This window comes from Trifolium pratense, linkage group LG1 (genome assembly GCF_020283565.1).
Source record: "Trifolium pratense cultivar HEN17-A07 linkage group LG1, ARS_RC_1.1, whole genome shotgun sequence".
Lineage (NCBI taxonomy): Eukaryota > Viridiplantae > Streptophyta > Magnoliopsida > Fabales > Fabaceae > Trifolium > Trifolium pratense.
The window spans coordinates 40682674-40754348 of NC_060059.1; the positions used below are offsets into that span (position 1 = coordinate 40682674).

A 71675-nucleotide genomic window follows, 5' to 3' on the forward strand; every position below is an offset into this window, starting at 1 on the left:
ACATATTTGTACCCAAAACAAGAAGAGAAAGAATAATCATACATACCAGAAGAGAAAGAATAATCATACCGACACATTTTAAACATGTACTCCCTCCGGCCTCATATGTAAGCAAAAATCTTTTTTAGATTCATTGAAAATGGATTTATTTAGTCTAAAGTATAGACCAAATACTTTTTCAATGAATATAAAAATGCTACTTTTGCTTACATATGAGGCCGAAGGGAGTATATTTGAGATCCCTCAATTTGAAATCCTTGCATATATTCATTCCCTGCTTGCAAATTCGACAGATCAAATTCATTTTCATAATTTACTAGGTTGCTGTGTTTGGTTGAGTGGAAGAAAATGGGGAGAAAAACTTGGAAAACGATGAATGAACTTATATTAAAGTTTAATCCAAATACATTCTTCGATTTTCGTATTTTCCTTCATTTCTCCTTTCCTTCCACCCAATCAAACACTTTCAAACACTTTCGGGTCAAGACTTTATTTTTAGCAGGGAAATATACACTGCAATCTGAAAAATGTTCAAGACGTTATTTTCTAAATTCTCAAAAGTTAAGTATTACGAATTTTAGATAAATTATATATTGTATTTGCCCAAAATTCCAATAAATTATTTATAGATTTACTACTATGTGAATATAATTTCTTTGTCCAAAATTCTAGTAAATTATTTATAGATTTACTACTATAGGAATATAATTTCATAAAGTTACGACAATTTTTCTTCACACATGAATTTCCTCACTTGTAAGCATGCAGATGAAATTATAGCTTTTATTCCGAGCTCAAACCAAAAGCCCTTTGTTTTACGCTGCTATTATTTCATCAAGAACAAATGTATGCATATATATTAGTACTTGATTAATTCATCCCACAAGGACTAATCAGTTTGAATGAATAATAAATCACATGGTCATATAAAGAGAAATGGAACTACGAGAAAGATATTCTTACAACGAACCTTTAAATTATCGTGTGATAGACAACAGATAATCAAGCATAAGAATTACAGGTTCTAAAATATAATGACAACATACACCTGTTACTTATGCACCCTTGGCTACCATAAAATGGTCCACCCATCAGCACATGAAAATCCATAAAAAGTTCGGTGGGTAAATTTAAGACTGATAAAATTATGTGTATCGCATGTGCATGCAGCAGCGCCTGTTGAGAGATGAACATGATGAAGGGATATAGAGAATCCCATATAGTTCTACTATTTCACTTTCTTCTCTTTCGCGGCCTGAGGCTTTTGGTACATCAGTATCTGACTCAAGATGGTAGAATTTGTTGCAACACTAATTGCATAGCCCAGTAGAACTTCAATAGAATTAAGGAAACGGTCACAATTATATGTAACAAACAGAATAAATGTACTACTACTGGCAAGACACAGAACTTTGCAAGTCAAGAGATGGAAGACATGATTTTCCAAAAAATGAAAAAACAATTTGCTAATAAACGCCAGATGCCTGAGCAGACACAATACCGAAAGTTTGTTTCAACATAATAGAACCATAAACTACTCCAAATAAAATAATCGAATGCTAAAAACTTGGTAGAATATGTTAATTTCACCAACAAAGTGATAGAAATAGTATATGATTATTAAAGTGGCTTTCAAAAGTGGTAAGAAAGATGAAAAAGAAACTAATGAAAAATAACCATTTTTCTAAGCATATATTAGGACTTAACAGTTTACATCATAGAACATTTACCCAGGTATATAGAAGCACCAAAAAATGTATTTTGGGTTTTCTGCTTCATAAGGATTAAGAAAAGCTAGTCTATAGAGAGCCTGAGTTCTCAAGTGATCTACTATCTTATTCTTCAGATCATCCAGGAGATCTGTATATGAATGAGACTTGATAAATGCTAACCGGGAAAATGCTTAAGAAAAACTTGTGAAAATGCTAACCGGTGCCCCCGGGGCACTGGTTAAGGTAACTAAAGATAGTAATATTATCTTGAAACTTGTGAAGTCAACATCTTAAAGAGGGAAATTATTAAGTGTCTATGTAGCCAAATAATGAACACGAGGTAAAGATCTCCATAGACTCATCCTTAAGAAAAACAAGCGTCCTTACTTGAAGAGGGAAATACACAAATTCCCTTGAAAAGGGACCTATGTTTTCTGGTGCAGGGGACCATAAATCTTGCAATTTAACTGTTGTTACTTGTCCCTCTCAAAACAATTTAATTTTACTACTAAAATGATGATTATCCAAATCCTAACACTCAATACAAAGTGTTTCACTCTACCCTTTAGCCACAAATGGCGGTCTGACTAGTTTTGTCTTCTAACTTTCAAATGCAGATTTAAGAACAGTTTCATAGAAGGTGGGAAATGTGAAACTAAAAAGTTCACATAAAAAAGTGCATAACTTTTATATTCAAGATGGAAACATGGATGTTGAATTTTACACTGAGATGTTTATTAAAAGAAGAGGGGTGGGGAACCTAACCCACTTGTCTTGAACAGAAGAATTTGAGGAAACTTCAGCGAGAAGGAAACAAAGTTATCAAGACAACAATAGGGGAAGATAGCAATTTCATGAACACAATACCACGAACTGAGAATCAAAGATGAGGCAAAAGGGGAAGATATTTTCTAAACGTTTCCATTTTTCTGCAGTAAAAATTGAGCTAGGGACATCTAGCAAACAAGTTTTGGTTTTTAAAACAAAAATGTTTCTGTGTACACAGTAATTGAACAGGTCCTTTCTTAAGCACTACTATTAACACCAAAAATTGATTCAAAATTCATTGATGACAATGACAAAAACAAAAGAAATGATGATGAAAACAAGTTAAGAAAGGATACCGCTTCTTGGGGCATTTTCTTGAATTGTGGTGAATACTCTAACTGCAGAAAATATAAACAAAATTAATATGCCAACAAGTGCAAACAGTAGCATAAGTTCTATTAAAGATGCACTGACTTACCCATTGAGCCTCCAAAGTTCATAAAAGAAGTTAAGAAGCTGAGCTCCCCTGTACTTTTATTCTGCTCAAACAAGCGTTACCAGTGACAAATAAGAATGGTGAAAAACAAATTGCTGACATAATTCATTAATTAAAACATTTTGGAACAAATTCTAAAGCGAAACATTGAGACATTAAATGAAAAATTCAGCATATCCACATCAACAGCGTTGGCAGAACTCTAGCCTTTCATATCGCAAAAGAGGAATAAGAGCTCCTAGTTTTCTTCAAGATGCATATAGGATGGCAACATAGCATACTTACAACTCATGTATTGAGAGAAATAACCATTATGTTGTTAATTTGTGATTCTACGCGAGTCTACCCAAATTTACATAAAACAATTTTGTAAGCAAGTTAGCCCAATTTTAATACCCGAGTTGGAAACTTGTATGATTGTATTTGATAGCTCGAAAGTTTGACAACCGTATATCTAACTAGTAGTTTCAAGTAGATCATCATTAATTGTACAACAAAATAACTCATCTACCAGTTGCTGAAAGGGAAAAAGTAGCCATTCTGACTGGAGAATAAAGTATCATATATGCATGTAAAAACTAGAAAACAAATAGGTTTAAAAATTTCATGATGACTATGTATTTTCTCCAACACAATATAGCATGGATACATAACAGCCCTTCATGTTTCTACTTACAGAAAAGTTTTGCCATATTTGTGGGATCCTTGCAAACAGAAATATTGCATGCTGGGATGCCTGCAAAAGATCAGATTCGCATCAAGAGATATTGGCCACAGAGAAACTTATAAGCTACTAATTATAAAATAAAGGCTAAAACGCTCAACACCATGAATTGACAGAGGAATACTGCAGAGTGCAGACACAATGGGAAAAAATTTCAGCGGCATAAGTAAATGTATGTTGAACATAAAGTTATTATTACTCACATACAAGGCCTCAAAGAGGACAGGATCAATTTGACCAGCTAAGACTGTGGGTGCTACGGCACAATATCTGAAAACCAATTTATCAAGGAAATGATCGAGAATATATGATAAAATTACATAATAAGAGAATGAAAACTCAGTGCTTCAGCAAGCAAGTAGGATACATCAATGGCCGAATCCATGTGAATGTACTCAGAGGTCGAGAATAGTAGTAGATTATGGCAACCAATACAAATGCTGTATCATAAACAAAGAGGATGAAGCAAGTTAGACTAATTCACAAAAATGGAAGAACAAGATATATCTAACAAAAGATAGAGTTGTACAAGTTGCATGATCTACAGCCTATGTTGTCCGAATAAGCAGCAATATCAGAAATTCAGCATGTAAAATTAGTCAAAATCATCAACAGAATACAATAGGACAAAGTAGTATATACATGATTCCGCCAAGCAGGAATAGAAAGAATGTTCGAAGAAGAAATATTCAAGCACAGTCAATGGGCCGGTTCTTGCGGTGTAACAAACCAGGAAAGAAAACAATGATCTCATATGAAGCCTGATGTGTAAATTTGGTTTAACTTTTATAGAATCCAAGAACTTTCAGATTACATGGCCATCTATCCTACATCTCTAAGAAATTCCAAATAAAAATTATTAAATTTTACTACAGTTGTCTGCAGAAAGGCCGTTTATAATGAGGCCGTTGTTTCCGTTAAGAGTTTACTTGGTCTTCCTCTACCTTTGTTTATTGGACTACTATTGTCAACATGAACAACTATCCTAATTGTGATCTCTATTGGCGTTTTTTCACATGACTACTGAACCATCTTAGGTGAGAATTTTTAATTTGTTTGCTACTAGTACTAATATATCCCCATTTTTCTCAAATACATCCATTCCTTTCTTATCTTTTCTAGCATAGCTCCTCATCCACCAGGACACTTGGTTCATGCTTTTATTGGCATTTTGCTGCCCAACAACTCAAGCAGTTAGCATTCCAATAAAACGCCCGAACCTGCCTTTTTTTTTTCTGGATTTTTGTAGTATGTGTTTATTCTACTCCTTTTTCATTCAACTTTTTAGTTACACTTCATTTTTCCCTTCTTTTGTTTGCTACTAGTACTAATATTTACTCAAATATTCATTCCTTTCTTATCTTTTCTAGCATGTCTACTCATCCACCACGACACTTGGCTCATGCTTATATTGGCACTTTACTGCTCAACAGCTCAAACAGTTAGCATTCCAATAAACTGGCCGAACCTTCCTTTCTTTCGTGTTTTTGTATTATATTTATTTACTCCTTTTTCAGCCAACTTTCTAGTTACACCTCATTCTGATACAACCCTCACCTCAATCCCATTCAAAAGTGCATGGTAATATAACATAATGGTTGAATGGTGAAGAATATATACTAACCAAAGAATAAGCAAAAAAAAAGGTGAAACATTAGTGCACCTTGAATCAAAAGAAACAACAACTCTCCGTAAGCCGAAAAAGAAAGGCCTTTGTGAAGACAGTAAGCCAGTGATATGGTATACCCAACAACTTCAAGCTCAAACGACAACATACTAAGTCCTCTCACACTTCGATGCTGTAAAATTTTCAAAATCTGCACTCAACAATATCAACACAATTAGAAAATCTAGTTCCATAAGCCACTAGGTTTGGTCTAGTGGTGAGGGATTTAGGTAGTATGCACAATGTCCTAGGTTCGATCCTCATTGGCTCCATTGTAAACCAAAAAAATTAAAAATAGTTCCATTTCAACGTGTGAACAAATGACAAAGTAATTCTAGAAGTACAAAAATTGATCTGCATATTTATGTGTTCTAAAATCTCAAGTATTGATCAAATGAAGCACGGACACTCCTCGCTTGTACATATGCTTACATTGAATTGAACTATGTCATTTTCTCAAATTATTACTATCAGTGTCGACGTGCTGGTGTCTATGTAGCATCTGGTGTCCATATGTGTGTCTATTCTTCACAAATCAAAACTCGAAACTAAAATTTGGAGTTTGTGCCCCCAAATATATTTTTTTATCCTCAAATTTATTATGCAACTCACTTTTACATGTATAAATAAATTTATAAAAAACATATTTACATTCCACTAAACATGCTTAAATCAAAATTTACCTAGCAAAACAATATAGCATATAAAACCTAAGAATTAACAGTATAAATAAGAGTTAGAAGAATTAAATTAGAAAATTAAGTGTTGCATGTGCATAACAAACAACGGAATTGATTGCGGGAATGAAAAATTGAGCGAAGAGAAGTGCGTGCCTGAGGGAGTTTGACGGTGGTGGAAGCGGCGACGATGGCGTAACCGAGGAGTTTGGAAATAAGAGGAAGCAAACAATCTTTGTCAGGGATGCTTCCATTGCGAAGAGATCCAATTGCACAGCTCAAATCAATGCCTAAATATTCCATCGTCTTCTCCGATCTCAAATTCAAAATCAATTATATCTTTTAATGACAAATAACTTAAACTCAAATTGAACTTTCTGGTTGCCTCCGGCTGCCACGATGAAGTGTCTTTGAAGAAAATTCAATTCATTAGTAATTTAATTTAGGATTAATTGCGGATTGACCCCTTACTTTTTTTTTAATTTTTTTTTTTTAAATATTCCTGTCGATGTTTTATGTTTTATACGTTTTAAGTTCATCTTTAAGTTTTTATGTTTTAAAATAAATGTAAGAGATTAATGGTACAGTTAAGTCGTTTTAATTTTTTATTAAGTAGTTTAATGGTTAGAAATTTCACTTTAAAGTGAATAAGTGGAGTATTACAAGTTTAAACTTCAATTCCTGCCCATATAATATGTGTATCTGCCAACTGAACTCATGGGGACACAATTAAGTCTTTAATTTACCATAAAAATTTATCTTTTTTTTTTAAATTTTAATTTATGTTAAACTTAAATGTGTCGTATGAATGTATGAGTACTCTCTCTAGCATTAATTATAAGTAAATTATTTTTTTTTTGATTTATTGAATAATAATAGATATATTCAGTTTTTATTAAATATCAGATATATTAATTATTCAATAAATTAAGAAAATTGTTAATTAAAATCAAATCATTCAATAAATTAAAAAAATTGTTTATAATTAAAATCAAATCAAGTACATTTTAAAGATTTTAAAAAAAATCACAAAGTCTTACGAAAAAGTAATTTTTAACTTTTCAAAAAATAGAATACATGGTTTCTAATATAAAATTTGCATATTTAGTACACCTTTTTTACCTATATTTAGTACACTAACAAGTGTTTTAACTAAATGGAGTAAACAGTCACTTTCGTTCTTGAAAGTGTCACTCGCTGTCACAGTGATCCTCGAATCAATGAAAAACATTTAAAAGTCCCTGAATCGAAACTCTGTTAGTCAAAATCATCCCTAAGGTTATCTCTTCGTTTATTTTAGATGATGTGTCCCAAAGTTTGACTCATTGACCGACATGTGACATTATTTTATTCAATTTTAAAAGTCACTTAAGCAAGGACCAAATTGACACTCAAAATCAAATATTTATAAATAAAAAATACAATAAAATATTAGAAAAACTAAAAATTCAACCAAAAATCAATAAACTTATCTCCAATCTCTCTGGCCAGAATTCATCTATCAAAACATTAATTTTTTTAAAAAATAAAAACAAATTCATATCAAATCCCCCTCTCACCTTAAAATCTTCATGGGAAGCAAAAACCATTTTTCTAGATCTGAAGAAAAAAAGGAACACCATTTCCATTGTTATGCAAGAGGTGATTGGGTATCAAATCAACTCAATAAACTATTAATTCTACCCATTTTCTTAAATATTAACGAATAACTTTGTTCAGTTATCCAACCAACGTCTCACATTCACTATTTTTTCCAGAACAAAGAAAAATGTTTCAACCAAGCCATGAGGACGGAGCCTCTATCTTTCACTACGAATCTGGGCACAATCTGTGGTTGAAGGGAGATAGCTTCTGGGCCGTTGGATTCGAGTATAGATAGAACAACCACATGAAAGATGTTAACCGGAGAGGTAGTCGATAGTGACGGAAATGTCGATGATGGTGACCAGCTGGAGATAATGGAGGAGGTATTGACACTCATTCACTTCAACCTCATTCTCTATCTCCTTCATTTATGATTATTTTTAGTGATGATGATGATGATGAAAGGAAGGGTTGGGTTTGAAGATGAGAAGGGTTTCTATTTCCATGTTGTTGTGCTGTTGTTAAATTTTTTTAGGGATAGATTTTGTTTTTTTAAGTTAGCATATTCCAATTTTGAAGATGAGAATGATTTCCCTTTCAAATTTGAAGGTGAGAGATTTGAGCATGAGTTTGTTTAAATTGTTATATTTAATTTATGTTTTCTTTTTTTAATTAATGTTAATTAAAATACAAGTTAAAATAGACTTAAAAAAAATCCAACAAAGCATCAAAATATCCTAGTCAAAATGCCACATCAGCGTATTACAAGACACATCATCAGAGGTTAAAAGTTGTTTGATGTTTTGGACTAAACTGACTAACGAACTTAACATTCAGGGAGTTTTTTAAAATTTTCGTTAATTCAGGGACTTGTTTGACAGCGAATGACACTTTCAGTTTCAGGGACTAAAGTGGTAGTTTACTCTAACTAAATGTTAACGTCCTCGTGAGCTATAGGTGGAGAACGGGAAAGGATAAAGATGCCAACAAAATTGAGATGTCTATGTCGGCCTTGATATCTAGATGCTCTTAATTTATTAAAAGAAAAACTATATGTTAACGTCCTCGTGAGCTTAGCTCAGTTGGCAGAGACATCATATTATATGTGCAGGAGTCGGGGTTCGAATTTCGGATATTCCACTTATTCATCTTTAAGGTGAATTTTCTAGCCAACAAGCTACTTGAGGAAGAAAGAAAACTATATGTGAACTTTTTTTTTTTTACCAAAGACTCAATATGGCATCTCATAATTTGCTTGCAAACATATAATTGAACTACTACTAGTTTTGAGATAATTATTTCACCGAAACATGAGTTGTCAACTTGTCATTGGTATATTAGATCTGTTAAAATTAAAATTTAGGCAAAGAAAATTAATGGAAAGAGTTATGAGAATCATAGATGCATGGTTAAACTTTTTGGGCCCATATTGATGTAGCTATCAGTTAGCTTTGCCTGCCCAACCTATGGATCATGGATACATCACCTACTTCGTGTTTATTTAGCCTGCCCCAGTCTCTAATTTGTAGAGCAAACATTAAAACAATGTCCCCTTGTCCTCTTGAATGGTCTTTGCAACTGAGAGTTAAGTTTGCCGCAGCTGCAATTGGGAGGGGCTGAAACCACTTGATATCCCTGAATCAGATTATGCATCCAATTGACTGAATACAAAAAAAAAATAGAAATCCTTAATTTCAAATAGGTTCACTTTCACTATATTATTTTGTGGTTCAATCACAGTAGATGGAGTAATTAATTAACAACTTTCAACAGGAGGTTACCCCGATCTCAACCAAAAAAATAGTGGTAAATTAAATTGGTATTGAAAAAGACTAGACTTGCAATCGAAAAACATATTGTTGAATTCAGCTGTGCAGTTGAATATGACCACACTTGCAATAGAGACAAAGAGAAAACCCATTAATGATATACAATAGTGCTAAAACGGTCATTATAATATGGTGAATTCATTGTACCAAAAAAAATTGTTGAATTCAATCCAATCATTTAATGATTTTTTTTTTTGACAGATTGCTCTAATTTCTTAAACTTGAACATTGATTCAGCGGAGGTTGCTCTAGTGGTTAAGTCCGGTACGATTAATAGTGTTATGGAGCTCGATTGAGAGGTAAATATATCGTGTTTGTATAGAGAAATGAATCAATGTGTGAATGCGTTACTCGCTAGATTGTAATATTATTTTAATGAGGAGCCCTACTATTTATTACGAAGCATTTGACAAACGAAACACAAGAATAACACATTAACACTTGCTTATGTGCTAAATAATAATACTCCTTGCAATGGTAGTGGTTGTAATGAGCAGGGGAGGTTGCTTCATGCCATTCTTGTTTTAATCGTCCATAAACATATATAAGCATTTCTCTTATATAAAAAACTAAAAAAAAAACTTAAACTTTCGTAAAAAAAAACAGTTTCCTTTAATGAAACATGTCCGAGTCAGATTATGCATTTATTTATGATAAACATCATATGAAACTCACACACAAATCTATGAGAGTCTCGAGTTTGAACCGAATGAAACGTTCAATATAGCAATATCTACATTGTCAGTTGAACTAAGTCTTACATACATTCTCATCATTTTTTTGAGTCTACATAAAAGATGCGCACTTTTTTTTATCAGTAATTTGATTAAAGAAAAATACTAACTAATAATGTAAAGTTTTGCTTGAAAGTTAACAAGTAATTAGTATTACGAGTGACCTATCATTATTTGATATCCAGAGTTGTTTCTGAAATTTTGTGTGTCCTACATATGAAGTTAATGTCCAATTGTTTGTTATAAGTAACATGCACATACAATAACATACTTTAATATAAGTGAAATTTTATTTTTTTAGATTCATTGAAAGTTTAATGTATATGTAATCAATAATATAGACTAAATATATTAGATTCTCAATGAATCAAAAAATAAATTTTTTCTTATATTAAATAATCAGACAGAGTAAATATACTAGGTTAAAAATTTGGTGTCCAAAAAAATGGGGTCTTATGCAACCGCACCTCCTATACACCCTTAGGGCTACCACCGATGATATTATTCTACATGTTTCCATATATTCCTACCCAAAGCATGATTTGTTATATGTCTTTCATTATTACCATCTTCATATGAAAATATTGAAAGCAAACTAATTTTCTAACCAATAAATTTTAAGAAGATTTAAATTATGAATGCCCCTCACTACTACCAGTCATCAAGCTGAAAAGGAAAGATTAGGTCCCACTAAAAATTTACAACCATAATGGAGTGAGTGTGTGGGTACCATTTTACAATATATTGTTCAACATTTGTCCCTTTTAATCCGATTATTATCCCTTACACTCTCCACACTCTTTTGCACAATGGAAAATGGATCACCCTTACTTCATTGTCTCTTGCAACATACTCTAAGGACCTTATGCTCATTTTCTACTTCTTCAACTTCTTCCAAATGGGTCTATGCTGTTTTCTGGAGGGTAGTACCAAGAAATTTTCCTCCACCAAGGTAAGTAATGAACATAAAATGTTCAAGCCAAAAATAATCATTTTTTATAATATAGGAAAATTTTCTTTATATTTATGTTTATTATACTTTATAGAGAACTAATGTTCTTTGTTTTTTGTAGGTGGGAATTTGGAGGCACTTCTCTTGATCGCTCCAAGGGAAATAAAAGAAATTGGTAAGTTTTATTTCAAGTAAAATGATTTTATACTATATTATATAATTGTCTAAGTGGAGGACCTGAGTTCAAACCTCGATCATGGCGTCTGACCTAACAATTTCGTCATTTCTGTCAGTTGAGCCAAAATTTGTGGACTATATATATTTGTCTCTTTTTAGTTTTAAGTTCTTTTGACCAAATAATATCATATCATATACAATGTTATGAAAAACATGCTTGATTGTATTTGAATTACTATAATAGCATGTTTTGTTTGTTAGGATCATTGTATGGGAAGATGGATTTTGTGATTTTAATGAATGTGAACAAAGGAAAAGTGGATACTTGATTAATGAAATATTTGGAGCTGATGTATTCTTCAAAATGTCTCATGAAGTTTATAGTTATGGAGAAGGGTAAGAGACAAAAACATTGCTCAACTTTGCACTTTCTTGCAATATTTAAGTAAATAAGATTTTACTATATTTTAAGTGGCCACATTGCTCATGGAACAAAAAATGTTCTTATTTGATGTTATATTATGTAGACTAGTGGGGAAAGTTGCAGCAGAAAATGGTCACAAATGGATTTATAGTGACACTCAAAATGGAAGTGAATCTAACTATGTTGGTCCATGGAATTCTTCAATTGATCATGTAAGGTTTTTCAAATTTTGTAAATTTTATGTCTTGATTTTTTTTTTCTTTCTATAACTATGTCTTTTGAATTTTGATAGCAACCAAGAGCATGGGAGTTTCAGTTAAATTCAGGCATTCAGGTTAGTAAGTTGATTCAAATAATGACAATTGTCAACAACAACAACAAAAACATTTCATTTTCATGTTATGTGAATGGCAAGCCAATGTTAAACTTTGTCAAAGTTTATTTAATCAATGTTATCAAATTACTATTCATTTTTGGTAGACTATTGCTGTCATTGCTGTCAGAGAAGGCTTAGTACAACTTGGTTCATTCAACAAGGTATTAGTCCTTTTCCCCTTGAGTAAACAATCATTTTGATTTTCACCCAAAAGAAGAAAAAACAAAACATTTTAATGAGTGGCGTGGAAATATGTCTTTTATTATTTAGTTTTGATCTGCAAATATGTTTTTTGTTATTTACTTTTCATAATTTTAATACATACAAGAACGATAGTAACAACAACATCATCTCACACATGTAAGGACTGAAATGATTTTTACCGTCAAAACAATCATTATCATCGTCCTTTAATGTGTCAAATGTCATTATATAATAATAGTCATTATAGTACTTAAATATCAAAGTTATAAAAAACATCTATGTGTCTTTCATAAGTCGAAAGATATGTTTTTACAATTTTAATACATTCGAAGATTATAGTAACACCGTCTCACGCATTTAAGAGCCAGAATGATGATTTACTCAAAAGTTCAAATTCCTTGAAAATAATTATCAAATGACAAGTTGTGTGCAGATTGCAGAAGATCTTGATTTAGTGCTCAACATACAAAGAAAATTCAGCTACCTCCAAACCATACCAGGAGTGTTTTCAATTCAAAGACAACCACACTTAGCCTTTCAAAATCCATACATTACCAAACCCAACTTCCAAATAATGGAAAGCAATGAAATTTCTAAGAACCAAGTAACCAAACTCAATAATCTGCATGATGAAAGATCCAATTATTTCTCCATGATATCCATAAACTTAGGAAGAAACTTTCCACAAATTGGAACATCAATGTCACCTCTTTGGTCACCTCAACTTTCTTTGCCTAACAATCACATGCAACTTCATGAAACCAATATAACCAATAACACAAGCAAGAAAGTGAAGATTGAAGATGGAACATTTCATATTGCTGATTATGGTCCTAATAACTCCTAAACAAATATTTGTAGAAGAATTAAATGAATGCAATGACCCTTAATTTTAGTAGTTTGCATGTAATTATGTATTATGAAAGATTGTTGTAGTATTTTATTTTGTACCATTACTAGGACTAGCTAGCCACCATAATGGTATAGGTGGCACGTTTTATGTGTGTGTGGCCAATATTCAATAAATCATTGATATGTACTATTGCTCCTTCCTTTTGCTCATTAATGCTAAGTATAAATGCAACGCTGATAATATCTGCTACAAATTATTGTGCACTAGACTTGCAACATTTTTCAATACTCAATAGTGTGAAAAGACATTGATGTTACCTCAAGTCCTCAACATCTTGTGATTGGATCTCAATTGTCTAAACTATTTCTAAACCATAAAAAATGTTTATTTGAAAATAGTTTGAAAAATGTAGCCCTAGGAAATTTTAGAGCATGCTTAGTTTGAGAAAACAATTTTTGTAACACAATTACTTTGTTTTACTTGTATCCTGTTTTTCAAAAATATGTACTCTAATTTAGAAACCAAGTGAAAATGAAACACCATTATTTTGTTTTCCAGAGAGGAAGCTTTTTCACCAAGCAATTGAAAAGAATAGAAAAAGAGTCCCAATTAAGATTCATAACTTTGATAAATGCTTGTTAGATGCAACTAGTAGTTATGTAATAATCAATATTTAACCAATGGTAGCAACTAGCTAGCAAAGCAGCGACGTGCTCAAGGTGTTAGGAGTTTCACATTGGCTAGAGATATGACATAGATAGTTTTTATAAGTGTAGTGCAAACCTCAACTCTCAAACTAACTTTTGTGGTTGAGTATATGCCTCACAAATTCTAATATGGCATCAGAGCAATCATAGATCTATTTGTTTTTTGTTGTGGAGACCTCCCATATTTGGACCACCCGTTGTTGTTGATTTCACGTTCCAGCTTGTTCAGTTCTGCAAGCAAGGGGGTGTGTTAGAAGTCTCACATTGGCTGGAGATATGACATAGATAGTCTTTATAAGTGTAGTGCAAACCTCAACTCTCAAACTATCTTTTGTGGTTGAGTATATGCCTCACAAATTCTAATACAAGGAATATACTATGAACTTACTTACCCATAACAAGGGCAAAGATTGCAAGTGGGGTGGGACAAATGTGTCAGACCTATCCTTCTAAAGTGTGGTGTTCCATTTTGTGGGCTGTTTTTGAAAATGAAATGCAAGAAAAGAGTGATAATTGAATTTGAAAGTCTTCATCATAGGTATTGTAGTATTTGCCTCTGGTCCCCAACAGCCAACAACACTATACATTGTTTGTTTTTCTCCAAAAAAAATCTAAGGTCTACGTATGACATTGAGGTCGCTTTATATGTACCAAAAAAAACATTGAGGTCGCTTTATTTAGATACAAATTAGAATGATTGTTCATTAATTAAGATAGTTATAAACTTAATTAAGTGATCAAGTATAGTCTCTAGATTGGTTATCATTAAGGATTGCTATTAAAATATTTTGTACATTTTATTAAGGAAATTATTATTTTCTTATTATACTAAGATATGAGATAGTATTATTTTTCTAATAAACTATCTATTATTAGATGACAGATTGGAGTATTGTCCCAGATCTAGGGGTAGGGTGACCATGAAAGTGTGGGCAGTGCAAGTGGCCAGCATATGTGGTTGTGTTCTTGGTGCCCTCTTTACGTCTTTCTCTTTGTTATTGGTTTCTTTTCACATAAGACTTGAGGTAAAATTTCATTATAATTTTAAGCAAAGTCGCACTTTCAATATACGATTTTAGACAGATCGTGTATGTGCGGAATGAGACTTTGCCTAAAATTTTATGTAAGAAGAAGCCACTAGGTTAAGTCCAGTGATGAGGAATTTGGATAGTATACACAAGATTTTAGGTTCGATTCTCATTGTCAACATTGTAAATTAAAAAAAAATTACGTAAGAAGTGTGACATCTATATATATTATAAAAAATAGTCGTATAAATAAATAAAACAATGGATTATCGTTCATTTTACAATATATATATTACTTGTTGTGCACAAATAGTAACAGAAGGTAATAATAACGAAATTGCAAACAATAAGAACACAAGAAGTTTGATAACGGAGTTCCCCTTAGGTACGTCTCCGGCTGCAGAATTCGCTACAGCTCGTTTCTATTAGATGAAAGAATGAATTAGGGTTTCAGTGTTACAAGCGGTATATATAATAATAATAATAATAGAATGTCGAAAATACCCCTGCACCAGCCTCTTCCTGATGCATATATAAACCATACTCAACATTACTAAAGTTCATTGATAATTTTAATGATCAAAGAACACTAAGAAATCCTTTTGCATGTACTCTGAGGAAAATGTTTAAGGAGGTAAAATGGTGAATGTGTGCATTTTTTGTTTGAAGTAGGTAAAGAACATTTAGAGCAAAAGTATTTTTCCATAGTTAAATGAACTTTGATTTTATGTTTGGTGTATTGTTCATCAATGTTGGCATGAAATAAAGGTCCGATACCTTTTCAGTCTCTCTTTTTTGCTGTTTAACATGTTGGCGGTCAGATATAGCTAAGATTCGTAACTTGTTTATAGGACCGATAGTAGAAGAGATTATTGCAACCCCTTTTATTAGTTTGGTTAAAGAGGATAAAGTGGTTTGGGAGGAGGAAATGAATGAGTGCTATTCGAAGTGATAGATACCATGTGGCAGATAATTGGAAAAATATTTGGAAAGTTCAATCTCACAAAGCGTGTCATTTACTTTGGCGGTTGTGTATATGGTGTGTCTCCCAACGCTTACTCATACTCTTGCTAGGACGGTTAATGTTTAAGCTGGTTTTCATACATTTGAGATTATCCCTTATGTATTGAACATTTATTAGTTAATGATATGAATTAAGTTTGTTTGGTTAAAAAAAGATGTTCGATTATTATATTTTATATTATAAAAGTCATACAACTTTTGAGAAGTAGTATCTTCTAAACAAATTTTGTTTTTCAAGTCATATATGTTTTTGAGAAAATTTATCAAACATAAATTACGTTGGAGAAAACTCATTTTAACACAACTTAATTTTGTAAATTGAGATTTAATAAAAAGCATTTTTGATCCAAACATACCCTAAAACACTTCACACAGCAAAAGGAAAGTGAAAAAATATTAATGTACTTTACTTCCATGCAAACATTAGTATGCTAATGGGCTTAAGGCGTGCATCAAAATAAAGTCATATCGTTTACATCAAAATAAAGTATGCAAGGAATTTGCTGCACATTGTGATTTTACCTTGGTTTAGTGTATGTTTGGTTTCAATTCTGGAGCATCCAGAATTGATTCTGGACGTGTAGAATTGATTCTGACTTGTTTGGTTTCTCAAAAGTAGAATTGATTCTGCCTCCAGAATTGATTCTACTTGAAGCTAGAAATCGTAGCTTCTGATTCTAGAATTGATTTTTACACTCAAATTTTTTGTTCAACTCACTTTTTCATGAATACATCCAAACATAAACCACTTCAGCTTAAAATCAATTTTGGCCAGAATCAATTTTACAGAATCAATTCTGCCAAAATCAATTCTCTCCGCCGCAGAACCAAACACACGCTTAGTGTATGTTTGGTTTCAATTCTGGAGCATCCAGAATTGATTCTGGACGTATAGAATTGATTCTGACTTGTTTGGTTTCTCAAAAGTAGAATTGATTCTGCCTCCAGAATTGATTCTACTTGAAGCTAGAAATCGTAGCTTCTGATTCTAGAATTGATTTTTACACTCAAATTTTTTGTTCAACTCACTTTTTCATGAATACATCCAAACATAAACCACTTCAGCTTAAAATCAATTTTGGCCAGAATCAATTTTACAGAATCAATTCTGCCAAAATCAATTCTCTCCGCCGCAGAACCAAACACACGCTTAAAAGATTAATCTATGCAATTACGCACGTAGATGATATTCAGCTCACAAAAAATAAAAAATTATAACATTTCTCGCATTACATTAACTTATTTCTACTAAGGTATCATAAACCTTAATCAAATTAACATTTTTCATTCACAATTTTTATCTCTTATAAAAAATTATAAACTCTTTTTTAAACATATGGTATGCCCCTATTAAGATTCACAATACAGAAATCCAATCCATTTAAATCACAATATAAATAATTTATGAGATATGATTTTTTAAGAAATGTTTTTATAATCAAGATTTTGTAGTTTAAATTTTACATGAAATTGTATCATAAGAATTATTAGGAGTTAAAAATTTATAAGATTTCAAACAACCACTTTGATTACATTACATATCAGTCATATACTCATTACTGTTTGATAGTATTATCATATTCTCATGAGAGCTACTCTTTTACTTTTCTTCCTTTACAAGATGAGAGCTACTCTTATGACTTATCCCCTTAATATAATAACAACTCGTGTAAAATTTCCACTTTAATTATATTATTAAAAAGTTAAAAACAAAGCATTTGTTGAATGAAACTTAAGTTATATTATCTCAAAAACCATGTAGATTAATTTCAAAATGGTATCATAACAAATAGTAAACGCATTGATTGTTTCAACATGGATGCTTGATTATATTATCATCAATATGTCCCACATGTGCTTTTTCTTTAAAAATATAATAATGTAACAAATTAAAAAATATCTTAACAACAAACACAATTATGTAATCATCAATATTCTCGAAGTATCAATGCATGCTTCGAGAAATCAAACTCCTTCCGTCACAAGAACCCACATTCACGCAGTAGTCATATCAATAACGTAGGATCAAGATTGGATGGTGTAAATTTCAAACAAATTTTTTTTAAACTAAAAAACAAGCTTAAAATCAGCATCATCTGTGGAAGTGGAATGATGACTGCAACAATTCCAAATTAAAACAGGACCAGCATACTCCAAAGAAGAAAGTGACACATGATGAATATGGGATAGATCCAAGCATTACTGAATGATCATCAGATAATTTACAGAAGATGAAAAGTACAATAATCAAGTAAGTTCTTGGTTTGGAATTTGAATAGAAATACAATGCATAGTTATGTACACAGTCAATGTGTGTGACTGAAATTTGATTTAATGTATCAGTTTGTTTCATAAAATAGCGAACAAATATGATGTTGTACATGCATTGTCATGAAAGCAAAGGAAAAGGGCATCAGCTAGTGTTTTAGTCCTCTTCATCTTCCTCTGAATTCCTCGTATTCTTTTTCAGCACGTACATTTTCGCTTCAACAACTTAAGCAGTGGTGCTGATCTTGTTCTTACCTCCAATGGCCAAGTTGGGTTTGGCAGGAGTTCGTTTGAATAACTTCACTCCTAATGGGTTGTTCTTGCTCTGTGACACGCACATAAAATTTGGATAAGTAAAAGTGAAAATAATCCATAAAAATATTAAGTGCATAAACTCATGCATGGATACTTACAAATGGTTTACGATAAACAATGGAATTAAGAACAGCATTTACCCTTGTTTGGATAAGTATTTGGATAAACTATTTGACCATTTCTATATAAGCTATAAGCTTTACTCATAAAATAAAGTCAAATTTTTCATATACTAAGCTATAAGGTGTATTGATAAGCTATCCCAGATAGCTTATGAAAATAAGCTGAAAAGATAAGGTTGGTTTTTAAAGCATTGGTTCCAATTAAAAAAAAAAATCAGAAATGCAAGCAAGTAAAAGATAAGGTTGATTAGCCCATACCTTAAGACAAAGTCCAGCATAAATGTCACAGACAGGATACTCATGAGGGCAGCAACTGTAGTGATCATCACAGCAAGTAGCGGATTCAAGAGGACAGCATCCCCACTCAAAGCAAGATTTTCCATACTCATAAATACAGCAACAAGTGGATCCTTCAGCACAGCTATAGTAACTGTCACAGACAGATGGTGGCTTCACAGGTGAAGGTGGTGATGGTCCCGGGTTAGGGGGATTCTCTCCATTCTTAATTGGATAAGATGGCTCGATTGCAATTCCACACTTTCCTGATCTGCTTGAAGCTAGATTACGTTCAAGTCTGATGTAACCGGCTTCTCCCCAGGTACTACCCCAGGAATTCCTAACAATCCAATAGTCTTTACCATTAGCTGTGCCGTAACCAACAGCTGCAACACCATGGTCTAGTGCTGTTCCACATCTACCGGTAAATACTCCCTGACAAAAGACAAATGGAATACATTCAATAAGAAAGTTCATGAAATACAACGGAGCAAAACTACTTGCCATACACATGACTTTTATTCATAATGAATAAGTAGCATATTTGTCTCTGTCAAATGTATAGGCAATGAGGAAAATAAACAGTTGAGAAGAGAAGAAAGGAACTAAAATTTCAAATGTTATTGTTATAGAACAACATGGTTTAGATACATTGGAAATTTTGACTCTTTCCGTTCATTTCTCCTATGCTATATAGCCACTGGTGATATCTTTGTTTCGTAAATATATTGTTTGTAGTCACGCAATCACAGTTTTTGTAATTTCGGTATGTCTAAAACATGTTTTGGATCCATTTTAGACTACCCAAAATACAAGTCTAAGATTGTGCGACTACGTGAAAATGGATGGAATCCAAATTCCCTGCGATCTAGGAATCCAAATCCAAGAATATCGGGTTATCTCAATGCAACACAATCCAAAATTCCTAGTTTCACAGTAGAATTAGTTTAGAAACTTACAGATTCATATAACTGGAATTCCCTACCGCCACCTTCAATAGCAACGGCAATAGGCTGATTTGCAACAGCCTTTTGCAAGGCCAATTCATCATAGGCAGGAACATCTTCATAGTCATCAATTGTAACAACTTTAGCATTTTTCTGCAGACAAAGAAAATAACCAAACAGATTAAAACAAATGTAGAATTAGAGTGTTAACTAACTATTTTTCACAAGCATTTAATATAATTGAATAATGATCGGTAACTAAGTGACTAAGTGACTAACCCTGCTCTGGTCACATCTACCATCAATAGCACGATAGGGGTAATCCTCTTCAGTGTCAATGCCACCATTGTTGATGATGAACTCGAAGGCGTAGTCCATAAGTCCACCATTGCATCCTTCATTGTATGATGTATCACAGTCCACCAATTCTTGTTCTGATAATGAAATTAGGTCTCCTGTCACAATCTGATTTATTCCTTCTACTGCAGCAACTGCTGAGAATGCCCAACAACTCCCTTCATTGGAAAAAAAGTCAAACCAGATAAAAAATTAGCAAGATACTCTTTAGACTCGTCACTACCAAGAAACTAATTAAATTGTATCATGCTCCTTAATCAAAAAAACATATGAAATATGAATATCTAGGTGTTCTCATAACAACTCTTAGAATATTCAAATAGATTAATTTCAATGTACTGTCATTGTAAGGTAGATGTGAAGAAAGTCAAATATTTATAATGATCCAACAATTATGAATTTATGATTGATTGACGGTGTAAAAAATGCTTATCAAACAAATCCATGTTCAAAACACATGCAAACCAAGAATCCTAATGATTTTAGGTGTAAGATATAAATACATCAGCTGTCAGGGCCCAAGCCATCATGTATTCATGTTGGCCATTATAAATAGCCTATACTATATTATAACTATAACTATATCCACGTTTCAATCACACCTTATATGACTCCAAAACTAATTGAGAAAAAAAAAAGTAACGGTAAAAGAAATTGTAAAAGAAAATACTATATTCAACTCCAATTTTTTGAAGTTTAATTTTGATAAATTTAAGTTTAAAGTTTTGCAATCTCAACATATCAGAATCAACAAGTCAATAGGTTGGTTCTAGCGGTGAGGAGTTTGACTAGTATGTATCAGACACTAGTTTTGATCCTCATTTGCAACATTGTAAACAAAAACACATATCATTATAGGTGTCTATAATTTCAGAAGTAGCATATGATTAAAAGCAAACAATTTTAAAGATCTAGACATTACAATTGTTTTACCGTGTGTGTGATTAATTTTTACTTAATTTCATAGTAAATTCTGAAATCCCAAAGCGACCAATTTTTTTAAGCTCACAACATAATACTAATCCAGATGAATTCTCCCCAAAGGGTCCAAAACAAGAAAATTTCATTTCATGTTATGTTACACTCAGATCACATATAAAAACCACATAAGAATTGCAGTATGTATGTAATCCTAATAAGCAATAAACAATAACATATCCGAGAAAATTAAAAATTAAAAATAAATAAAATCAATATTTTCCATCTCATAAATAAATAAAAAATTGTGTCACAGTGTCAGCCACACAAAAATGATCACGTGGATAACCAACCAATCAATCAAAAGATAAGATCATTCGGGATGTGGCTGGAATCACTTATGACCAGAACTTACCCCTCAATTTTCCATTGATTTTAAAATCAAAGAAAATGATTTAGCTTTTTTTTTTTAATTTATTAAAAAAAAAATCTAAAGAGTTACGGTAAGATAAGTGAAAGTATGAAAAGTGCTTACCACAGCCTCCTTGATCTTTGACTCCAACAACAGCACCTTCTTTTCTCCAATCAACAGATTCAGGCAATTTATCACCGACACGTGGCGCATATCTATTGTTTCTTGAACCACCCACCTTCTTCATCCTCCGGTTCGGATCCATTTTTGTTCCCAAAAACTTGGCTCGGAATTCTTCATTTGTTAGATCGGCGAACCGGTTCAACCCCAATTTATAACTCAAATTCAAACCGTTATGTTCATCGATGAAATTAAGGTTGTCTTTAAAGATCTCAAATCTCTTATCTTTCTCACCTAAACCGTTGTATGATTTTCCGTGTTTCACTAACCACTCTTCGTACATGTTCATCACTTCGTTATCGGTTCTTTTGGTTGATTTGTCAGGGTGAGTTTTGTCGTAGGAAATGATTGACATGTCTAAGGCTAGTGAAACTGTGAAAGTTAGAAAGATGAGAAAGATCGTGAGCTTCATGGATGGTGATAGAGTTGTGGAACCCATTTTTGGAGGAGGAAGATGAAAAGGGTTAGAATGATGAAAAAGGTGCAGTGAACTTGGACCTTATAAAGATGTGAGGAGTGGGAAATTGGAAATTGGATTTAATTTTAAATTGTTTTAGTTATTATAATTAATTAATTATTTTAATGGAATAATCGATGTTGATTAGGTAGGAAATAATGTGGGATTTTAGTGGTTATAAATTCCATCTCGAAGGTAGATAGATAAGTGGAATGAATGAGGTTCGAATCTCGATCCTCTGCATGTATATTGTACCTATCAATTGAGTTAAGTTGATGGAATGATTTTTTTTATTTTATTATGGATGAGGTAGATAGTATAAACTAAGTAAATTTAACGTGGAAAATACATGGCATGATTTTTTGGATAAGGTTTTCATTTTATAAAATAAAATTTATAAATGATGGAAGTGATTTTTTATTTTTCCATATGAAAGAAGTAAAAGGAGTTAATGATGATAATTTTATGAGTTGTTAACTAGTGCATTGCAAATAATATAATGCATCGAAAAAATTAAAATTAAGAATTTTAAGATGTTTGATTATACAATTTTTTAGAAAAAAAATTCTAAATTTATAATCTTAACTAATGTCTATGGTGCACTAACGCATTTGTTTAATTTTATTGGTAGAGACATTACAATATGTATTGTATGTGGTAAGATTCAAACTCGAAATTTTTAGACATATCTTAATAAACTTAATAAATAAATATTTGTCTTAAAATTCATGTAGTTCAAATTTTTAATGGTAAAAAAAATTGTATTATACCGTCGATACAAAAGTTATAGTTTTGGTTCCTTAATGTTTGTCTTTAATGAACACATTAACAAGACTTTATTTATTTTAATGAATGAAATTTAAGTTATTTTGAATAAGTTCGAAATCTAAAACACACTTACCACAAGGCCCTAATCCAACGAAGCCATCATTTCGCTTCAGATTCTAACCGACTTTGAATAGGTTGCTAAACTCTAACATTTATCAAAGACATTTTGAATCTGACATAGATGAATGTCGTTTGTAAAAGTTTCTTAATTAGTGTTCATTCTTAGTTCAACTACTAGCTTATAACCAGTTAAGCTATTCATTTCATCTCTTACTACTAATTTGAGTTTTAAAGTGTTTGCATTAACCCTCAACTTCAACTTTGACGGACTGTTTGTCGACGCCGACTATCATTTATGATAATTGTTTTATAAAAATTATATTTGTTTTTTTAGTAATGTGAAAATTATTTTATATTTTAGAAAAATTAAATAAGTAAATATAGAACCGAAACATTTGTCCAACAAAATAAACTGAAAATAACGACTTTATAATTGAAAATAGAGGAAATTCTGGAGAAGAAATAGCATAAGGACAAGTTATCCAAGTAAGAAGGGGAGGAGCGCATGTGGATTGAATGTGATTGGGGGCCAGGTGGGGTCATGGGGTGAGAGTACCCACAGAATTGGGAATCTCGTTCTCAATTAGGCACTTGTCTATTCTACGCCCATTCATTTTATAATAGAGGTATAAGTATTTTAGACGTTTTTACTTTCTACAATTTTTTTTTGAATTACCTTTTTATTTATTTTAAAATTAGCACCTAAAATAAAATTATTACAAAAATAATACAATTATTTTTTAAAATTTTTTCACTAATATACTCTTATTTGTTTGTATTTCAATACATCTAACTACTGTTAATAATCATATCTTAGTAAGAGTATTTTTTTTTTTCAATCTAGTGGTTAGAAATTTTACTCTTAAGATGAATAAGTGAGATGATCGAAGTTCGAATCTCAAGTCATGTATATATAATGTAATATCTCTGTCAACTGAATTAAGCTCACAAAATTAGTAAGAGTAATATTATGCTGTACAATGCGGTGACCATCAAAATTGAAATAAAGTCGAATTGAATTCTTCAAATTATAAAAATTATAAATAAGTTATTTCTGTATCTTTATATGAAGGATTCACTTAGACACTAGTTTATAATATTATCGATGAAGATGGAACATACGACGATATCTAAAATCTAGTGGCTTTTATGGGGCGAGGTGTTGAGAAAGAGAAAATTGTCACATTATTTAAGTTTGTATTTTTGTAATGAATTAGAAAAATAAATATTTATATATAGGTAATGTATTTAATAATTTTAAGAGTATAGATGTAATAAATTTGAATAATTTTTTTCACTTCAGAAAAAAATTTCACACACTTCAAAACTTTTTAAAATTCTTCTCCAATTAATTTTTCTAAAATTTTATAATATTAGAAAATTGTATATTATAACAAAAAAACAAAATAAACCTACATCATTCAAGACTTCAAGTTGAGAAAACTAATGCCATTCAAAAAAAAAAAGTTGAGAAAACTATTTTTTACTCTTTTTCACTTTTTCTCATTCCTTTTACATCGAAATTCTTCCTTCCCCTGACAACAATCTTTATTAATGTCAGCTCCTCGCGGTTCACGTGATTAATGCTTATAGTTGGAGGATTGGAGTTTCTTCTCTTGTTTTCCTAGTGTGAAGCATCAAATTATTTGTATTTTGTCGGTGAGTTTAGTTTAATTGATAAAGACATTACAATATATATATATATATATATATAGGCCTAAATTTGAATTCCGATCATCCTATTTATCTGTGTTAATGGTGAAATTTCTAACTACTAAATTACTTGGAAAAAAAAAACAAAAGTTGCATTTTAAATATATGAGACGAGATATATTTCGTTTAATGAAAATAATATGCATTTAAATAAAATAAAAAAATGTTAACTGTTTTTTTAGTGCATTTAAATAAAATAAGAAAAATATTAACTGTTGTTTTTAGGATAATAGTTAAAAAAACTAAATATGTCACAAAGGTAGCCGTTTTATTTTTCATTTTTTGCCTAAATTAGATATCCTCTGCGCATAACTGTAAAGACTAATCTTCTGAATATTGTGAGTCCCAAATGAGTGGCAAACTCTCCCTAAAAATTTAATATCGTTGCATATCCAAATCATTGATCGAACTTGGTACCTTGGTTAAGTTAGTAAACATTTTTATATTCACTCATATGTGACTCATATATTTAATGCTTTAATATTTTTTTTTTTAAGATATGGTGTTTTTCTCTCCTGTGACCCTAGAACATTGACATGTTTGAATCAAGTATAAGATGCTCTAAGCCACTAGGTTTGATTTAGTGGTGAAGAGTTTGAGTAGTACGCTTTATAAGCTCTGAGTTCGATCCCCATTTCATTGTAAATCAAGAAAAAGTATAAGATGCTCTCTCCCTACCTCTCTCGTAGTATTGGAGCACTGACTAATTGTTTATTTTGGCGCTCGCTTAGACTCCTCGTAAAAAAGGATGAACTATTGCTAGCGGGTTAACACATGAGCATCGATTGACATTGATACAAAGGTGTGTCATGAGATTAAGTCGGTGATTAAATAACATTTTTTTATAATGGTGATTAAATAACTTTAATTATGTGAACATGAAAGCCGCACTTGATTTTTGACATGAAATTTCTCGGATTAGTTTAGCTTCAAGTGTATTTTTTATGGAGTACTATAGTCTATAGTTCTTTTAAATTTTGATTAAACAATGAAAACAATTATAGCATTTTTAAGAATAGTTCTGTTGAACTATAATTGTAATCAGTGTAGACAAAGACGATACGAAGTAATAATTATTTCGACATAGAAGTTCTTTTTTCTATGTCAATTTTTCCCAATGTTATTAAAATATGGAAAATATTAATATGATTATATACACTTACTTGAATAATTAAAATTACATTTACGAAATTTTTACTATCCTTAATAATAATAAATTTCTATATAAGAATTTGTGGTACACACAATTGTCGAAGAATTTGCAAAACACACAATATACATTTTCTTATTTCAACTAATTTTTTTAATATGCATGAACTATAAATTGAAAGCCAAAACTCTTATCACATGTGGCAATTCATCGTTAATTTTTAATTCTTGAATATTAAGTTTTAAATTATAAGATAATTTTGACAAAAATGATTTTCCCTTTACGGATAAGAGTTCAAATTTTCAAGAGTGTACGTAGGTGTTGTGTGAAGATAATAGTCAACACTCAATATAGAAAGTGTATGAGAAGGAGGATGCGCCACATCTTTATTCCTCCGGTGGGTGCCTTCATTGGCTGGAAGACTGCGACGTCTTAATATTTTTCTTATACAACTGCGACGTTTTAATTTACATCTTGTTTTTTCTATTTAGAGAATAAAACAGATTAATAAGTAGGTAAATTCTGATATGGACTATTTCATCAAGTGGTCCATAGTAGATCAGTCATGAATAATATTATAACGAATACGAATTTTACAAAATTTACCGTTAGATTGAAAGTTTATATCATATAGATTATCCATAGAAACATTTAGAAAAATTGAAAATCATTTGATATGTTATTGAGACGCATCAAGATTAACGGTTTATTAAATAACGTTAATTTTGATATGTCTCAATAACATATCAAATGATTTTCAAAAAAATTTAAAAATTTTATGGATGATCTATACAATATAAATTTTCAATCCAGCAGTAAATTTCGTAAAATTCATATTCGATAGATCATTTGTTCACGATAAACCACTTGTAAAGATGGTCCACCGTAGCGTTAGTCTAAATAATTATAATCTTGAAAGCAAATTTGCCAAAAAAAATTGAAGACTTGAGGGTAGATACACCAACCAGCCGTATCATTGATAAGAATCAATATTCTTGTTTTCTTGTGTGTGATTAAATAATGGGACCTACCCAAGTGGCCCAATAGTCCACTTTTTATTTTCAATCACTTATTTTTTGTCTTTTTGGTTAAAAAAATCTGTTGATTACTTTTGTGTTAGAAGGAAACTTAATTACGTCTGTGTATATATGACACATTATCGCTAATCCAATCCAATTCAATATGAAGCATTTGTTTTTTACTTATTTATAGTTTTGGTCAAGTTATTGTATAGTACTTTATTCTATTAGTTCATAATTTTTTACATGTGGTGTAATGACTGACTTTATAGCTTTATGAATGAATGAAATTTTCTCGACAAAAAAAATCAATATGTTTGTTTTATGAGTTTTATCTTAAGTAAAATACTTTGAGGTCAAAGAATCATTTCATTAGCTTGATTTATTAACATTACACATATGAATTCTGCATAGAAGATTTTTTTTTTGGGAGGTAGCTTGTACTGGTTATCATTTTTTTAGGTTCACTGGTCAGGAAAGATACAACACAATCACATGGAGTTCATTGGGAAGACTAGCATTCCTTATATATCAAGAATAATGTCACTTTCCATGTATTTTTAAAAGATTAAGTGTGTCAATTGGATAATTTGATTCAAAATAATATAACCCTTAAAATTGTGTGCGATTATCTTTATTTTAAAATTTATTTTTAATCTCTCTAAAAACTCTTGAGTATATTATTTTAAGTCTATGTAAGGATCTTGAGTATATTATTATTATTACCATTCATTATAGTGAGATGCACAATTAGAGTTTCACTAAAATTCAAACCCCACTTTGAAAGGCTTATCAAAAAAAAAAAAAAAAAAAAAAAAAAAAAAAAAAACCCCACTTTGAAAGAAATACACTTTATTTTTATTTGTTTACGTTAACCTTTTGATTTCTAGGAGAAGGTAAAGTCTGACAAAAAAATTCTTCCACCCAAAAATTAAGCAAGGGTTCTCCCAAATAAAATATTTTTATGGTGAAATTCATTAACTATTTGAGCTTAATAATTTGATTAAAAGAAGTGCACCGTAAATCTCAAACTTTCACTATCATATTAACTCATGTGGTTTCAAAATCCAATCCAAATTAGTTATATATAATTTTCAATTAATAGATTTCTTTGACGAAATTTAGAAATTAGAGAAAATTATAGTTGATGGATTATTATAGATGATAACTTCTCTTTATCCCCCGTGTTTTTTTTTTACCTCTTGGATTTCAAATTTTGCCATTGAACAAAAATTTGGGAATCAAAAATCGAAGAAAAATTTCAAGTCAAAAGATATTCGATAAACAGAAATCAAATTTTTTTTAAGGACAAAATTGGAAATCTAAGAAGTGAAAAAGAAACATAAGAGTAGGTAGAGAAATTTTCATTATAAATTCTGTATAGCCCATGTCATTGGGTCCACAGCCCATAAAGAGAGTAAATTCTTTGGTCCATCAAATCATCATTGTCGAATTAAGATCTCAAGCCTCTAAAAGGGTTCCTTTTTGTTTGCGTGGCCAAATATTCGTCTTTTAATTTGGCTAGTTATTGCGTGGTGTCTTTAACGTCTCCGTAATAATATCACACGTAGAAGAACTCTATGCTGAATGTGTCTTCTATCATGCAAGAGTTATACCTTCTATTGTGGATAATTTTTTTATATTATATTTTAAGATCAGAGATAGTATTATGCAAAAATGATATAAAGAAATTTAATTAAAATAAAAAATTAAAAGAAAATACAGATAAATATAATAAAATAGAGTTAATTTAATTATATAATATGACTAAAAAATATTGAAAATAAAAAATATGATTAAAAATCTGAAATATATCCATGAAGTGTGGTTTGCAAATAGATATAAGTAACCAATGAAACATGTGAGATATACATGGTGATAAGATGATTACAAGCAACATGTTTGAATCTAGCTCTACCATATATAACATGCTCATGATTCAGATGATTACGTGTATTCGGATTCACCCTTACGAATGCTCATAGTATAATAATGTTATTAGAGGATCCCGAAGAATCCCTTTTGTTGTCTTTGTGTAGCAAATAGAGTATGGGTGTGAAGCTTCCCTCCACATTTCCACCTTGCCATCATGCCACTTGACACATCTGGTTACTAATTACTATCACTATCACACACTATAATAACACCACCATTTGCATTGTGGACCCACTTTTATGCCACTAGGTTTAGTCTAGTAGTGAAGAGTTTGGGGAGTACGTTATAGGTCTTGAGTTCGATCATCAGTTCATTGTAAACCAATACTCTCACTTACTGTATTCATTTAAAGTACCTGTATTAACTATTGATGTGGTATTTTTCACCATCATAAAATATACATATATTTTTATATCATTTTATATTTTAACCGCTTCAAAACTAATTTAATTCAATTAGTTTATAATTTAATTTTACTAAACAAACCCTTTATGTCAATAAAATAAATTTGAGTTAGACATTATAAAACTCAGTTCGTTCTCCAAAAGCGCCTACAAATGACTGAATATACTCTCAAAAATGGAAGGAGAAGCTTAAAAGGAAGGATAGTTAACATGCCAACTTGAATTTTATATTTACCTGTAGTTCTCGGGAGAAGGGCCGCTGATTCGCCGTGACCCATAAAAAATCGAACACTGATTTTCACAAACAATTTGTTCTAAGAAGAATTTACTAACCACTTAAACTCAATATCTTATATCTTAAATAATTTTTAATGGTATTGATTAAAATAATTGACTCAAATGAATAGTTGTGATTTTACTAGACTATGCAGTAACTAACTACAGAGGATCTATTCTCGATCTATCAATATCCCCTACCATGGGACACAACATGGGAGAAAAACACCCAGATATCTAGAGAGAATTATGACATCTAATTTCAACCGGATAGCATTACCAACCAACCAATACTCCTTTTCAATAAGAAGCCTACCTCTCAACCAATTAGAACAAATGTTCCACATTACATTCTTCACGGTCTCAAGAGTTTCTCGTTGAACAAATGTTCACTTTGCAACTATATTTGTATTTGAATTGATTGTTATAACTTAAAGATGAACAAAATGACATTGAACAAGACACCAAGTTTGTTAACAAGCTTGTGGCACAAATTTGACTGATCATTTAACTTATTCCTACACTTGGGAAGACAATGTTTGTGCCCACACACGAGTCAACAACTCAGTATTTTTTTTTTTGTTTACAATGAACTAGTAATCGAACCCAAGACCTATAGCATACTATCCAAATCCCTCACCACTATATCAAACCTAGTGGATTTCAACTCGGTGTCTTTGTTTGATGCCACTTTCATATCTTTCTCAAATACTTAAACACTTTCTCCACCTATAAAACTTCCTTCCAACAGTATATTTTTTATTTTTGACAAGTGATGGACATAAAAGAATTGAACAATGAAGAGAGATCATGACACATACACAAACATGGATAAGTTGTAAGGGACATGAATGGTTTTCATGGGATCATAGGTTCAATTGTGTACTTAGCTTAACCAGTTTTATTTCCCCCTTTCAATCAAGTTTGCAATGAAGAGAGGATCCATATATAGGCTTTGGCTAACATGGAAGACTTCACTAAGTCTTCCATGGTCAAGATAACTCAAACTTTGTTGAAAATGTTACTTATTTAAAAATGTATTCAATGTTTAGTTTTTTCTTTTCGTTTTAATCTTCTTTCATATCAAGTCTTGGACATTTATTGGTTGGCACGAGATGTTTTTTTAAGTGATGCAGGCAGGGCCACAAATTTTGGGTTTTGGATAGCTAGGTTGAGTGCAGGACTATATAAAATGAGTTTAATACCAAATGTTAGTTGATTTAGTGATAATTGACGCTGAACTTGGTAGGAAGGATCACGGTTCGATCCCCGCAACTGCATTTGGAAGGAAACTTGAACCACTTGATGCCAGAACTCGCTCCGAACTCTGGATTACTAGGCCCCCCTTTCCCTAGGAATCAGAGGGTGAAAAAAAAAAAGAAAAAAGAAAGTAAAATGAGTTTAATTAGAATACTCTAACACTTACGTAGTCAATCAATTTAAATCATTTTTAAATAAGACACATCAACCTAATGTTAAATATTGAAAAAAATCAAATATTTCCTAATATTTCACATCTCTTATTATACTATCTATTATACCGTTTTCATATTATCTGATTACATCTTCATGGCCTCTTTCTTTAAATCTGCAATGTTCAATGTTGGCCATCCTCTATGTAATACTTGTCCAATTTGTTTTTCCTTGCCTGCTATTGTTTGTCAAAATCTTGGTCACAATTGTTATATACTCCATATATTTAGTAGTAATGTTTCCACCACATACAAAAAGTAAGTTTTATTTATTTGATTTTGATATAAGAAAATTATGATAATGGAAAATTTAAAATTAATATAAAAATAAAAAATGTTGATTCAAGGTTTTACTTTATATATGCCGATGGGGTGGTGTGGGAGACGACAGAGATGATGATAATTTGTTTTTTTTTTTTTTTTTCTCCCTCAAATTAGTTATTACAGGAAGATTTGATTTGAGATTTTTTATTTTTTAATAGGCTTAACTACAGATTTGGTCCCTTACGTTTATTTTAGGTTTCAATTTGGTCCCTTACGTTTATTGTATGTTTCAAGTTAGTTATTTCCGTCAATTTTGTCACATGTAGCAGTCAATTTGCATATGTGGACAGACACGTGGCACTTAGACACACTGATACGTGTACTGTTTAAACGGTGTTAGTGATGAAACTAATGTAAAAGACTAACTTGAAACCTAAAATAAACGTAAGAGACCAAATTGATACTTTTTAAACTTAAGAGACCAAATTGAAACCTAAAATAAACGTAAGAGATCAAATGTGTAATTAAGCCTTTTTAATACTAAGATGATGTGTTTGAAATGATGATTTTAATTGGTTGACGGTGTAAAATTAGTTTACACTATCAGAGTATTCTAATTAAACTCATAAAATTAGGTAGTTTAAATTGAATTTAATTTATATGCACCGTCAGTGTAAAGTTATTTTACACATGCATCCAATAATATACTGACACATCATGTATGATATTTAAAAAAAATTAATTTATATGCACCGTCGGTGTAAAATTATTTTGCACATGTGACCAATAATATACCGACACATCATGTATGATAATTAAAAACACATGATGTGTCACATTCATTAAATGATGTGGCAACGCGTCATTGGATGTATGTGTAAAAAAAATTTACACCGACGGTGCACAACAATTAAACTCATTTAAAAACACATGATGTGTCACATTCATTAAATGATGTGGCAACGCATCATTGGATGTATGTGTAAAGAATCTTTACACCGACAGTGCACAACAATTAAACTCGTTTAAATTTGTAAGAATTATTTTGTTTTACTTCTATGTTTTTTTTCAAAAGAAAAAATCAAATTAGTAAACATTTTAGAGTTCTCTAAAAAATCGGTTCTGTATAAAATGGACGTGCAAAAAGATTGGTCCATCATGGACCATTTTTTTTCCACCCTTGGATTAGGGGCATGTTTGTTTCAGATTTTTCATCAAAAAAAATCTATTTTTTTATCTTACTTATGTTTATTTTAGATTTTTTCAAAAATTATTTTAGTAAAAAAATCATTTTTTCATCAAAATGAGAATATATTTTCAATAGCTTTTATCATTCATCATCCTTCGCCATCTTAAAAAAATAAATTTTAATGATGGTAAACAAACGGCAAATAACTTTATTTTTTTTCAAAATCTCTACAAAAAAATGATTTTCTTAAAAATAATTTTTTTCAAAAAAAAATCATTTTTTTAAAATCTCAAACAAACATCCCTATATCTTCCACCAAAACTTAGGTCTATTCACACTAAATTTAACCCCTCAACTCTATCTCTTTCGTTGGGCTTCTCTGTATTCTTCATATCTTCAAGTTATATCGATGCACATATGAAATGCAGGACTATAGTCATATTAAACTAATGAGAATGAGAGAAAATCAATTAAGTGTGAAATATCTAATATTTAAAATTTACTTTTTATTTAAAACTAATAATATATTAATTTTGTCATATTTTCTTTAATTAATATTCATAACACTTAAATTTTTAAATTAAAAAAGTTAAAATATATATTATATATGTTTATTTTAATATGAGATAAACTCTATAATTTTACGAGTTGAATCTACGTTTCGATTCCACTTAGTCAAAACAAGTTGACATAAAAACTAAATTCTAACATGACATTAGAAATACATAAACCTTCATACTATATTAATATTATAAATGAAGGGATTTAAATTTGTTTTGGTACATCACAAAGTCCAATTTCGTTTAAAAATTAAGATCAATAGTAGTTTATATACAACATCCACACTTCTTACCTTATAAAAAATAAAAACTATGCTTAAAGCGTACAATACCTCGAAAAGTGGTGTGACACCAATTGAGGATGGAGCGGAACAAAAATCATGATATGCAGAACTAGAAAATATGTTTTGAAATGATTCAAATTGGTGCTGAGCAGGTTAAAGGTGAGGTCTTCACTAGAGCACTCACCAATTTCTTCATATCATGATAAATATATTACATAGTACATGCATTAGCCGTATAATGAATATGTCAACTCTTTATCAATTTGGTGCACTTGATTGGACATAATGCTGCTCAAAAGATTGGCCCCATCTCAAATTTTTCTGAAAAAAAGGATCAAATTTTAGCAATGCAGTTTGATCTTTGCAATCTGATCACTAACAGAAGATATTAATTAGAGGATCAGTTGGTCTAGAATTCAAATATTAGGAGTAGGAGCATAACCACAATTGTACTTATATTTCATAATCTGAACCCAAAACTTCTCAAGATTAACCATCATTTGCCAAACAAGCTTACACATGTAGGCTTTATTTAGAAGTTTAAAATGTCTAAAGTTGAGCAGTCCATCCTCTTGAAACTTGCAATTCAGAAATAAATTATCATTAAAACCACTTTTTTATGAATACTATTAACAGTTTACAAAATAATTGAATCATAGAAATTACTATATAAATATAAATTGTCCACAATCTTTTTATTTAGTCAAATAGTCTAGTGGCGAGAATCACACACTTTAAGTGTGAAGAAATAGAGAATCACGAGTTTGAATCTACGTCAGAATATATCAAATACCCTTATAGCTATCAAAGTATCAACCGAGTTATACTACCAACTGAGTTGTACTTCCGTGACATATCATGTCGACAATCTAATATGACGATCAAAGAAACCACAAAGTAGTGCAATAGCTATAGTTATATTAACTTATTATATATGATCACAAACCATGTGTATATCACTTCTTTGGACTACTCTCCCACCCAATACCCAATCATTTTACTTATACAAAAATATAAAGCAATTTAAAAGTTTGGCCTAATTAACAAACTTCACTTCTTTCTACCTACTAATTGTATCATTCATTGTTAGTGTTCTCTTGAATCAAAAACAAAGAAAAATGATGAATAGCATCTTTGCAAAACTATTGTTCTTAACTTTGTGTATGCTCTTTGTGCTCAAAGCAGAATCTTTAGTATTTGCAGACCAAAGACTAAGTATAGTGTATCCAGTGATTCAAAAATTCAAGTCTTTGATTACTTCAGATCCATTAGGTGTTACAAAAACATGGATAGGTTCTGATATATGCAACTATAAAGGATTCTACTGTGATCATCCACCAGATAACAATTCTGCTATTGCTTTAGCCTCGATCGATTTCAATGGTTTTCGTCTAAGTGCTCCTACCCTTAATGGTTTTATTGATAAACTACCTGATATTGCACTTTTTCATGCAAATTCCAACAATTTTGTTGGCACAATCACTTCTCAAATCACTAAACTTCCTTATCTTTATGAGCTTGACTTAAGCAATAATCAATTTTCAGGTGCTTTTCCAATTGCTGTTCTTGGCATGAAAAGTTTAACATTTTTGGATATAAGGTTCAACTTTTTCTCTGGTGGTGTTCCACAACAAATATTCACACAAAATCTTGAAGTTCTTTTCATCAATAACAATCTCTTGACACAAACTTTGCCTGAAAATTTAGGCATAAGTTCAAGTACTCATATTTTTTTACTTACTTTGGCTAATAACAAATTTATGGGACCAATACCGAGAAATCTTCCGAAAGCTTTATCGAGTTTATCCGAGGTTGTTTTACTAAACAATGAGTTAACAGGTTGTTTACCACATGAAATTGGTTATTTTCAAGAAGCTATAGTTTTTGATGTTGGAAATAATCAACTTACTGGTCCTTTACCATTTTCACTTAGTTGTCTTGAGAAAGTTGAGGTTGTTAATTTGGCTAGTAACATGTTTTATGGAATGGTTCCAGAAGTTGTTTGTGCTGAGTTGGTGAATTTGGTGAATTTTTCTTTGGCAGATAATTATTTTACTCATGTTGGACCATTTTGTAGGATGTTGATACAAAGAGGTGTTCTTGATGTTGGAAAAAATTGTATTCATGATCTTCCTTTTCAAAGATCAATGGAAGAGTGTGTTGATTTCTATGCACAACCAAGGATGTGTCCTTTTATGTGGTTTCATAGTTTTATTCTTCCTTGTAAGTTTCCATTTCAAAAATCTTCTTCTGTTTCTTCTATTCCTTAATTTAGATGTAACTTTTTCCTTCATATTTCATTTGGGTTGTAAATTTGCAATTCTTTATCTTCTTTTTCTTTATCATGTGTAATGTAATGTATAATAATTGTGTTCAGCATTTTCTATTTGTTTCTGCATTTTATTTCAAAGGAGTTCGAAGTTCTGGGTTCAAATCCACACAAAAAAGAAAAATATGCTAATGATAATTACTTTAGAGTCGTATATCATGATTATTCTATCATAGATTATATTATTCTAATCCGGTGTTCTGGGAATGCATGGCATGCTTTGTAAGATTAATTTGGCATGATCGTTAAGTTATTTGAAAATAAATTCTTTTAGTTGTGAGACTTAAATGAGAGGGACAAAGTTAAGACATGATTCTACTTAAAGAGACTTATGTTATCTCATCAACACATCTGAAATGAGGACCTCTCCTTGCATTTGAAAATTCTTTCAAGCATTAATTGATATCGACTATTGAATTGTGATCACACAAATTCACTTTACTCATTTTTTTACACATTATTCATTTACTTAATGGTGCCATTTTTTTTAAGTTAGTTGCTAAAACATTTCTATAAATATATTTTTGAAAATTATTACAAGTAAATTGCTATGTCATTCCAAGTTTGCAAATTAAATGAATATGTATGTACTCAGTACTCCAAGTTTGTGAAGAAAAGGTGGCTGGAGAATGGACAACCTTAAAAGGAGGATAATCTAAAATTGACAAGAAAAGTGGCTTTTCAAAAGTCACGGTCCCAAAATTTGTGATATTGCATTGCAGGGATAACGGTGCCAAAGTCACTTTTTCCTATTTGCCATTAAAAAAATAATCACTTTTTCCTAAGCTGCCACACTATACAAAATAGGATACATATCTTCAAAACCTATCTATTTCATTTTCATGAATGCTTTGGCAACCAAACAATAGGTCTTAATTCGATAGTTTCATGTGATTCGTGAGGCTAACAAAGTTGCTAACACAAAATTTGGTCTATGTTGTGAGTTTAAACGTGATTTTTGCATTGAAATATATTGTTTAACTCATGTATCCAAACAAACAAATTTACAAAATCAATTAATTTAAAAACTCATGTATAAACGTAGCATGTGTTTGGTTTCAATTCTCTCCGCAACAATCGTGTGTCTATCAAGGGATTTCACGCGAAAATGAGAAGAAAATGTGCGTCTAGCATTTCCTCACCGCGATTCCAAACATCCTCGTATGAAATGTAAATTAAGTTTCACCTTAAATAAAAAGTAAATGTAAGATTACATATAAGTGAAAAGACATTATCCACCCGAGTGGTTTAGACTTGTGGAAAGTCAAACAATGCAAATATACCACATTATTTTGGATCTAGATTGATTGAGTGCATTCAAAAACTATGACTGCATGCAGTCCATATCCGGACCGTCTGATTGAGATCAGACAGTTTAAATTTAATGTCAAAATTTGTACTATTTTGAAAAACTAAAACAGCATCAAAATCAATGCTATCCAATTTTGATCAAACCGCTAGAAACTTTTGACTGCAACCTGATTACGTGGCTAATTAATGACCACATAAGATCCAATTCCCATTATTTTGTATCCATGAGGCCATGACAATGTCAACAACAATGTCATATAGTAAATTGATAAGACATTCCGACAATTTTCTATTCATGTGGCAAAAGTAAAATGAAGAAAAAAACCCCAAAATGTCTCAACTACTCCCAAAATTTGGAAGATATTAGTGATGGTAATAGGTTCTTCACTGCAGCCAGGTATAGTGATATGCTTTCCAGCTCAAAAAGAGATTATAGCTAACGACGCATAATAAGTAATTATCATATTCATCTAAGATTAAGAAGCATCGTCACTAGGCACTGTTGGTGTTTTTCAAACCCGCAAGAGAGCCCAAGTGGGAACCATTTTCAATTGTTAAGTTCTTCATCTAAAAAATTATTGGACAATCATACTAAATGACTGATTTTTTATATACTATAGTATAGCTGTGAAGTAATGTTGGTACTACTGTGGATAAAATAACAACAATATAAATAATAGATGTCTTAATCACATTTAATTAAATAGTATGCTTTAAAAAGTATATTATTATTGCCTAATAAAGTGTAATATTATCACATGACAAGATAAAATTTGTCAAGAAGATAAATCTAATTGAACAATTCATTACAAAAGAAAATGCTACAATAACAAATGTCTGTGGAATACTCGTTAACTATATTAGTAAGAAAATTTTATTTTAAAATTTATGTATTCAGTATTTTAAAAATGTAAAATGTTACATTTTTAGTATTAATTTTATCTTAAATTTTTTTAATATACTTAATAAGTATTTCGGAAGTACTTGTTAGACCCATTAAAAAAGAGAAGCTTTTGAAAGACTCTCTAACATGACCAATTGATAAATGTGGTATGGACAAATGCCTTGTCACGATTTTGCTATAGTATAGTGATAGTGTTTGGTGAACAATTAAATTTCTTTAAAATATACGCAACATTATTATGTGAATAAATAAAGAACAAAAGGGACAACTTACATAAAATAAATAAAGAATATGGGAGGTTTGAAAAGGAACTCCAACTAAAATGGAAGTAATAATAAGTGGGCCCATTATTGGGCCTAACCCATAGCACCAAGCCCATCATCTCTAACCTAGGTGACATGAAACAAACAATGACGTCATATTAATGGTGACGTGTGTTGAAACAGAGAAACAAAAACAAAGCAAGAGAATGTGCTAGAAACAAAGAAAGAACTATATTCATATTCAATTTTTCATGGTCCAATTCTTCCTCATTTCATCGTCTTCATTGGTTCTTTCAGATTCCTTCTTCTGAATTTTGTGATTAAAACCAAAACAAAAGAGAGAGAAACTATCAAATGAAATTGATACATTAGAAAGAAAAAAAAGAAAATGGACGGTGAGATGATGATGATGGAAACGGAGACATCTAGCTCCGGTCAAAACGACGCCGTTCGTGATTTACTCACATTGGCTCGTCAACTTATCAATCAAGGAAAACCTTCTCAGGCTCTTCAAGCGGTAATTAATCTTTTTTCTTCTTTTTCTATATAAAAAGGTTCAATTTTTATTTATTTTTTATATCAAGATTTCTATCAAATAACTTGTTAAGAATAATTTGGAACCATTTTGCATGATGGGTTGGTACTATTTTCGGATTCACATTTTCAATTTGTAGTATAGTGTTAGGTTGGTGCAAAATTTTAGACTATGCTTGGGGTTTCATGTGTAAAAAAATATAATTTGTATTTGTTAGTTTGTTTATTTATTATATCAAGCATTTGGGGGATTTGAAATTTGTTACTAGGATGTCTCAATTTTCTTGTGGTTTGAAGTTGCTTGAAAATCTTTCTTTAGGGTAAAATGAAGTAATGAACTGTTGCTGGTAACTTTACTTAACTAATCTTTTGTGCCCTTAGCCGGTTGCCCTCTTCGCCCTATCTCAGATACAGCCCTAACCTTAGCTTATAAAGTTTTATGAAAGTTTTAAAAGTTCTCAAATTTGTTGGTGTTTGAAGGAATTTAAATGTACTTTTCCCTTGCTGCCTCCTCATGTTCTTTTGATGTTCATCTCCCCAAACTTACTTGAAATTATCAAATTAGCATTGCCTTAATGTTACTCAAATGAGTTTTTTTAACAGTAAAGAAAAAGATTTTTACCTCATCAAAATGGGGTTTTCATTTGAGTATATGGATTGTTTGTTTAATAAGTGGCTCTTGGTAGGTTTGTCACCATAGATTTTACAAAATGTTATTTGAACATCGATTTGGAACAACAAATTCGACTTTTGAAATGGTCAGCGTAGATCACATTCATGGTTTACTCAATTCCATGAGTGGTTAAATGGGTATATCAAGATTGGATAACTCATTAACCATGATTTTGAACATTATTAACCACGATGTCAAGTGTTCCAATTTACATGTAGATTTAATCACTTGAAAATCAAGATTAATCACATTTAAGTTTGTGGTTAATAAAGTTTAGTAGGTGTTAATGTGTTGTGATATCTGATATATCTCCTAACCAAATCTAATATTTCATTGACCACATGTGACATGTGTAAACCGCTTTAATCATTTTAAAAGTTATTGAATTTCGTGGTCCCAAATTGATGTTCAAATAAATTTTACTTTAAGAGGTCCTAATTTTCACCCACATTATGCCATTATTCCAAAATGCAATGATCAGCTTTGGGACATGTCATAGTTTTATCTGTCATTCTGATTTTCTCCAGAACCTACATAGTAAAAAGCAATTCTTGAATTAGCTATTTAGCATTCCATCCGTAGAGGACATTGTATGTTCTAATGTGTGAAACTGATAGGAACTAACTTCAGATTAAGGGTGTAAAGATTGTATTTTTATTGAATGTATAGAAAGATGTAATTCCATGGATATTCGAGAGTTCTAGACGCTCTTATTTGTTTCTTATAACTATCTTGGCCTAATAATACTCCGTCGGTTTCTTTTTACTTTCCACTTTTGTAGAAAAATTGTGTTCGCATTTACTTGGTAATTTTCAAAGTTCAGTGCAATATTAAATATTGTTTTGGCAATAATACCCTTCAGTATTTATTGCAGACAGATAAATAGGTGAAATGAGATAATAAATAGTTTTCTTTGTATATGTAAATAACCCTAAAACAACCGAAAAGGAATGGAGGGAGTAACAAACCTATCTGAACATAAAGCATGGTTGTATAAAAGGAGAATAATATAGTAAATACTTGCCCAACGAGAAAAGCTAGGCAGAAACTTAGATGGTTTAGTTTGTATGTTGCACTAACAATTGAAGTGAGAAATTCTTTGTGGTGGGCTTGCAGCTGATATTTGCTTATAATTGAAACAGGTGGTTGTAGCAGTGAGGAATAAAGGTGGAGATGAAGCTGTATTTCAGTCCTTGAGTCGTGCTCGCGAGCTGTATAGAAGTAGACTTCAACAGAATTCCGCGGTTGATCAGCTGGCTTCGTTGTTTGCCGAGTGTGCCATTGCTGAAGTTCAGCCGGCAATGATTGAACCATCTGCGACTAACATTACCAACCCATCAGTTACCCCAGATGCTAATGGAACATCCATACTTGCAGAAAGTGGCAGGATGCAAGTAGTATTAGATGCAGTTTCTGATGGAAGCAGCTTCATCTGTTTGAAATGTGGCGGCCTTGTCAGTATTCAGCGCAAAGACGAGCACTATGCATACTGGTGTTGTTGATCGCAGTGCTTGGATATAAGGTTTCATATTTGCTAGGGTGAGGCTTATGTTTTTCCATGCATCTACAAGATGAAGTGATTATCACCTTATATGGTTCTTGGAAAAGCCATAACGTGGTCATAGTGGAGTTAATTATCAAACTTGGTTAGTCTTCTTCGAGGACTCCAATGCTGTAAACCATAGTGATTTAGTTACACAAATACAGAAAAGTCCATGTTGACTCTAATGTTGCTATTAGATTGTTTCATTATGAGTTGATATGTTTTAATATAACTAATATACTTTACCAATGGTTTTTTTGCTTGAGATTTTGATGCGAAATGGTGGGAGTAGAGAAATTTTTGTTTTATACTTCATTTTAACAAATATCTGTTTTAGTGTTTGTTTGGATTGGTTTGATTGAGTTTGCAAAAATAATGGTGGTACTGTGATTTTGTAAAGCTCTAAAGTGTAAGTTTGGGTAAAATCACGATGATTATGCCAATTGCATTGGCATTCCAATACTTACATGCAAAGCAATGAGAGGGTCTGATAAGGGCGGAAACATTGGTTCATTGTCGTAGCATAATGAACTTCAAAGAAAATTGCTCTTCTGGCCTCCCGCATAAACTTCAAAGAAAATACGATCCAAAAGTTTAAATATGGAGAATAAGCTTAATTAGTCTAACTTTGAGTTTAAATGTAAAATAATGTAACTGAACACTGCTTTCTGGTCCTGGCCTATATAAGTGCTTTTTGGATGACATGATTCAAAACTTAGCGATTTTGGGGGACATGGGAGCAATGCAGGGGCTAGAAGAACAGTTTTCAACTTCAAATAGGTGGTTTAGATATTTCTTGTTCAATATTGGCAATTTGGTAGCATGGGAACTCTTGTAGAGTGTATAATACTAGTAGTACATATTAGGAATTTCCAAGATTTCATTATCCTGCTATTACACATCTACAATGGCAAAAACAAAAGGTTTCTTACTCAAACTTGATTTCATTCCAGTGTCTTGGATTTAATGGCAAGATAATTTGAGATGAAAATTTGTTTATTACTCCAGCCAACATTGAACTTACAACTTAGAAAGGTTAATAAAAGATCCATGCACTTGCACATACAGAATACAATGCATGATTGTATGTGATATCCGTTCAACGTAGTTTTCTGATTACTTTAAAATTTAAGATTCAAGATTCATTTGATGAGGGCTCAGATAGGAACCAGTAATCACTAATCAGGCAAAGAAAAACACAACTGATTAATAAAGTGCAGATAGTGTTATTCAACATCCTTTTACAACACTTTCACAACCACAAAAAAAACCTTTTACAACAAAATCCTTATAGAGACTACAATCCTTCGCAAAATACTAACTAATGTTCATTTACACACAAGGTCACACTATGTTACAGGAATGCTACAATATTTTTATCCACAAAAATCAATGATTGAATCAAACAAAGTAAGACCATAAAAACTTCAAAGTAAGGAAAATAGACCCTTAACACATTTCAAATACTTGACAAAAAATACAGTATTTTCCTTTTGATCCTTCTAGTGTTGGTATGGACAAACAATTTTCCTAGATAATATGTCTGGAAATGTGTCTACCAATGCCTCCAAGCAAGCAACTATCTTCCATGCTCAATTATTTCACAACTGTCGGCAACATTTCAACACACCTCACAAGATGCTCCGTATGCTGTGACTACCGAAACATTTCCAAGATGTGGAGAGTATTAACCGAGACTGACCGGGGTATATACTGTTAGTAACCATTATATCACACTGCAGCTAGAAACAAGGAACGTCAGAATGTTAGTAAGCATTTATATCACACTGCAGAAACAAGGAGTATGGCGCAAGACTTTGCTTGAAGTTGTTTAACTAAAAAAGGGTTATTACCTGAATCTAGTTATATGTTCTTTCTAATGTCTTCTGTCTAGGACCATTCTTGTAGGTAAAATAGTTAAAACTGAGCTACGGCAAATGGCTGATCACACTAACAATCAAAATGACTTAATTTGAGGCAAAGTCTGTGAACGTGGCCTTGATCTCATGATTGTCTCGTCACTGTGTCGAATTCGTTCAGAAAGTTTCCAAGGTTTCTGCCACTTCCATTTGAATTGTATTAGCCACTGATGATGGCTTCTTTTCCATCTCCATAGCTTGCCAGAAGCTTGTCCTGCAATTGCTAGTTTTTTCATCGACAATTGCCCAATAGGTACCATCTGCATTGATTGCAAATATCAGTCTTAGACCAATGAAAAGACATACCAATTAATATAAGGGAGAATATATTACCCTTCTAGTTTGATCTATAAATGCTGCTGATTCCCTCACTTGGCCATTTGCAATGCCTGGTGTATATTTGCGCTGTTTCGGTGCTGGCACAGAATCCGGAGATAAAGGTTCCGCTATGTCTTCGGCACAGTGTTTCAATGAATTTGGAGAATTTACCTATTGAAATCAGGTGAAGGTTAATTAACTACTGACAATAAAAGAAATATAACAGTAATTTTATTTTCAAATTTTTGGTTTATTTTCTTTTGAATCTTATGCAGGCAAGATCTTACTGAAGCCGGCTTGGCCAATGCATTTGCAACATCTTGCTCTCTCACTTTTAGTTCCTTCTCAACTTCCTTTCTCTTGATTTCGCTTTGCCGTAATAGACCTACAAGTTCCCTGATTTGATCTTTCATTTCTCTTAACTCCATGTCCTTCTCCCACATTTGACACCTGTAGTTAACACCTCATACGTCAAATTTAACAGTAAATAATATATCACTTATAAAAATAAAAAGGAGTGTATACAATAATTTAACACGATTAATAGTCATCCGTTCCATTACTTTTATAGTGATCAGGAAAACAATGGTTTATTGAATCGGATATGCAAATTAAAACATTCAAATTTTGGCCACTTAGACTAATGCACATTTATCTTGTCCGGAGAAAAAGACCAAGAGAAATTTTTTTACCTAGTGTCTGCAAGAGAATTGAACATATATTGAAGCAAAATTTTGGCTTCTCCCATTGAGCGCAACTGGTTCCAGTGTCCACGGTTAGTGAAGGCCCGTTCTCGTTCTTCTGCCTCAGATAGTTGAGAAGCCATTGCCACAAGTGAATTAGATGATATGCTCAGCATGTTCTCCAGTGAAGCTATTCTGGCCATTCTTGCATTTAGCGACATGGAGAATGCTCTGAGAAATGTTAAAAGCAATCAGAAAGCCAATATTTTCAAAAAGTGAAGAGATAAGCATTTAGAACAATTTTATTTATATAATGCAGACCTAGCAAATCCGTTCTTCCCTTTTGGGGGACTGAGACCATTGGCAGCAAGCTCGTTTACTTGTCTCAGCATTGCTAATTCCTCTGCAAGAGCAGCCCGCCTGAAGATTGTGCCGAAGCGTTAAAATTTACAATACACTTAAATCAATAAAAAAAAACATAAATTAGGAAAATGTGGTGCATACACTTGGCTCTGCTTCTCATACTCAAAACGAACTTCATGCTCTTTTACCATGACTTCTAGCTCGTGATCAAGCCAACGCTGCAAGGACTTCTCATTGCTCTAAAGAATAAACTCAATAAGTCACTTAAATGATATTATGGATAATCCAGAAAGTCATAGAACAAGAACGAAAGTTTGTTACCTGTTTATTTGTTCCACTCCCGTTCAGTGTAACTACAAGATAAAATACAATTAGAATATTAAAAAACGCGAGATTTAATGCACTGAAACCCTCATGATGTATTCACTAAAAGACGGTTTCCAGAACCTAAAGCGTTTTAAAAAAGATCACCCCTCTATAAAGACTATAACCCGATTTTCCCATGCACAACAGGGCATACCAATTACTAAAATAAGTACCTTCTGTCTCCTTAGCTTAAAAAGCGCGAAAGTATTATTATCCACTAAACAAGTCATACCTGATGTGTCTCGGTTGGAAGATTTACGAGCTTCTAACAATTCCTTTAACTTCTTGGTGGCCATTGCAGCTTCCTCAGTTTTTCTCTGAAGGACCTGAAGAAATATTCAGTTATTTATAATAATTTACAATGACAATTATCAGCCATAACCAAAAAATAACATTGATGCCAGTTGTTTCTCTAAGCCTTTCATTCTTTTTCTAACATTAGATGTAACATGTAAGACAAAATATTAAGTAGAATAAGGTTACCATCCATAAACATTAGAATACTCACCATTTTCTGGCGCTGATTTAGAGCTTGCAGCTTATGCCTTTCAAACTCGTTCCTTCTTCCTTCTTTCTTTAACTGTTTATCAAACATATAGTTAATACAAGGACAAAGGGCGTATATGGAGGGAAGTCAAGTTAATAATGTGTGGAAGTGTTCAACCAGTCGTGATCAGTTATCACACCGGCAATCTTCTAATATCTCTTCAAATTAAGTTTTTTGAAAGCTTAGGAGCACAACATATCATTTAAGTTCAAGCTAAAAGTATTGATTCATGTTTACTTTTACATAAAGAAATGTTTAACTAATAATGAAGCAATTGTTTCAGTATTGGAAGAAAATTAATTGGTGAATTTTCATCGCCATAAAATAAAGCCAGGAGCATCATGAACCAATGAAATGAAAAACAATAAACAAAAATGAGGATTCTTGACATACTTGCAACAACTCTTTCTCTCTAGAGGCCTTCCACTGTCGAAACTGTTCAGCCTCTTGTTTTATTTTTTGTTGCAATTGAACCTGGCAACAGTATTCAATTTCGAATAAGAACAAGTATGTTAATTATTAAGTGATGTTAACCGTGGATTTAAAAAGGTACAACAATCAACCTTTTGAGCTTTTATAGATTGTATTTCATCTTGCAGGCGCTTTGCTGCATCATCACTTTTTTGCTTTTGCTTTAGAAGCTGAACCTGGCTATCCTGTTTCTTCTTCATATCCACAATCTAGCATTCATATATTTTGAAAAGCTTTTAGTAATTAAGAATTGACCTATTTCGAGCGAAGTAAAAGAAAGAACAAACGGAAATGAAAAACACTATCTCACCTGGGCTTCAAGTGCTTTTAATTTTTGTGCATAGATATCCTCTGATTTGTGTGTTTGTCCATCAGTACCGGCAGCAAGATTTTCAACTTCAGCCAAAAGACGATCCCTATCTTGCTGCAACACAAATGAGGTGTATATATTAATATGAATTTTTCTAGGAGACAAATAACTTTGCAGAACTTCTGTCGTACCTGAACAGTTCTCTTCTCATCCTCAAGTTCCATGATCTTCCTTCCAAAGTGCTGCTTGAATGCTTCTGCATCCGATACTCCAAAGAGCTTCATCTCCGACTGTACGGACATCAATCCCAATACATATGTGAACAAAATGAGAGAAGAAAACCACTAGACTATTAACCATTACAAAGAAACATAAATGTCTTGCAGTAAGGTTAAACAAATAATGGTTGACACGTAACATGTCATGAATGTATTCGATTATACATGTGCATTAAACCAACCTCTTTCTGCTCCAAGCGTTTATTCAATTCGTGTAACTCTCTATCCATACTATTTTGCAGCAGTGTATGCTCCCACTCTTTTTCCACTTCTTCAATTTCTCTCGAATCCCCTGCTAAAATTGGTATTTGTAACATGAATCATAGTTTTAAGAATCATACTTAATAATAAGATCATGAAAACCAGGTCAAAGAAAAGTCTTACCTGTTGCTTCAGTCATAGGATAATCAGAGGCTGTGAAAGGTAAGCTTCTTTTAAGCCCATCAGCCTTTGTATTGCACAAGCTACCATCCTAAAATATGAAGGTTTTACATCCAAACACCAAAATAAGACTAAAGCACATATCTAGGCATTGAAAATTTGAGAAAAAATTAATTCAGCCAAAGAAGATTATTAACAGACGAATGAGTGGCTTACATAGGCATCCTTATCACTTTGTACTGCAACAGAACCTCTACTACGATATTCGTGGAGTTCGCGGCAAAGATCCTCATTAGCTGCTTCAAGCCAAGAAATTCTTTCCTTGAGGACCTACGTAACCAGTCATATAAAAGGGTTATATGTTACTCATACAGATATAACCATATGGATATATGGAATTGATGTGAATCAAATTGTTTTAGAAGTTCTGTAAATAGAGGTCCAACTACATTCAAAGTTAGGATGCTATTTCTAAAATCACAAAAGGCGCATTGATTGATTTTCAACTGTGTATCATAATCACTTACTTATTATAGGAAAATATTAAAAGTAATGAAGACTTGCAAAACAAAAACTAAGTACCTGAACCTCCTCGGAAGAGCCACCGGAACGAGTACAAAGTTCTGCTTGCAAATACTCTAGTTGTTGTCGCATTTTAAGCATCTCACTGGACATCGGATCTCTATTGACCTATGGAAGAATAATCAAAACGTAGAGAGCATCAATGTCTATAATACACAGGCCACCAATTAACTAAATTTTGTCGAATGAAAGGAAACATAAAATTTATGCCGATACTCACGACAGGCTTATTTTGGATATTGCGTGCACGATTTGCATACTTCAAAGTGTTAAGGGTTTCCTCGGCATTAATATCAGCAGGACTTATGCAGGCTGGAACAAAAATGTTTTTTAATGTTACACAAATTTATAAATTCAAAAAATTGTCTAATATGCAACTTGTCTAGGAATGAAACCAACCTATCATAACAGTTCTGCTGTTACCACCAAGTGAATCCTGCAAATTCATTTAACTTTTTATAAATACAAAGATTGAAAAAAATAAAAGTCTTCATTATAAGTTTTCATGATAAGGAGTATTTTTCAACATCGTGCTATGGATATGAAATCAAACCTGCAAAAGCCTGGTAAGTTTACTATCCCTATAAGGAACATGAACGCCTTCTTTTCTCTTTTTTTCATCACCGAGTGCACTAATCACATTGCCAAGTGCTAGTAAGCCTTTGTTAATGTGAATTCCTGTTTGAAAGAAAAAATATATTAAGGAATACATCACAATCAATATAATATTTAAAACGTGCAAGTGAGAAATGCCACCACCTAACCTTCCTTAAAACGCAAACCATCAGATCCTGTTCTTTTAGCTCGTTCTGATCCAGCAAGATCTACTAAGTGCAACTTGGCACAAAGATACTCTTCATTCATGGTATCATTTAAACCGTTCTCATTAGGGCTGGTGGGCTTCCGCATCTGCTCTAATGTGATGGTGAAGATGGCATGTGAACGACTGGATTGGTTATTCATATTTGTACTCCCAGTTGCTCTACTCAACGATCCTTGTTCTAGGCAAGCAGACATTTCCTTTAGTGTTGCAACACTGACTTCAGTAGACCCTGCTAGGGTAATGACGCCATTTGAAGCCTCGCGAATTTGTATTGGCGGTTTACCAGGAATAGTCACTTTCCCTGTATGTCCATTTGTAGTATCTGATTTGTTCATAGAAGATGGGTCCAGCAAATCTCTTACTTCTTCTTTAAGAATCTTTTAACAATTAAAATTTGTTGTTAGATACTTAATCTTCTAAACAACTTCATAAAAAAATAAAAACTTATTAGTTTTACATAGTTATCAACGGACCTCAATAAAGGAAACATGCAGCTGAAATTCAATCTGATGCTTTAAGGTCTCAATTTTACTAAACAATGCACTCATAACTTGGGGTACTATTCCGGTTTGATAATAATCTTTAGAGCCAGTGCCCATTGTGTATGTTTTCCCGGAACCTGTCTGCAATATAGTGAAAAATGTCATGTGCTGAAAAGAAATAAGTGTAGTAGCATGTAGCTTATAATCCCTTCAGCTGTAAGCCTGTATCTGTACCTGACCGTATGCGAGAACAGTGGCATTATATCCTTGGAACAAACCACCAACAAGGGAAGCAACACATTCATCAAACATGGCAGATGAGGGTGAACCATTGCTCCCATAAACATGATCAAATGTAAATGAATGCGCACCAATTTGTACCTGTGTAATAGTAACAATTAGCATATGATTCCACCCAAATTTTTCAGGTACTTAATAATACTATTATGAGAAGCTATTTCAGAGGGAAGAAAACTTTTTCGAAGGGAAATGAGTTTAATGGATACCATTTATTTACCAATCACTTGGCATACAAGATTTTTCTGATTTGTAAACATTCCCATAAAAATTCATAAATCATTTCAATTTCATTTGAAATGACTTTTTCTTTCCCAGTTCTTATGTTGAAGCATTCCAAACATTTCATTCATATGTGCTCTCAAGCCAACAATTACTCAAACCAACCCAACCAAAATTATAATGAATTTAAGTTCCGTTTAAATTGACTTATTTGAGTTTATCTACTAACTTAAGTACTTGTTAGCTATGAAGCACGAACACAAACATGGACACCAGACACAACACAGACGCCACACGTTGACACCGATAATATTTTGGAAAAAATGACATAATTCAATGTAATCATGTGTCTGTGTAACGCATGTTCAACACCCGGACACACCTGTTTTCAGCTTATTTTCATAAGCTCTCAAGGATAGCTTATGAAAACAGCTCATAACTTATACGAAAACAAATTGACTTTATTTCATGTTTTGTTATAAAAATAGCTTATACATAACCACTTATGATAAGCAATTATGCTATAAGCACTTAATTAAGCTGATTATCCAAACATGGCCTCAAAACATCCCAATCAAAATGACCAAAAAAACAATATCCCAATCAAGTAAACATCATGAAACAATATCAATCTTCTTCAATTACACAAGCAATTTTGGATCCAGATCTCCACTAGATTCACCAATCAAAATCTCTCCACCATGACCAAAAAAGCAATGCAAAAATGAAAAGTGAAATTCCATATCAGAATAAACATTGTTGAAGATGATAGTAAAAATGCACCTGAGGTTTCCCTGAAACAACAGTTACACAATCTTTACAACCTTGAAGCTTCTCATCATTGATTAATGGTCGAACATGAACCGCAACTTTAACACAACAATCTTCCCCAGCTTCCATCACCAAGCAAAAACACAAAAACCACAAACAACAATTGAAACAAACAAAACAAAACAAAACAATGTGAGTGACAGAGAGAATCAGTTAGCAGCACAGTGGTTGTTGTTTTTTCTCATTGTGTACGATGAGACAACAAAGTTTGTTGGTGTTGCAGTAACTAACTGTAAGAGAGTAGATGATATGATATAGTTGGAGGAGAGAGAAAAGAAAAAGGGTAGTTTTGGAAATATGTATTTGAAGTAACTAACTGTGAGGACAACAACAACCATTATCATATTTTCTTTGCATTCACTGTAATGTACTTTTCCAGACGGTTGCGTGCTCTTACTCTTTTATCACTACCTTTCCTAAATTGCCCCTTCCAGTAGTCTTGTTTTTTCTCTCATAATAAAGATAGATCCTTTGAGAAAAAGAAACCCGCGGTAATTAATATTCTTTATTTTCATTTTAAATTTAATTTTAAATTTAAAAAATTGTTAAGCAACTAAAATTTCACTATTCACAGCTCGACTTTTAGTCTCGCATATATATGATGTCTTTTACTCGTAAGTTGATATGGTTCTTGGTCCCACATAAACATGGGGTTAATAGTTCGATTCGTTATTATGTGTGTAGAGAAAATTCGGTTGGAAGTGGAGAATTCACCGTGTGTGTCGCACAGGTTTCTTGACGGAGATTAATCATTACTAACGGTGACGAAAATTTCGTACTAATAATAGCATGGTAACCCAAAAATAAAGAATTGTTTTGATTTGTACCAAAAAATTGTTTTGATTGTTAATAAATGGTTAATAGCTATGCAGTGATGTGGATTACTCGGAATTTTACATTTTTCCACATTTAAAATATTATAAGTTTAGCTGATAAAATATAAAAAAATTGAAGATAGGTGGAGTGAACCATTATAATAAAGAGAAAATAGAAGTATTACTAGAAATTCCGAGCATGACCCTTATATATAATATTGTTATTAAATTCAATAAATTTAAAGAATGATACTTCCTTCGTCCCAATTTGATTGACACAGTTGACTGTTGTGCATTATTCACACATGTTACTTTGACCTTACTTTTTTACTAATAAACAAAAATAAATATTAGCATATAAGATGTTGTTTGATTCGTCTCAATGAGTCTTTTTAAAATATCAAATTTTATAATTTTTACTATTATACAATTAAAAATATTAATCGTCAAAGTTATGCATTGACATGCGTGAAATAGTCAACTGTGTCAATCAAATTGGGACGAAGTGAGTACATTTTCATCATTTTATAAAAAAATTATATTAATAGATATAGCATAATATTAAACTTTTCTCTCTTCTTTTTATGAAGTCATTCATCGATATCAGTACAATATAATCTATATTTTGGATGTTCAGTTATATAACAATGAAGAGAAATTTTTTAATAGGCACAACCATAAATATGATTTGTTTGGTACACATCCAAAAATCATAAATATAAAAAAAAAAAAATTGAAGTAATATAATTTGATGTGACAATTTTATTTTATTTTTAATTTTTTTATTTATATGTGTGCCTATATTTTGTATTAAGAGTTGCTCATAACATGAAAGGATGTAAGAGTGCAAATTATATAGAAAAAACATGAACAAGTGTTTTTGACATGATACTAATAACAACTATTTAAAAAAATTAAAGAAAAGTTTGTAATATCATAGTACTTAATTAATTCATAAACTTCACCTAATTATTAGTATAAGTTATTTGTTAAGCTAAAGAGAAAAGGTAAAAGGGGGGTGGTGCAGAGTTGGAGGAGAATGGAATGTAATCTAATCTTAGTTGGAATATATAATAGATTTGAGAAAGTAAGAAGAAGGTATAGCAAACCACATAGCGACAGCGCACAACCCACGTGAAGTGGAACTGGATCATCATCATCATCATCATCATCATCATCACACGTTCACACTTCACAGATCAATCAATGAAGTTATGCCATAGTATATATATAGTACTCCGTATACCATTTTTAGTTTCAACGACACAACTCTCAGTTTTATCTCAGATTATGTAACTCTATTTGGGAATTAGATCAGGTGCATTCGAATTTTCAGTGCAGTTACTTGATAATCGTCCGATCGGACGGTTTAAATAAATATAGTCAAAAAATATAGTTGTTAAATCATGATCGTTCGATCTTGATCGGACGACCATAAAATGACCGACTGCATAACTGCACGGAAAATTCGACTGCACGGAATCTGGATCCGTTAATATTTGACATGCATGAATGAATAAACGAGGTGTCTAAAGTTCGAAAGAACAATTAATATACTATATATTTTATTTACCTACTGACTAACTTTAGATTATCGAAATTCATTCATCTAAAAACTGAAAGATTATCACACACAAAATTTATGCATTTAATTACATAAAAGATAAAAGATAATTAATGTAGTATGTTATTGGATAATAGTAAGTGATAGTATAATTTAAAGATTAACTTATTAATAATCTTTAGAGATTACTTGAAAAGATATATATAAATTAACATAAGAACTAAATTGTTTGAATAATTCAATATTATGATATTTTTTACGTATTTTCAAATTTTAAAATAGAAATGTTCAACCCTTATAATTTAGGAAACGAATTAGTGTCCAACCCTTGCAATTTACTCAACTTTTAAATGTTCTTTATAGAAACAAAACAAACCAATTTTTTTTTGAAATAATTGTTAATTTATGTTTTCTGGCAACATTTATGTAGTGTATACTAGTAATAGACCCGTGCTATCGCACGGGTCGTAACGTTACGCCGATATTTTTAGAAGTTATACTTTGTTAATTACAATTGAAAAAAATGTTTTTTAAAGTTAAATTTATTTAATCAGTAATATAATTTGTTCCATGTATGATTTATTTAGTATATATGATAGTTATTTTGAGATTGTTATGAATTCCACGAATCAGTAGCATAATTTTTCCCATTTATGATTTATTTAGTATATATGATAGTTATTTTGAAATTGTTTTGAGTTCAATGAATCAGTAGCATAATTCGTCTCATGTATAATTTATTTACTATATATAATAGTTATTTTAAATTTTTTATGAGTTATAAGAATTAGTAATTAAGTAGTGTATATGTAGTGTATATGTTAGAGGTTTTAGACAGGTAATGGCAAGGAAATGATTGAGTGAGACAAAATGTATTCATTTTATATTTGTTCCCCAATAAAATAATTTGATATTTTAATTAAGTCAATAAATTTGTCCACTTAAAAAAAAACAAGAAACTTATCCACCTAATTAAAAATATAATTTTTAGACATAAAATATAAGAAATATTTTATATATGTGTGTAAGATTGAGACCCTTTCTCTTTATTATTTATAATAAAATTATTGAGATAATATGTCACATGCAATACATTACATTTACATATGATGGGGAGACTTGTAAGTTTTTAAATTATTTAACAAATTTGTTGTGACATTCATCTAAGGTTTTAGATTTGTTTATTAATCCTTAATCAGCACAAATATATGTCAAAAAAATTATTCTAAGCAATGATTTAGACATGTAAAAAGAAAGTGTTATTTTTGTTTGAACTACATAATGCAGGAATCCAATCAAATCAGCTATGTTGAGGGGACTCCTAACTCATCATCAACATTATTTGATCTTATATAAAATTGTTGGGGGCGGGGGATAAATGAGAAAGAGGAGAAAATAAATAAATTAACGAAAAATGAAAAAAAGATGGAAAAGTGTGATAACATATGATTTATTAAAAAAATAAAAAAGTGGAGGAAGGATCCACCCATATGGCACCAATTATTTAAAGATAGATAATGAAAAACTATTAAAAATTTATATACATAAAGTGGAGGATAGAGCTTCGAACTTCAATTATGACATTTGATACTAATAATTTCAATATTTTTACTAGTTGAGATAAAACTTATAAATATGCAACTATTTTTTTTTTTAATATAGCTGTAGGGCATAAGCCACATATACAAGTATATTTTTAACATTGAATGAATATATCTCACATTTTCTTATAAAATAAATAAGCTTCACAATTAAATCAAATAAAATATGTTCCCGTGAGTTTAGCTCAGTTGGTAGGGACATTGCACTTTATGTATATGAGTCCGGGTTCGAACTCGGGAGACTTCACTTATTCATTTTTAAGGTGAATTTTCTAGTCACTAAGCTAATTGACAAAAAAATCAAATAAAATATAAAATTATTGATTTAATATTAAAAAAAAAAAGTAACATTATTTCACTTATGCATTGGAGACTTAAAACCTGTGTGGTAACACCAACATAAGAACGAGAAGCAACATCACAATAGTCAATTTAGGTTGAAGAGAGGAAAATGGAATAAAATAAAATAAAATAAAATAGTGGCTAAAGGCCCACCTGGCCTCCCACTGGACATATCTAGCTGGTTGGCCCCTAACTTCACATGGAATTTAGCTTCTCTAATATGGCAGGGTCCATGCTTAGCTAGGTCAAAATTTGGAGGTCCCTTTATATGTCATAGGAAGAAGATAGGATGAACATTTGTAGAGTTAATTTAAAGGAATTTGGAAAATTATATGTGTACACCCCATGCCCTAACAACATCATAAGAGAGAAAGTGAAATAAATTTAAAGTGAATAATTAATGAGAAATAAAGTAAATAATTAGTGATGTGATAAGAAGATGGAGATAGAAAGAAAGTGATTAACGAGTGTATAAGAATTATGTGTATTTGAATATCGGGTTGATTATAATATTTGATATTTGATTTCTTTAAGAATTATGTGGGTTATAATATTTGTTTCTTTTTCTTTCTCCATACGAGATAATCATATTTGATATATGTTAGATGTACTATATATAAATATATGTTTCAATGATTCGAACTTTGACTCGTCATATTATGAAAGTTCAGTCTCTTTTACTAAATTATATATCCATTGATTAATACAACATATGTTATTATATTTGTAATTTAATAAAATATGATATTTAGAGAGCATGACTTTATATATAACAATAATTTCAATTATATTGTACAATAATATATTGAAATGTGTTAAAAATTAATGTAGGCTAAAATGTTATACTTTATACTTCAATAGTACAAACTTAATCTTATAATCTCAAAGTAAATATGAATAAAAACAAATATTCATATTTACTTATATATATTGTTTGATAGACCCAAAAGTCTTTCTTTATAGTTTAAAGCTCAACCAGTTAGCTAAATAAACTTTTTGATAAAAGAAATTTTTTTGCTTTTTCGATCTATTGGTTTCGATTAATTTGAACAATTAAGCGTATAATTCTATTAGTCGGTCTTATCTATTTTTACTCCACGTTCTAATGCTCAATATCCATCCATAACTATAAAAGATCGTTTCGACTAATTTGAACAATTAAACATATAATTCTATTAATTGGTCTGACCTATTTTCACTTCACGTTCTAACGCTCAATATCCAACTACATTATCCAATTTTCAAGTGTGGAGTGACTACTCTAACCACTAAGTTCTTTCAAAACATAATGAAATATCACAATTAGTTTTGCAACCCTTCATAAAAGATGGGTAATACTCTTGCAAGGATTTGAGTATTCCTTATACTCATTTTATTATTAATACAATTTGATTAGCTTATAAATAAAAAATTAGTCCACTATTTTAATGATAATTAATTATATATTAGAAAAAATCAGGCCTTGTACTTCATTTCATGATTGTTCTCATACACACTTTGCTGAAACCACATTTTTCCAATCTCCCTTCTAGATTAAGTCCTTTCATAAGCTCTCAACCAGGCAAAAACTAGACCCTTTGACATCCTACTTGTCTCCCTAAAAATAATTTCAACATGTCCATATTTTAAAAATTTGGATGTTAGTAACTAGTTTTTCCATCCAGGTTCTAATATTCTATACAGATCAAAAACATATATAGCTGGTGGAATTAAGAGGCTTTGAAAAAATTTGATCAAAGTAGTTGCAAATGGGCCACTCATGGGATCAGAAGGTGGTGACTTGTGAGTGCAGTTTGATGGAATATATTGACTGTGTACCATGTCCATGTGCCTGCAAATTTATGAAATTGCACCTACATAATGTATAGAGCGTGACAAATAATTTATTAGTAGGCCATAACTGTAATATCTTTTCCTAGGTACATGTGTCTATCCAAACGTTATGTACCCATTTTTCTTTTTAATTTTTGATAATAATTAATTTTTTTTTCATGATAAATCGTTAGTATGATAACTATTATGTTAGTTGTACCAAAAAAAACTATTATGTTAGTTTTCTTTACATATTGTTAGGATTTGAGTCCTGAACTTTCAATTTTTTTAATCCTTAATATAATTGGTTCAACCAATTATATTATGTACTCCTGTTTTGCTCAGTTAGTAGGAATATTATCCTATGCACGCAGAATTTCTATTTAAGATTTTTATTTATCTTAATTCTTATTAAGTGATAAAATTTTGGTTATTAGAATACTTACTAAAGATAAAAATTCATTTACTCTTCACTTTATTATTTTTATTTATCTTTGATAGAGGAGAGAAATATTATATTTTGCAAATTTAAGCTTGTAATATGTTATAAAGGAGATGTCAAAGATAATATTATAGATTTATCTTAATTTCTATTTCACATATATTTGATATATTATTGTCGTTTGGATCTACAAATTTGAAACAAAGTAACTACATATTGTTGCATTATGTTCGAAATAATATGAATTTTTTGATCAATGAAATTTTGGATGTAACAACCAAGTTTCAAGACTTGTCAAAAGCTACCTGTTATACCCGTCATCCGAACAAACCGAACATATAGACGATTCGAACAAACCGAACATATAGACGATCGAAATTGGGTCTAAATTAAGATGTTGCGATTTTTATCGATTTGTCGATTTTTGACTCGAATCCGATCAATGCTCAGCCCTAATCATATCATATATCTATAGAAGGACCAAAATTGCACAATTGTAAAACAAAGTCAAAAAACTATATTTAAGTCATATATCTATAGGGGACATTAACTATTTTGTTATGTATTAATAATATAAGCTAGTAATTATTAGGAGAACTCATCTTAGTTTAAGTTTGGCTTTTATTGTTATTTATTTTTATCTTTATTGGCACCTTTAGTTAGAAGGAAGAATTAATAAATAATAACTGTACAAAAGGTGGGAAAAAAAACCCAAATTTAAAGTTTCTATTTAAACCTAACTCTCCATTCATTGGATTCCTGTCATTCGAAGGTTACCTCAGATGCAAATGAAGCAACCACAAAGTGACCCCTATTTTAACTGTTTGAGACGATATTACATCATTGTTAAGCCCTTGAAGTTGAGTTTAAGTGGGCATTAACTAGTAACATCAACAAAAAGTTTTAATAATGTTTATGCTAGCTAGGTGTGTGATTGAAACTTGCATTCATCCAACACGTACCCCTAAAAATCTTACCAAACTAGAAAACGAAGTGGCTATGTGAGAATGCTAATTTTATTATTTTAGATAAACTTTTCATTCTATTAGCAAACTAAGTACTCAACCCCAATATATATGACCCCTCATTATATATACATGTCTTTTAAGATTTTAAAAATGTTAATAAGGGTCTTTATAATATTAAGAAAACAAATATAAAAATAATTTGTTAGAAAGTGGTGTAATGATCAACTTCTCAAAACTTTAAATTTTTGTGTTATTTGATACAAAAATTTATTTTCTACTTTCTTAACTAGTTAGTGTAGCTTGTAACCAAAAAAACAAACTAGTTAGTGTAGGTCACTTATTAGCATGATTAAAAGTATTTGCCCACCTCTAAATAGTAAGGTTTTTGGCCTGCGATTAGAGGTGGTCAATTTCTGATTTTGGTATATGGAAAAAAAATTCGGTCGAGAATGGGGAATCTACCTTATGTATTTTATAGGTTTTTCGACGGAAATTAATCATCGAATAGACGGTAGAAATTTTGTATTTATATTATGGTAAAAAAAAAATACTTTGCACAAGTTAATAACTAATTTTGATTAATAAACAAATTTTAAATATTTTTTATTTGCTCACTCACCCATTTATTATCTCACATCATTTGTGTAAATGTACTAATTGATAAAAATAATGGTATAATTGATAAAATTTATAATTAATATATGTAATTTTCAAATAAATCTGAAAGTGACATATAAACAAGAATGATTTTACTATAAAATTGGTAACAACAAATTAAAAGAGGGAGTAGTGAGTATTAAAAAAGAGGTACACGTACCACTGTCAAAAGAAAAAAAGGTACACCAATCATCTCCTTTTTATTAATAGTTAATTTAATTGATGTACATATTTCTAGTTGTACCCTTAATTTTATCATTAATTGTTTGACAAAGTCTATTTTTTTTAGTGAAAAAAGTATAAATCCTCCACCATAAACAATTTCATAAAATAAATTTTTTATTAACTATATTGAATTATAAAATTGGAAAATAATGGTCAATTATATCTTGGAATTTCTAAAATACTCATTGTTTTGAAGGAAAAAAAAATGCAGGAAAAAGATAAAAAAAATAAAATAACTTTCTCTTTTAATTTACTATATCTATTTTTAGATTAAGTAATTCTTTATTAATTTTGCTACTTGCATTCTATAATGTTATTTTTCAACCGACTGTATTCCCATAATCCAATTAATATTTCTTTGAATCATGTATTAATTTACACACACACATCACTTAATTAGTTGGCCATGTTACAATCACACAGTTGGGGAATTAACATAGGATTCATTCTTTCTCAACACGTTTAGCTTTTTCCTTTATTCTGAATTCCAGTGAGACTCTAACCATGCACCAAAGTTTTCTTTTATTCTCGACCAACCTATCTTGTACCCAACTTTTTTCCCAAATGCTTTTTTCTACCCATGTGGTCCTTTAAATTATCACATGCTCCCATCCCATCGCCTTTTCCATCACTAACAAACACCATTTCTAATCCTTCATTTCCTTTTTCACATTATTAATCTCATATTTTCATGTCTCTTTTTTAAGATTTAGATTCCTACATGATTGTACCGTTCAACATGAACACGTGGACCGTGTGACACCGTTACTCTATCATCAGATAACACATGTCACAATTCAACATCACATGAACAAAAGAATATTTTAAATCTTTTCTGACCTAATTATTTCCTTGTATAAAGTCTGCCAAAATGTTATATGTAATATATATAATATAACCCTAAATATCTTCCACTAACAGCGCATACTCACTTAACCATCAAAGCGTGTACAAGTACCACCCCTTCCTTTCCAACCAGGTTTAACTACCGACAACAACCAACTAAATCACCAGACAAAGTCCTCACACAACGACTTCCACCACAGTATCATCCAAATCTCAGATCCATAACAGATCATATCATACATTCAAAATATTGATTATTGTTCGATCAATATTGAATGACCTAAGATTAAGGTTTTGTTTTACAATTTAAAATTGTGAGCTTAAATTTAGACCGTCTAATTTTAATCGAATAACACTGATATATTTTAACCACGTGAAATTGTGAAAATACAAAAATTTCCTACGACGGATTACCAAATCCTCCTTGTTACCCTATCATTCTCTCCCAGGCAACTCCTCACTTTATGAATCATAATTATGAATTAGTAATAATAATAATAATAATGTAATTGAAACTTTGACAAAAAACTATAATGTAATCGAAAGTACTTTTGGACTATATCTCAATTATCGATTAGTGTTGTCTTATTAACTCTCTTTCACTCATTTTGAACTACATAAATTTTCATAGAAAAGGCATATGATTTTTGTAACATAATAATCAAAAGAGGGGGTCCAAGTCCAACCCCATATCTCCTTATCATCATAAATAAAAAAGGTAAATTAATTATGCGATTTTTAGCCTCAATATGGTTCAATGCTATATATCCTTTTTTGGATAAAATTGAAAATATACATATACCTACAAATTATGTATCTTCTTCCTTTTCCTTTGGACCCTGTATCTTAAAGCATGGAGTTGAAGACATAACATGTGCACCATTGGAGGGTATCATCATTAGCATGTGTCAATGTGCTGTTGAAGGCAAAGCTAGATAGATAAATACATAAATATATAGGGATACAATACAAGCTTTTAGGACAAGAAAGTAGTTGCATATGATTAGGCCAGCATTGGTGAAAGGCTAGCTAGCTCATAAGTTAGTTAATCACTTTTCATCCTTGTTTCTGTTCATTGAATAAATGAGACATTTTTTTGACTGAAAATGTGAAGAGAATTTTTTTTTCTCTAAAATGTATCTAATCATCTAATATCATGTAAAACACAGCTTGTTTAGACATTATAACATTAATACTCTTGTGAGTTATAAATCTAATCCAAACTTTACATGATTGCTCAAATATTAGTAATATGCAAGGTCAATTTGGTCTGTTGTTAATTTTTTTCTCTCAAAAAAAGAACTTTATATTATCGTTATTTTTAACAAATTCTTGAAAACACAGATAAAGTGGAAAAAATGAACTTTATACACAATTTGTATATGTTGAAAGTAGGGTCGAATCTCTAACCTGTTTTTTCACTTCGCTCGTCCACGCTGCCACCAAACTAATTTTATATCCTTGAAAAATAAATCTTGACGAGAAAATGAAATTCTTATAAATATTATTATACTACAAAAAATAAATATAAATGCATTCGAACACATCTTGAAAAGAAAAAGAACTATTTTATTCGTTCTTAATTATAACACTCTTATATGAAGCACAGACATAGACACGGACACCGGACACGACAAAGACACTGACACGTCGACACCGATAAAAATTTAAAAAAATAACATAATTTAGTGTAATCATAAGTGTCGGTGTCGAACACGAACACCGACACGTGTCCGACACAGACACGCCTAATCTGAGGAGTGTCGGTACTTCCTAACAAATAGTTGTCCGTAAATATAATGTCATCTGCAAAATTTCAATTACATTAATGTAATTAGTTTTCATGTAACTATTTAAAAGTTAATAAAAGCTCTTCCCTTGCTAGTTGCTATTTAGTTTTCTTCATGTAATTAGTTTTTTCTAACATGAGGGAAATAAATTAAGGAGCGACGAAACACAAAAGTTTCTTCAATGGGTTTTGGGTATTTGAAATATGCTTCTCTCAAGGTCTCAGGTTCGATTTATCTGGTGCCAATTTCGGTGGGATAAGTCCATACAGAGCAAAAAAATATTCTGGCTTTAAATAGGACTCCCGCAAGTGGGCGGTGGAATTGGTCTCCTTAAATTAGTCGGTCCTAGAGCCGAATACCAAGTTTTTTTTTTTAAAAAAATGGGCCTTGGACTTGCCATCATCATCTCGGGATTCGTTATTTTATACTCAGGTTATTTGATCTTCATACCCCCACATAATTAAAATAGACCGTTACTTTTTAAATTTAGTCTTCAAACCCTCACAAAATTTAAAATATTTAATTTTATAATTTTTTTTATTATATTACCTCAAAGTTCTATAAAGCTCGTTGTAACCAAATTTTTTTTCTATAAAGCTCATATTTTAAATTTTACATAATATTGTAATTTGTAAACGCATATGCCATGTTTTACCTTTTACGAAATATATACTCATTATGTAAAACACAAAACTAGAAGTGAAAATAACAATCATAAATCAAAAAAGTGAAAAGAACATTGTATATTTTATTATTTTTTATAAAAAAAAAAAATAGAGGTGATATAATTTGTAGATATTTTTCTTTTTGATAAATCAGAAAGAAAAAATAAGAAACTTCTTAATTGTGGAAGAGTTTTCTGAGGTAGGCCCATATTCTTTCTTATTGTTTGAAGAAGATCACATACCCAGCCCATTTCACCGTTTAATGCTACCACAAGAAGACTTTTTTTTTTTTGTGGTAAGAAGCACACACAGTGCGGAGGAATTTGAGTTTCGATCTTCAGCTCCTCTAATAGGATTTATTGTAGTTATCAATTAAGCTACATTTACGAGACTCAACATATTTAGTTTTTTTTTTCTTCAATAAATTTAAGGGTCGCTATCCCCATAACATCAGCTAACAATAAAGAGCTTAGTTGAGTCGGACATTGCTCATAAATCATCAAGTTAATCTCATGCTGACAACTAAGATTAGTCAGCGCATCTGCACACTTATTTGCTTCACGGTAGAAATGACACACCTTGATCTCCCACTCTAACTCAAGTAACCGACGGATTTGTTGGACTAGTCTCCAACCCACCACACTTCCCTTTCATCCGTTATTCAAAGTGTAAGCAACAACATTAGAGTCAACTCTCAACTCAACTTTCTTAAACTCACAATCCCAAGCCAATTTCAAACCTTCCATCACCCCCCATAATTATCTCCCCCAAAACGCAGACGATGTTGTTGTCACATTATCTCCCCCAAGCTCTTTAGTCATGTTAAAAGTAACCCATTCATGTAATTGCAAACTAAAAAATTATACTCTTACTTCCATTCTCAACACATTACACCAAATAACTTTAGCTAAGGGGAAGTCTCTTAAAACATGAAGCACATCTTCAATTATGTCTACACAATGATTACACCAAGGAACACCAAGATGCATTTTACACTTACAATAATTTGTAAGAATCCGATTATGTTTAATCAACCAAATAAAACTTTGGATCCTCTCAGGCACCTCAATTTTCCAAATTTTATTCCAAATCGGATCAACAGGCGATGCTATAAATTTACATAGTAAATTATATGCAGTGACACAGAGAACTCACCATTTTTGTCACCCTGCCACCCTCGCCGATCTGTACCATTCACAGCAGATGGAGGCAGAATAGAACACAGTTTCTGAACAATATATTGAGGTAACCATGGCTGTAAAATGTGAAAATTTCATTGCCATTTACATCCACCAGATCCTTAACCATCATATTATGCAAATTTAGCTTCCGGCACAGGCACTTGTAACTCTTCAATAGATCGGTCAATAAAAACCCATTTATCTTTCCAAGCGTGCACCATCTCACCATCTCCAACTAACCAAACTGTAAAATCATCCAACTCTTTCCACATAGACGATAACGATTTTCATAAGCTAGAATCATGATTTTTAGCTGTAGCAACATCTAAGTTCGGATGAGCTCTAGCATATTTTCCTTTGATAACATCAATCCAGAGCGCACTATCACCACACTTCAGGCACCATCCTAACTTCATGAGGCAGGCTCGGTTCATGTTATGAAGACGTCGGATCCCTAAACCACCAAGACTCTTAGGCAACGTGATTGTATACCAGTTCACTGCATGATACCGTCTTGTATTCTCATCTTCTCCCCAAATGAAACTATGTTGCATTTTTTGAATTTGTTGAAGGCATGATTTAGGGATATTAGCCGTCGTCATTGGATAAATTGGAATGGCTTTAATAACAACTTTAGATAACGTAATGCAACCAACCAAAAAAAATTGTTTAGCTTTCCAAGAAGACAATTTGGCTTTCACTTTAGAAATGAGATAATTGTAATCAGGCTTGCGTGAGGCTCTTTCAACCAGCGGAACACCAAGGTACTTACCCATATTATGAGTTACACGAAATCCTGAAATCTTTGCCAACTCGTCACACATGCTATTTTGAACATTTTTAGAAAACATAATACTTGTCTTCTCTCTCGAAACTTCCTGACCAGGCATCAAGTAGAAAGTATCAAGATTCAAGAATATGCATAACTTCTCGCATTTGATCTTCTGAAGTTTGAGAAAAAAGTAATAAATCATCTGCGAACATTAAATGAGAAATCAAAGCTCATTCCTACTCACTTTCATAGGTTTTCATTTGCCTTCTTGAACTGCTTGCTAATCAAATGTGATATTTATCCATACATAGGACAAAGAGATAGTATGGTCTAAAAATAAATGTTGGAAATTTTTTGTAAAAACAAAAAAAAATCTATTAAAATTATAATTAAAGTTAGACGGTTTATGTATTGTAAGGACAAAAGAAATACTTAGGGCTCTTTTGGTGCATAAGATAAGAGACAGGATAAGATAACTGTATCATATCCTGCTCTAAGACTCGAATGACCTTAAATATGAATAAGTGTAATGTTCCGAGTTCAACTTTGGTTCCTACATACCACATCCCTATCAACGTTAAGCTGAACAATTCAATTTTATTGCAAAAAAAATGAAAAAATTTAAAGTATTAAAACTCCAAAAGAAGAAAAGACAATTTTGTTTTTTGAAAAGTAAACAAAAAAAGTCAATAAAGAAGAAACGAAGAAGAAGAAGAAGAACCGAAGCAGAGGACATTACCGATCAAACAACCATTTTTGGACCGCCAAAATTGAACTCCGATCCTATCCTTCTCTGTCATTCGATTCTCAATCTCGCAAGTAAGTCCTGTCATCGTTCTTCACTGATTCCGATCCCCGAATTGAAAATTCAATTAATCGATTCTACTCTAACGTGTTATTTTGGAATTGTAATGTTTATGTTTGATTTTCATATACCTTGCAGGATTTACATCATTAGTGCAATTTGATTACCGGAATGCGCTTGCATGAGTGATTTTGAAAGCTTCATTGCTTATTTGATTGATATATTTAGATAATGATGGCATCAAATGTTCTCAATGTATTCAACAATACGTTAGATTGGGTGACTTATGCTTTAGATGCTCCTTCTGCACGAGCTGTAGTCTTTGGATTCAATATTGGTGGTAATCTTCTATGTTCTTTGCTGAAATTTCTTTTATTTTTACTTTATGGATCATTTTGAATGAAATTAATCAATTAGTTTATGGATGATAATGCATAACAATGTTGTGTCTTAAGTCTATGGATGTACTAGTTGCTTGAGGATTGGTTTTGCCATCTAGAAATGGTTGCCGGCGCAGCTTGTTGCTTGGTGACAACTTGTCTTTCATTCCTGTGCATATTAATCCCTGCAAATATAGTATTTTTTATTTTAGTTCCTACGACTTTTTTTGTTTGGGTTCAGTCCTGCAAATTCAAAAATTATTGTTTTTAGTCCCTGGCATCACGTGCCCCAATAAGGTAGTGCTAATAACTAAAAACAATTGTTTTTGAAATTGTACGGATTGAACCCAAACAAAAATGTTTACAGGGACTAAAACTGAAAATTGTTATATTTATAGGGACTGACATCATATTTAAACCAAAATAAAATGATATTAGTTCGTGTAACATATAAATTAATTAATTTTCTTTTTTTACTTTATGTTTGAAGGACATTTATTTGTCGAAGTTTTACTTCTGGTGGTCATACTTTTCTTGCTTTCCCAGAAAAGTTACAAGCCTCCTAAAAGACCCTTGACAGACAAGGTTTGTTGCTCTTTCACTCTCTCTGTGTATGTACATTTTTGGTTTGTTATGTACTTATAGGTATTCGATTTTTTAGTTATTATAGGATTGTTTGTCAGATTTTTGGAGCTGTATTTGTGCAAGACTTGTATGTGAAAATTATAAAGTTGGCATTTATTATATTGTCAGTAGGATTTTTAGTTTTCCTGATAAAATGACTTTATTTGCCTATTTGATCAAAATGCTAGCCGGCTTTGCCTCTAATTTGTGTGTGAAGTTAGTATGAGTATGTAGTGCAGTTGAAAAGTGGTTCTCTATTAATGTTTAGATTTTTGAATTTATGCAAACAATTAATCTAAGTCGAGTAATGTATTTGTCTATTGTGGTTTTTAGTAGTTCTATTGATTTTACATGGGGCATCTCCTATTATTCTTTATATCATGTTATAGAGCTTACAAGATCAATTGATATTTAGATTTAATGTGATGGATTTCCGTTCCTTCTTTCTTTCTTTTGCTTTTTTTTTGAAAAAATTACGTCATGGAATCTCTAACTACATCGTTCAATGTTTGTTCATGTACAATCCAATATGACATTCATTATACTGTACTTTGACATTTTTTAAATTTGTGCATATGTCTGTAGGAAATTGATGAACTATGTGATGAATGGGTTCCACAACCCCTTATTCCCTCTCTTAATGAAGAGATGCACTATGAACCACCAGTGTTGGAGAGGTAGTTACATTCTTCTGGTGGTATCACCCTCATATTTTTTTCTCGTTTTAAATGTTTTTAGCACATTAAAATTTCTGTTACTTGCATGTTTTGTTGACGGATTGCCTTCCTTGATATTATCTTATGTTTTTATACTTGTGAACTTCATTGTTATGGTTACATTTCCTTCTCTTAAATTCACACAATATTTTAGGATGAGCCCTAGCACATTGTAAGTTTGCTACGTTGTGATGTGGTAGTCATGGTCATAATAGAAATAAAGTTTAAGATAGGCTTAGACTCTTCCAATTATCTTTTTCGTTTACTCTTAATAACGAGGTATTTCTTATGCAGTGCTGCTGGACCACATACCATAGTTAATGGTAAAGAAGTTGTAAATTTTGCTTCAGCAAACTATCTTGGGCTTATAGGTCATCAAAAGTTACTTGTAAGGAAATGATCCCATTTATAAATAAATTCTTTCTTTTTTGGGCACCGATCTGATGCGCTAACTCTACATATACTTTATCTTGCAGGACTCATGTTCGTCTGCTTTAGAGAAATATGGTGTTGGTTCTTGTGGTCCTCGTGGGTTTTATGGGACAATTGGTAAGGCTCAATCTTAAAGTCTGTTTTTGAGGAAATGCAGGTTCCTTTTCCCTTATGATACTTTTCCTCTTCCCAGATGTCCATCTTGACTGTGAAGCGAGAATAGCAAAATTTTTAGGAACACCTGATTCAATTTTGTACTCTTATGGACTTTCCACCATGTTCAGTGCTATTCCTGCTTTCTCTAAAAAAGGAGATATAATTGTGGCGTAAGTATGCATAACTTGTCTTTTAATATCTACTATTTGTTCAATTTTTCCTCATTTTTTTGTCTGATGACAATATATTGATCATTGATAACCAGACACCACATATAGAACTATTTGGATGGTTTTATAATATTGCTTTTACTTCTTTATTAGAATGGTGCAAAGAATGATTCAAATTCTTCCCCATCCACTTTATTTTTCAAAATGTATTAAAATAATGTCATGTAGTACCTGTTGATCAATGAAGGCATTGTTTATATAGATCTGTTGTTTCAAAGGTTAAGTTTCATACATAAGTTTATTTCTTTTAACAGGGACGAGGGAGTTCATTGGGGAATACAAAATGGCCTTTATCTTTCTAGAAGCACAGTGGTATATTTTAAGCACAATGACATGGATTCTTTAAGAGAAACTTTAGAGAAAATTACTTCCAAATATAAGGGGACCAAAAATTTGAGGCGTTATATTGTCGTTGAAGCTCTTTACCAGGTAGATCTCGTCTTCCATGCATTTTTTTTTATTAGCTTTACACATCTATACCGCTTTTCCAATGGAGTGCTTACAACCTTTAGGTTTAAAAGCAATCAACTATACTAATTGCTTGCTTTTTCTTGCAACTTGCGGCATCGGTAGATTATGCTATATGAACTACTATTTCTGCTGAGATATTACAGTATTTAACAAATGAAATTTGAATATGTATTTCAATGTTGTTCCATAAATACTATTGCTGCTTGCCCTGGTTTTCTCAACCATTGAGTTGTAATAGTTATTTTTCTGTAGTTTTCATACTAACATCTATTATGTTCATATTCCTTACCTACATGCAAACTAAAATTGCTTGATTAATAACTACTGACATATGTTTCTTTGAAAAAAAATTCGCAGAATTCTGGCCAAATAGCACCCTTAGACGAGATCATTAAATTGAAGGAAAAATATCGTTTTCGTATTTTACTTGATGAGAGCAACTCGTTTGGTGTGCTTGGAAGTTCTGGAAGAGGTGTCACTGAACACTATGGAGTACCGGTATGTGCTGAAAAATTCTGTTAGGGCGTTGGTGTATATATTTGAAATTGTACTGCTACTTATGATTTGTGGTTGTGTGCTGCAGGTTGAGAAGTTAGATCTTATAACTGCTTCTATGGGACATGCATTGGCCACAGAAGGAGGATTCTGCACCGGAAGTGCAAGAGTTATAGATCATCAAGTATGGTATACTGAATCATAACCATCTTGGATTTCCATGTATACTGAACGTAAAAAGAGAGGAAAGATTGTAAATGTGGAAATTAAGAACTTACTTCCTCTACACTCGAACTTAAGTAATAAAAATAGTCATGTTTGGTGGTCCATAATATATAAGAAAATTCTAATTTTTTTTACTATATTTTATTCTATTATTCAATTAATGTTTTTACGAAACAAATACCACTCAATTAATGCTCTCATGAAACAAGTTTCAAAGGAAATTAAATGAAGAGAAATGATGGTTTGGTGAATGCAATTTTTCACATCAAGAAAATTAAACAAGGTTAACATTCTTCATTAGTATGTATTTAGTTGTTTTTACTTATATTTAAGTCTGGAAGGAGTGTTTTTCAAGGAGATTTTTTCATTTTTTTCCCACTTTTCGTTCATCAATCCCTGAATTTGCATAATGGAGCGATGTGCATAACTAAGTGATTGGTTCATGGTGGCTATTATTTCAAATCCATTTCCTTCCCTGCTCTAATCTCTTATGTTTTCAACCTTTGCAGCGATTGAGTAGCTCTGGCTACGTCTTTTCTGCTTCTTTGCCTCCATATCTTGCAAGCGCTGCAATTGCAGCCATTGATGTCCTTGACGAAAATCCCAATCTGTTAACGAAGTTGAAGGACAACATTGCTGTCTTATGGAAAGGTAGGCTTTGTTCTCACTGCTACTTTCGTGAATGGAACTGTATAGCAGCATATCCTTGATTTAGCTTGTGCACAACAGATTGAATTGCTGTTTATTTATGCCTTTGCCTGAAAATAAAACAAGGATTTTATAACTTAAGAACTCTGATTCTTAGATACATTGGCTACTGCAGGGTTATCAAATATACCAGGATTCACAATTGCAAGTCATCCAGAGTCTCCGATTGTTTATTTGAGATTAAAGAAGTCAACCGGTTCTTTGAAAGATGACCTACATCTGCTTGGAAATATTGCCGAGCGTGTAAGAAATGCAGTCTAAAGATGTTTATTTATTTTTTTGACCGAACAATGTTTATTTCTTGTTTTCAATTTTGTCAGTACTTAATGTTGTGTATTCACAGGTTTTGAAGGAAGATTCTGTATTTGTGGTGGCTTCCAGAAGATCAACATTGGACAAGTGTAAATTGCCTGTAGGAATTAGATTGTTTGTTTCTGCAGGGCATTCAGAATCTGATCTTCACAAGGCATCTGAATCATTGAAAAGGGTTGCGACATTAGTCCTCGGTGGTCATAGTTGAACGCTGTATGTACTCCTTCCTCTCTTCCGCTTCTTGTCATGTACCAAAATGTCAGTTCTATTCCACTTTTAGCTGAGTAATTTTGAAATCCAGGCTGATAAAGGAAGTTATGTAATATTCTCTAGGCTAGCTTAGGGTAACATTATTTTTTTTTTGTGTGTACTGTTCTTTGATATGTGTTAAGTGGTGGAACAAGGATTTACGTTTCTAATCATTATTTGGGGAATACTTATCATTAGCCTTTTTTTTTTTTTGTATATTGACTCCTTGTATACCAATATCACATTATTCATTAGTTAATTGTTCAACAAACCATTTATTATCCCTACTTGAAAGAGCTTTGAGATTCATGCATTGATAAAATTTCTGTATATAATGAGCAACGTCTAAAGTCTCTTCGGTGCATGCGCCTGCATCTCCTCCTGATAGTTAAATCCATCATTTGGAGGGTTTAGTAGGATCACTGTGTTTACCTGTTTGCACAATCTTTATTGATTTCACTCGAGTTATCGTGATCACTAGATAACGCATGAGAATGTTTACCAATGTCCTTGCAGCTGTTGTTCATCGTAGTGCATGTTTCCTCGAGTTAGGGTTTGATAGAAACGGGAAAAAAAAACCCGAATATTTACACATTATGACCATTGGGAGATTCAAAACGAATATTTGGACGCACATGACGAAGGTGCATAGAGAGAGCCAGAGGAAAAGTGAAGTAGCGAAAGGAAGAACAAATGAGAGAGACTATGAGATTGAGAAGGAAAAAGTTAACTAAGTAAATAAGTGAAGATTTAGTTTACACAAATCTATCTACTTCTGTCATTTTGAAACTAGGTAAAATAAATTGTTAATGTCTTGCATTTTCGTCGATAATGAAGTAGTCAGGTTAATGTGATATATGCTAAAAAAAGTGGTTGATAACATACATTTTTGTAGCTAATGAAATAATATTGTGTTTGTGTTACAAACATACTTATATAATTGTCCAAAAATTACATAGGATGCCAAGTATTGATGTCACATTATATGTTCCAATAACATTTCCCTTCCTAGAAAGTCATACTTAATGAAGCTCACGATGATTGTGTAACTTTATAATAATAAAATGCAATACATACCTTTGTCCTTCACAATTGGAGTTTGTTGAAAGTATTATTATTTCATTTATTTGTTTAATAATAATAAAATGCAACACACAATACCTATGTCCTTTACAAATGGAGTTTGTTGAAAGGTGCTTTGAAACCAACGTAAGTGTGTAGTTAAATATTAAAATTATGTTAGTTAGGATTATGAAGATTATTATTTTAGTTAGATGCATGAACCCTTCAAATAAGGATATATAATTTATTAAAATTATTGCTATAGTATGCAGGCACACACACCAAGCCACCGACTGCTTTAGTTTTGGTGACATGCTGCCATCAAATACATAAATGGTTTTTTCTTGTGTTTTTTTAATCCCATGATGTCTTGTGATCATAATTCACAGACCAGTTATTCAGATACTATGCTTCATTTATTGAGTTGATCCATAATCTTTCAATATAAAGAGATTTATTTAAGGGGTTAATATCTACCAACTAAGAGTAAAGTTGAAAAAAAAAATACATTAATTAAATATTAAAAATTCTAAACTAGACCAAGACATTAGACATACACTAAGACATTATCAGGATACTGTTTGTTTAATGATGACAGTAACTAATGCATTAGTCTTGTAGCATAATGATGTTTCTTCATCTTTCTTTCTTTATTCCACTTTGCCATGTCCATTCATTTTACATTGACCAGCAAAGAGAATGTTTACATGAACCACTTTCTGTGTTTTGAATATTCATATACAGGAATGGAATGATTCATTAATATTAATCTGTAATTTCTGCTGTGAGCCAATTTAATCGATCTGTTAAAGACTAGATGACTCAAATCGAGAACTAAAAACATTATCCGTTCAATCTTCATCAATGGTCGAGATCATTGAATTCAATGACACAATTGATGGTTGTGCAGCAAAGCCATGTCCATTTTTGATCAAGCAGCAACAAAGTGTGTACTTGTTTTGGTGTCTACACATAATTTCACGGCTTTCAAATGTGAAAGCCGGAAAATGAAACACGGATACAGATACGAACACCGGACAAGATACTAACGTAGATATTTGAAAAATTTGCCGGACACCAAAACAAACGCACACTTAATTGCCATAGGAAACAACATAACTACATTTGGTAGTGCATCCATGATCCGTTGCTGTAATCTATGATAATGATACTGAGTATGGTGATTTTTCTGAACCATCCAACACAATTTCAAATAAATCAGCTTCAGACTCCTCATCAAAATCAAATGCTACATTGTTATTATTCCCATTGTTGTGATTTCCTTTCGTTGCAGATTGATTTTGCCACGGCGAATCAATCCTTCCCATGGAAAATAGTTCCTTACTGTCATCGAAGCCAA

General features: G+C 31.6%; 8 protein-coding genes across 12 annotated transcripts in view; 4 read left to right on the forward strand and 4 right to left on the reverse strand.

The window, feature by feature from the left end:
• Positions 1 to 922: 922 nt before the first annotated feature.
• On the reverse strand, positions 923 to 6574 carry LOC123897555 (mannose-P-dolichol utilization defect 1 protein homolog 2). The gene is made up of 8 exons (XM_045948249.1): positions 6200 to 6574; positions 5364 to 5517; positions 4068 to 4140; positions 3904 to 3970; positions 3653 to 3712; positions 2959 to 3019; positions 2837 to 2878; positions 923 to 1332 (listed from the first exon to the last, which is right to left on the reverse strand). Exons 1-8 carry the CDS (start codon positions 6344 to 6346, stop codon positions 1229 to 1231), a joined length of 708 nt encoding a protein of 235 aa, XP_045804205.1. The 5' UTR covers positions 6347 to 6574; the 3' UTR covers positions 923 to 1228.
• A 4220-nt stretch (positions 6575 to 10794) lies between these two features.
• LOC123897576 (protein RICE SALT SENSITIVE 3-like) lies at positions 10795 to 13389 on the forward strand. The gene is made up of 7 exons (XM_045948277.1): positions 10795 to 11142; positions 11264 to 11317; positions 11581 to 11715; positions 11847 to 11955; positions 12036 to 12077; positions 12224 to 12280; positions 12757 to 13389. Exons 1-7 carry the CDS (start codon positions 11000 to 11002, stop codon positions 13168 to 13170), a joined length of 954 nt encoding a protein of 317 aa, XP_045804233.1. The 5' UTR covers positions 10795 to 10999; the 3' UTR covers positions 13171 to 13389.
• A 4725-nt stretch (positions 13390 to 18114) lies between these two features.
• On the reverse strand, positions 18115 to 22279 carry LOC123897561 (cysteine proteinase RD21A-like). 2 transcript variants are annotated; one of them, XM_045948256.1, is made up of 5 exons: positions 21673 to 22279; positions 20142 to 20377; positions 19875 to 20015; positions 18898 to 19350; positions 18115 to 18527 (listed from the first exon to the last, which is right to left on the reverse strand). In XM_045948256.1, exons 1-5 carry the CDS (start codon positions 22166 to 22168, stop codon positions 18429 to 18431), a joined length of 1425 nt encoding a protein of 474 aa, XP_045804212.1. In that variant the 5' UTR covers positions 22169 to 22279; the 3' UTR covers positions 18115 to 18428. The 2 variants fall into 2 exon arrangements, with proteins under 2 accessions (XP_045804212.1, XP_045804220.1); XM_045948264.1 differs by having other exon boundaries at positions 18451 to 18774; positions 18810 to 19350; positions 21673 to 22218.
• Positions 22280 to 34293: 12014 nt separating this feature from the next.
• Positions 34294 to 35811, forward strand: LOC123897584 (uncharacterized protein At4g06744). The gene has a single exon (XM_045948287.1). It carries the CDS (start codon positions 34459 to 34461, stop codon positions 35608 to 35610), a length of 1152 nt encoding a protein of 383 aa, XP_045804243.1. The 5' UTR covers positions 34294 to 34458; the 3' UTR covers positions 35611 to 35811.
• Positions 35812 to 38307: 2496 nt separating this feature from the next.
• LOC123897591 lies at positions 38308 to 41162 on the forward strand. The gene is made up of 2 exons (XM_045948299.1): positions 38308 to 38664; positions 40497 to 41162. Exons 1-2 carry the CDS (start codon positions 38536 to 38538, stop codon positions 40854 to 40856), a joined length of 489 nt encoding a protein of 162 aa, XP_045804255.1. The 5' UTR covers positions 38308 to 38535; the 3' UTR covers positions 40857 to 41162.
• Positions 41163 to 42072: 910 nt separating this feature from the next.
• LOC123897601 (kinesin-like protein KIN-4A) lies at positions 42073 to 50243 on the reverse strand. Of its 4 annotated transcripts, none has more exons than XM_045948331.1 (25): positions 49723 to 50243; positions 48655 to 48801; positions 48412 to 48561; positions 47880 to 48315; positions 47669 to 47793; positions 47515 to 47551; positions 47336 to 47427; positions 47116 to 47223; positions 46750 to 46863; positions 46537 to 46624; positions 46335 to 46444; positions 46066 to 46164; positions 45875 to 45988; positions 45657 to 45773; positions 45487 to 45567; positions 45055 to 45126; positions 44779 to 44872; positions 44502 to 44533; positions 44322 to 44419; positions 44139 to 44237; positions 43827 to 44048; positions 43422 to 43584; positions 43150 to 43305; positions 42751 to 43076; positions 42073 to 42639 (listed from the first exon to the last, which is right to left on the reverse strand). In XM_045948331.1, exons 1-24 carry the CDS (start codon positions 49837 to 49839, stop codon positions 42855 to 42857), a joined length of 3093 nt encoding a protein of 1030 aa, XP_045804287.1. In that variant the 5' UTR covers positions 49840 to 50243; the 3' UTR covers positions 42073 to 42639; positions 42751 to 42854. The 4 variants fall into 4 exon arrangements, with proteins under 4 accessions (XP_045804287.1, XP_045804275.1, XP_045804282.1 ...); XM_045948319.1 differs by having other exon boundaries at positions 46335 to 46447; positions 49723 to 50234; XM_045948326.1 differs by having other exon boundaries at positions 42073 to 42633; positions 49723 to 50197.
• A 13854-nt stretch (positions 50244 to 64097) lies between these two features.
• LOC123897625 (long chain base biosynthesis protein 1-like) lies at positions 64098 to 69540 on the forward strand. The gene is made up of 13 exons (XM_045948341.1): positions 64098 to 64269; positions 64394 to 64595; positions 65126 to 65220; positions 65845 to 65936; positions 66270 to 66363; positions 66452 to 66524; positions 66601 to 66733; positions 67048 to 67222; positions 67622 to 67762; positions 67848 to 67943; positions 68494 to 68635; positions 68808 to 68935; positions 69036 to 69540. Exons 2-13 carry the CDS (start codon positions 64487 to 64489, stop codon positions 69210 to 69212), a joined length of 1455 nt encoding a protein of 484 aa, XP_045804297.1. The 5' UTR covers positions 64098 to 64269; positions 64394 to 64486; the 3' UTR covers positions 69213 to 69540.
• Positions 69541 to 71144: 1604 nt separating this feature from the next.
• LOC123897634 overlaps positions 71145 to 71675 on the reverse strand; it is a 2861-nt gene continuing 2330 nt past the window's right edge. The window contains exon 2 of the mRNA XM_045948352.1: positions 71145 to 71675. This exon is cut by the window's right edge and continues 303 nt beyond it. Coding sequence (XP_045804308.1) covers positions 71473 to 71675 — 203 coding nt within the window. The 3' untranslated portion in view covers positions 71145 to 71472.

Bases quoted from the DNA above. Each gene is read 5' to 3' on its own strand.
- LOC123897601 (XM_045948319.1), bottom strand. From the start codon at position 49,839: ATGGAAGCTGGGGAAGATTGTTGTGTTAAAGTTGCGGTTCATGTTCGA. The intron at 47,224-47,335 runs GTGAGTATCGGC...ATTCTTCCATAG, and splicing joins ATATCCAAAATAAGCCTGTC to GTCAATAGAGATCCGATGTC. The intron at 45,568-45,656 runs GTTGATTGTTGT...TACTGTTGCCAG, and splicing joins AATCTATAAAAGCTCAAAAG to GTTCAATTGCAACAAAAAAT.
- LOC123897555 (XM_045948249.1), bottom strand. From the start codon at position 6,346: ATGGAATATTTAGGCATTGATTTGAGCTGTGCAATTGGATCTCTTCGC. The intron at 5,518-6,199 runs GCACGCACTTCT...TGTTGAGTGCAG, and splicing joins CCACCGTCAAACTCCCTCAG to ATTTTGAAAATTTTACAGCA. The intron at 4,141-5,363 runs GTGCACTAATGT...TTTATGATACAG, and splicing joins GTTGTTTCTTTTGATTCAAG to CATTTGTATTGGTTGCCATA.
- LOC123897625 (XM_045948341.1), top strand. From the start codon at position 64,487: ATGATGGCATCAAATGTTCTCAATGTATTCAACAATACGTTAGATTGG. The intron at 64,596-65,125 runs GTAATCTTCTAT...TTATGTTTGAAG, and splicing joins CTTTGGATTCAATATTGGTG to GACATTTATTTGTCGAAGTT. The intron at 65,221-65,844 runs GTTTGTTGCTCT...ATATGTCTGTAG, and splicing joins AAAGACCCTTGACAGACAAG to GAAATTGATGAACTATGTGA.
- LOC123897561 (XM_045948256.1), bottom strand. From the start codon at position 22,168: ATGGGTTCCACAACTCTATCACCATCCATGAAGCTCACGATCTTTCTC. The intron at 20,016-20,141 runs GTTAGTCACTTA...CTTTGTCTGCAG, and splicing joins GTAGATGTGACCAGAGCAGG to AAAAATGCTAAAGTTGTTAC. The intron at 18,528-18,897 runs GTATGGGCTAAT...TGCGTGTCACAG, and splicing joins ATGCTGGACTTTGTCTTAAG to AGCAAGAACAACCCATTAGG.
- LOC123897591 (XM_045948299.1), top strand. From the start codon at position 38,536: ATGGACGGTGAGATGATGATGATGGAAACGGAGACATCTAGCTCCGGT. The intron at 38,665-40,496 runs GTAATTAATCTT...TAATTGAAACAG, and splicing joins CTTCTCAGGCTCTTCAAGCG to GTGGTTGTAGCAGTGAGGAA.
- LOC123897584 (XM_045948287.1), top strand. From the start codon at position 34,459: ATGATGAATAGCATCTTTGCAAAACTATTGTTCTTAACTTTGTGTATG.
- LOC123897576 (XM_045948277.1), top strand. From the start codon at position 11,000: ATGGAAAATGGATCACCCTTACTTCATTGTCTCTTGCAACATACTCTA. The intron at 11,716-11,846 runs GTAAGAGACAAA...TATATTATGTAG, and splicing joins GTTTATAGTTATGGAGAAGG to ACTAGTGGGGAAAGTTGCAG. The intron at 11,956-12,035 runs GTAAGGTTTTTC...GAATTTTGATAG, and splicing joins GGAATTCTTCAATTGATCAT to CAACCAAGAGCATGGGAGTT.